Source organism: Engystomops pustulosus, chromosome 1 (assembly GCF_040894005.1).
Source record: "Engystomops pustulosus chromosome 1, aEngPut4.maternal, whole genome shotgun sequence".
In the NCBI taxonomy this organism is placed as follows: Eukaryota; Metazoa; Chordata; class Amphibia; order Anura; family Leptodactylidae; genus Engystomops; species Engystomops pustulosus.
This window is the reverse complement of record NC_092411.1, coordinates 244020673-244092761: the sequence shown is the minus strand read 5'-3', so window position 1 is coordinate 244092761 and position 72089 is coordinate 244020673. Positions and strand designations below refer to the sequence as shown.

Below are 72089 nucleotides of genomic sequence, written 5' to 3'. Positions count from 1 at the left end.
TAAAGGACTTTTACTGACGTCACGGCCATATGATCAGTCACATGCATATCAGCCAGTGAAGTCACCAGGCTGTCTGGCCAAAGAGAGGTCTGGGAGCTGTGCAAAACAATGAAGCAGGGGGGAGCATGCCTAAATTAGGTATCGGAGGAGCCAGGAGGCGCTCGGCCGACGCAACCCTGAGCGTCCTACTCATTTGAATATTTTTATAACCTTTTTTTTCTGGCTCTGATAGAGGCCCCGGTGGAAGCTAAAAAAGGCTCAGTCATCCCCTGCACAAGGTTATGTTATAGGACAGTCTACCACAGAGAAATGGTGGTAGATGTCCATTAAAGGAAATCTACCATTTGTTTTGATGCATTATGAAGCAAACATACCTTTAAAATGCTGTAGCTACACTGATGCAGAAACATGTCTTGGTTAATCCCTGTGCTGAGTGGTTTTGCTGATAAAACAATGATAAAATTATTATATTGAAGCTGTCTCACTACAGTGGCTGGTTCAGCGCTTCTCTTAGAACATTAGTTATTCACTGCATGAGTAGATGATGTAATCCCTGGGTTGTGCCTGTAGGAAGGATAATCAATTGCTGCTCCATCCCCCAGCTGCTGTGTGTGAGTGATCCAGCTTAGGTTGATTAGTCATGTCTTAAGCTAACCTCCATGTCTAATGAAAAGCTCTGTGAGTATTGTGTTTATGTAGGCATCCAGCCTGACCCAGCTTTCCGAAGGTCCTGAATGTTATAATTGTTTTTTCAGCAAAACCGCTCAGCTCAGGGATTAACCAAGATATGATCCTGCCTCAGAGTAGCTACAGAGTTCACAAGGTATATTTGCTTCATAATACATTTAATCAAATGGTAGGTTTCCTTTAAGTACAAACCTAAAGAACCTATCTTATACGTAACCCAGGAACTGCCTGTATTGATTCCTGCATAGAGAAAAGGTGCATACTCTTATACAGTCACTTGGTATTGTAACATATAAAACCTTTGACACAGACTAAGACAGTGGTGGCAAACCTATGGCACGGGTGCCAGTGGTGGCACTCGGAGCCCTTTCTGTGGGCACCCAGGCCATCACCAGAGAGGACTCCAGGTATCTTCCTGCAGTACCGGGAAGGCCAGGACTTGCTGTGCACAGAGCTATTTTAAAGTGACAGTGCTACTTGGGACTACTGGAGGAGTTGGAAGGTGTGGACAGATCTGGATGATCATTGTAGCTCCTGTTCAGGCCCTGACAATTCTTCCTGTTTATGGGACCTTGGAGGGAACCTACAATGATCATCCAAATTTCTCCTATTTTCTGCTTTATTGGTGTCCTCAGGGTGCTGATATGAATGAAAGCTGTGACAGAGCAAGGAGTATAAATAACGAATTAAATTTCTATGTTGGCACTTTGCGATAAATAAGTGGGTCTTGGTTGTAGTTTGGGCACTCGGTCTCTAAAAGGTTCGCCATCGCTGGACTAAGATATGACATGACTTGGATATGTAACTGCTGAACAACAGACCTCTCATAAATACAAATTGTTTTGACATTTTGACAGTTTTAGAGAATTTTAAGAGGATACGCTAATCCTTGTCAGATGAGATCATGATCTTCCTGTAGAAACAGTAAAATTTGATGTTTATGGAGGAATTCAGTTATGCAATAGATGATGTAGATTTTATTTGCATTGGACATTCTTCTAGGCATACAAGACTACAACAGAGAAACTTGAGTCGAGCAGTGTTATGGCTTATATGGGAGTGTTTATGATTATATGTTGTTCTGTTACGCTTCTGCAGATGCATAGTGCTATTTATTTCAATAACAGGAAATCTTAATATTTCAGCACACAAAAGAACTTTAGAGAATTGCATACTTTAAACTTTATTGCATTAGTTTGGGGAAAGTCCATAGATATATGCTGTGTAAAGGCAACTTGACTGCCCGCACGGAGACCTGTCATCAATCCCAATGAATACTTTCAGGATGAACTAAAATTAATCGTATGATCCAGTTCTTTCAATCCAACACCATGTTGGATTTGAGGTCTGACACCAAAAATGCTCTTCTGGATGAATGGTAAAAATTGGGTAAAAATCGGGATCTAAAATTGTGTCATGAAGGGGTATTCCGGGAATATGGTCTGATACAGCAACAAATAATCCTATAAATAAATGAATACAATAAAACTCAGGAATATTAATCACAAAATAGAGCTTAAATAGTTTGCTTTTATTATTCACTTTCTAAAGAAAGCAGAGTTATCTCCAAGATGGCCACCGCTACATACTACAACTCCCATGAGCCCTCAGTTCTGTGAGACAGCTCCTCCCCCTCATGCTCTGCTCCCAGTAATGATATAACAGACTGTCCTGCTCTGTTACCATAGTAACAATGTGTAACTGCCATCACTGCACATTACCTCACTGAGATGACATCTCACCACAACACTGGCCATACTGGATGCACTGCAGTCAACCGGCTACAGCCAAAAATAGTGATCATTACATGACCTGGCCAGGCAGGTGCAGAACATGTGATATGGACATGTGACCAGCAGACTCCTGTGTCTCCTCCACAGGGACAAAATCAATGGACTGATTAAAGGGCCAGTAGCATTCTAAGTCTTTATTATAGTGTATGTCCACAACATTTTTCTGCTAAGCAGGAGCTGACTTTTAGGCCCCTTCCACACTAGCGTTGCATTTCACGTCAGGGTGCAATGCGTGAAAAACTGAAGTTTTTGGCTGCGTTTTTGTTCCATTTTTCCTTGGAGTCATTAGCGTTTTTGCGTTTTTCACGCGCGTGTTGTTCACGTTTTTTTGCGTTTTCGGTGCGTTTTTAACGCACGTTTTTTGAGTCAATGGGAGACTCGAGCATTTTTCAAAGGGACCATGGTTCGGGAATAAAATGTTTTATTTAATTGAAATAGAATGTCTTCTGATAAGTTAGCAGATGTATGCAAACATCTGCAATCTATTCTTCACTGTTCTGCATGTATATTATCTCCCGACAAGTTAGCAGATGTGAAGAACAGTGAAGAATAGAATAAAAACAGTGAACACAGTGAACACAGGATCATTTAAGTGAAAAACACGGTAAAGAACACAGTGAAGAATAGATTACAGATGTTCGGCACATCTGCTTACTTGTCGGGAGATACGCGCGGAACGGTGCGAACAAAATAGCATGTGAAGAACAATATATATGTGTGAAGAAGACATTGCAGATGTATGGAAACATGCTCAATCTCGAGCAGGGGAATTATTCATGTCACCTAGCAACCCATCAATTTAAAACGCATTGCACTCGCATTGCACTTGCAATGCTTGCGAGTGCAATGCATTTTTGATGCGTCTCCATAGACTTGAATGGGGCGGGAAAAACGCGCGTGAAACGCAAAAGTAGAGCATGCTGCGATTTTGACGCGTATCAAAACAAACGCAAGCACGCGCGCAGGGGTGTACCAAGCCTGTCTGCTGCCTGAGGCGAGCCATAGAGAGACGCCCCCCCCCCTCCCGCCCATATATGTAAGATATCAGGGAGTGTCCGGACCAGATCCATCATATTGGTTTGGTGTAAAAATAAAGCAATGCAAAATACATACAGTGTGCCGCCATATAGTATAAAATGCATACAGCGTGCCGCCATATAGTATAAAATGCATACAGCGTGCCACCATGTAGTATAAAATGCATACAGCGTGCCGCCATGTAGTATAAAATGCATACAGCGTACCCCCATGTAGTATAAAATGGATACAGCATACCGCCATGTAGTATAAAATGCATACAGCGTGCCCCCATGTAGTATAAAATGGATACAGCGTATCGCCATGTAGTATAAAATGCATACAGCGTGCCGCCATGTAGTATAAAATGCATACAGCATACCCCCGTGTAGTATAAAATGCATACAGCGTACCCCCATGTAGTATAAAATGCATACAGCATACCGCCATGTAGTATAAAATGCATACAGCGTACCGCCAAGTAGTATAAAATGCATACAGAGTACTGCCATGTAGTAAAAGCCCTGATAAATATCACAAATGCTGCATATACATACTGCATATATACACATAAACAAACAGTAGATACAGCATATACACACACAAAGATATATACACATATACATATATACACATATACAAACACACATATACACACGTATATTACATATATACAAAAAATAAAAATATTCATAAATACATATATACATATACACTTTTCCACTAGATACCAATACAACGTGAAGTGTATCAAATAATACCTTTGAACCCTCTACCACCAACCCTCGACAAATATTTTCGCAGTTACACTTGTTAAGCCTTAATAAGTCGACAACCTTAACAAAGAAGTAAATAAAAAATAAAATAAAATAAAAAAACATATATTTACACATATTACATATATATACACACCTGCAGCGGTGGTGGCACGGTGAGGGAACCAGTAGTGAGTAGGTCGAGAGCCGAGAGCAGCGGAGGGAGCAGGAAGGGAGCCTGGAGCTTGAGGGGGGTAGCAGGGAGCCGAGAGCCTGGAGGGGGGGGGGCGGGGGACGTTAGCGCCGGGAGCGGAGAGCCGGGAGGAGGTATTTGGAGAGTTAAGATCCGGTAGCCGGGGGGGGGGGCGTCGGAGGGAGCGAAGAGCCGGCAGCGGGGGGATGGAGGGAGCGGAGAAGAGCCAGGAGCGGGGGGACGGAGGGAGCGGAGAGCCGTGAGCGGGGGAGCGGGGGGACGGAGGGAGCGGAGAGCCGTGAGCGGGGGACGGAGGGAGCGGAGAGCTGTGAGCGGGGGGAGCAGAGAGCCGGGAGCGGGGGGACGGAGGGAGCGGAGGAGAGCCGGGGGCGGGAGGAGCAGAGAGCCGGGAGCGGGGGACGGAGGGAGCGGAGAGCCGTGAGCGGGGCAATGGAGGGAGCGGAGAGCCAGAAACAGGGGGGAGCAGAGAGCCGGGAGCGGGGGGGGGCGGAGGGAGCGGAGAGCCGTGAGCGGGGGGAGCAGAGAGCCGGGAGTGGTGGGACGGAGCGGAGAGCCGTGAGCGGGGGGATGGAAGGAGCGGAGAGCCAGAAACGGAGGGAGCAGAGAGCCGGGAGCGGGTGGACGGAGGGAGCGGAGAGCCGGGAGCGGGTGGACGGAGGGAGCGGAGAGCCGGGAGCGGGTGGACGGAGGGAGCGGAGAGCCGGGAGCGGGGGGGGGGGGGCGAAGGGAGCAGCAAGGGAGCCTGGAGCTTCAGCGTGTGTAGGGGGAGCGGGGAGCCGAGAGCCTGAAGGGGGGAATGTTAGTGGAGCGGGGTTGAGACGGGAGTGGAAGGGGAGCCGGAAGCCGAGGTGTGGGCGAGAGCGAAATTATGCGGGAGCATGGTGCCAGACAGAGCACTGGAAAGTGGTGAAGGCCGGCAGGGGGGAGGAAGCTCAGTGCTGGGGGCGGACGCAAGGTGTCGGGGGGCGGGTGCAGGGTGCTGGCAGCGTCGGGGAGCAAGGTGCCAGACGGAGGGCTGCTACGAGGTCCCGTCCCGTGTGGGAGCTCAGTGCCGGACGGTGCCGCCCCCTCGTTGAGCAGGAGGCGCGCCGCCTGAGGCGAGATGCTCAACTCGCCTCATGGCAGGTGCGCCCCTGCACGCGCGTTAAAAACAACGCAAATGAGGAAAGGCCCATTGGGCCAGAGTGCAATGCAAGTTCTGCACGTCAAAAGCACGCGCAGAACTCGCGCGTGAAAAACGCTAGTGTGGAAGGGGCCTTAAATAACAACTTATTATATATTAGCGTATATTTTAATGACCCATTTGAATATGAAATATGCTTATTCCAGGAATATTCCCTTATGCTTTTACAGAACTATGGAAGCTGTAACAGGGCATGCCAACTTGAGATTAATCCATACGATTTGAATGTGATGTAATAAAAGCTTTAGTTAGGGGCGCGTACACACATTGGAAACTGAAGCTCAAGTGCATCGTAATCAGTTTCGTAATTTAACAGGTGAATGATAGTAACTGAACAGGAAACTTTGATTTTGAAGAGGAAATCTGATCAGCAAATAATAACAATTCTCTATTTATATAGCACCTACAGATTACACAGCGCTGCACAAAGCATGTCAAATTGGTCCCTGTCCCCATGGGGTCACAATCTAAACAACCAACCAGTATGTTTTTTGGAGTGTGGGAGGAAACCAGAGTACCAGGAGGAAACCCACGCAAACACAGAGAGAACATACAAACTCTTTGCAGATGTTGACCTGGGTGGGACTAGAACCCAGGACCACAGCACTGCAAGGCAGAAGTGCTACTCACTATCCCACCATGCTGCCCCATATGTCTTTCACCTGTTCAAACTGCACCTAAAACCCAATCAAAACTGATTATGATGCAGCCTATGAATGCCCCCTATGTGAGTATAAATGTGTAACTCCTCATGGTGAAATACCTTTGGCCACATCTCCTAAACAGGTTTTCTAACTAAAGGACTAAAATGTGACCTCAGATCCAACACAATGTTAGGTCAAGGTAGTTGCATTCCATAAATGCCTAAAGCCCTGTTATATTCTATATATGTCAGGTATTAAGAATTAGTCCTACATAATGAATGTGAGCTATCCATAGCATAACGTCTATAGGATTTTCTTTAGAGGATATTAATTTTCCACATTGTAATCCCCTTGTGTCTTCATCACATTATTATGACTATAAGCTCTTATTTATTAAAATTGTATGTTTAGGGTTCTTAATTAGTTGAAAGGCTTTTACACTGGTGGTCTGGCTGCTGGAACTCCAACAATCTCAGGAATGAAACACATTGGGGTGGATTTATCCACATCTGTACACTGATTTTTTAATATGTTTTATCACTTTCTTTTACATTTTTTTTAACTTGTCCCACTCTGGGACTTGAAAAAGCAATCATCTGATTGCTTGTTCAAACTAATAATCTGCATTGCTGATGTATTGCGCTGTATTAGAGTAGTCGGGAAGTAGTAGTCGTTCACTGATCCTGGGGTAGCCATGAAGACTTTCGGCACTCCCTGAACCCAGCAGGTGGGGGCAGATGAGAAGCCCTATCGACGCTGTGGACCGCATTGCCTGCAATGGGGATACAGCCGGGTTACAGTTTTGTACATGGTTGGCAAGGGTTTAATTTACATTTTTTGTTTTATACACTGTATAGCATAGATAACATAATAAGTGGAGATTTGATCAGTGGGGAACATTAAGGTGTGCAATATGGTCTGAATGGTGTCCCAATCATGTCGGATGGAATATTGTGATGTCATCTATAATGGCCTGGCCATTGCCAAATAATGATTTGTCATGCTTTGTGCAGCGCTGCATAATCTGTGTGCGCTATATAAATTATATTATAATTATTATTATTAATGTTCCTATCAGATGTTATGTGAGCTGCCTGCCTTTGAACCCTGCTGCTGAAACAGCCACTCATCTCCAGCCTGGGACTACCATTGCCAAACACCATCCATCCAGAGACCTTGGACCAGTTAAGCTGCTGTCTTCTGCTGTGGCCGTGTTCTGGCCTGTGTCTGAGCCGGTCTTGTAATATGGGGGGAGGGGCAGGAGGCAGAGAGCACTTAAGTGTGAAGAGAAGCTATTCTTTAGAGAATCTGACCACAGTTAGAAGATTTATAGGCGTATCCAAGGGCAACCAAATTTGTGTACACCAGGACTGATAGAGACAGGTTGAAATTATATCTGTGAAATGCTGTATTTCTGTTAATAACAGTGAATTAGAGAATGTATTTTGTTATCCTGAGTATGTTTAAGAAACGTGTCTTTGTGGGAATACCCCTTTAAAGTTTTATTTTACAACATCATACGATCCCTGTAAAGGAGAGAGAGCCTTGGTAAAGGAAAACTAAGTTTAAGTAATTTTATTATTTTAACGAAATTTACCATCAAGCCTGATAAACCTTACAGACTTCACTCAGATCCAGGCACCATGACTGTGGTTATCTTCTTATATTTCTTATCCATGGCCTCCTTCCTTCTAAAATCAGCTTTTAACATTATACTAATGAGCCTGGAGATCATATACAGTAGTGAGAGTAAACATAGGGGCAGATTTACTTACCCGGTCCATTCGCGATCCAGTGGTGTGTTCTCTGCGAGGATTCGGGTCCAGCTGGGATTCATTAATGCAGTTCCCCCGATGTCCACTAGGTGTCGCTGCTGCGTTGAAGTTCGTTGGATTGCACTGAAGTTCACCGTCCCCCGCTTGGTGCAGGTAAGCGTGTGTCAAGCAACACGTGTTTTTTTTTAAAATGCAGCGGTTTTTACGAATCTGTCAGGTTTTTTTACGGCCACGCTCCCGATTTCCGTCGCGTGCATGCTGGCACGATGCGCCACAATCCGATCGCGTGCACCAAAATCCCAGGGCAATTCAGGGAAAATCGGCGCAAATCGGAAATATTCAGATAACCCGTCGGAAAAATGTGAATCGGGCCCTTAGTAAATGACCCTCATAAAGGCCAGACACTTTTCTATGTTTCACTTTGCTCCAGGAATTGCTGAAAATTGCACAGAAAATCCTGAGCATGTAAAACCAATCTTAGATGAGAGCACAGGGATATAGAAATAACCATTCAGAAACGGTTTACAGCCACTGAATGCAAACATTAAATACTTCCACACACTGACAGCAAGAAAATACACAATACATGTCTGCTGTTTAAAGCTACTGATGGCCTTTCAATATCTCTCAGTATTCAGCCTTTATTTCACAACAGTCAGGTACATAACACATACCTCTTCTGAGTAATCTGTGCAATTCTGTGTCATTTGTTTAGTATTCAACATGTCAGATCATTTTACTAAAATACAGCTTGATATCCAACCTAGCCCTAACCATGCCTTCAGTGTAATACGTAGAGATCTGCCTGACTCATGTCTTCAGCGGCGCCCAGCTTAGATCATAATGTGCAATGAATATAAGCCAATATTAAGCCAAGAGTTTAAGGTACTTTAAATTTTAATTTTCCATGACCTTCTATGTTATTTTCTGCATATGTAAAAAAAAAATTATCTATTTCTGAAGGAAATGTACCATCTGGTATTATGCCTTTTCATCCAAAAAAGGCTGTATCAACAGTGATGCAGGATCATATCTTGTTTATTACCTGATCAGAGCGCTCTCCTATTACCCTAATTATACATGCCTATAACACGGCCTGCCCTCCCCAGCTGTTAAGCATGCGCACTAGTACTGGGTAGCTTGCAGCTGGCTACTTTGCGAAGAAACATGGAAGCGTTGCGTCCACAGTGGCTTCTGGGTTTGTTCTCACAGCCCCACTGAAAAAGAAAAGAAGTGGTAGATTTCCTTTAAAAAATACAGCTATAGGGTGGACAGATGTCCCTCTCAACACGACAGAATTTTCCCTGAAGTATCATATGTTGGCGATGTGGTGCGGAGGTGGGTACTCTACTTCACATTTGGTGGAGCTGTTCAGTGCTCCAACCCTTCTGGAGTAAGGTTTCTAACATCTACCATCAGGTTACTGGCAAGAGGATCACCCCATCTCCCCATATAGCTCTTTTGTCAATCATAGCTGGTTCTATTTCTACTATTAAAAAAAGGCCTTCTTCGTCACTTTTTAGTTGCACGGTAATCCCGAGGCACTGGAAGAATCCCCAACCTCCTACACTGGTCGAGTTGCTGCAGGAACTTGGATTTATCCATAGAATGGAGGAGTTAGTGGCCAGTGATTCTGCAGTAAGATGGGACATGGGACATATGCCTAGGCTCCCAGGACTTCCAAGACCTGTTCCTGTTATAACTACTGCAAATCACTGCTCTTTCCATTCACAAGTACCTAGTCTTAAGTGTTCCCCTCTCCTCTCATGTGTTCCCCCCTTTTTTTGTTGTTTTCTTCTTGATCTGTTTTTTGTTAATTATCTATACAATGCAACGATCACTTTATTTGAGATGGCATCTCGGGGTGATCTTTTATGCTACTATCTCTTTACCCAATTATCAATGAACATTGATCTAAGATTTACATGATCCTGCATGATCAGTTTTATGCTGCCATCGCCTACTTGTATTTTTGCCCCTTGTGTTCACCCATAATAAATGTTGATTATACATAAAAAAATGCAGATGTATCAAATGTGGCAAATAAGCAGTTAAAATGTGTGTAAGAAAGTTATCTAGGCATGAACTGTAAAGGAAGGGTGCTTAGACAAGTAAGATATCATCTATTGTGAATGGTGCATCTGTCGCTTATGTAAGTATACATAACATCCATCAGTGTTATAACTGAAGGATATTTAAGATTTATTTAAATATAGAGACAGACAGACTTAGAAAGTTAAAAAGAGATTACCAAAATATCTTTAAAGTAAATCAACAACATGGGGGCACATTTACTTACCCGTCCCCGAAAGTGTATTGTCCGACCCGAATGCACATCTGCCGCGATTCACGAAGATCATGCACCCGATATCCTGCATGTGTTGCTACCCCGCTCAGGTCTGCCAGAGTTTTCCGTTAGGTTTCCGTATTTGCATACAGCCAATGGTATTAGACTCCTTTGTGTGAAATTACCAAATAGTGTTACATTTCCAGGGTCAGGACACCCAATTGTAGTTGCTGCTTTTCTACTTACACGCCTTATGTAAAGTGCCTTATGATTTTCTATATAAGTGTCTCAGTGCCAAAATAAAGGCAGATCTTGTTGTGAGCTAATCTTCAGTAAGGACAGTGTGTCTTTTCTGTGTTACTTAATCCATTCCAGCACTGGAAACAAAGACTCATATAATTCGAAAATCACCTTGCAACCGGGACGGTTTAAAAGCCTTGTGTATCCAAAGACCTTTATGGTCATCTCTTGGAAAACTAATACAAAAGTCCATTAAAATGATATGTAATTTAAGACTTGATTACAAATACTGTATATATATATTAGTCACAGTCATATATATTAGTCACAGTCATCTCATTCAGGTAGACCAACCCTAACATTTTAAGGGATTGTGGCATAATAAACAGGAAAGAAGATAAATGGCTCAACTCTGGGAACCCCCAAAGTCAGAAGAACAGTAGACTTTCGGTCCCCCATAGAGAATAGAATACAGGTGCGCATGCTCTACTAATGATCCTATCACATCTATATGACTTCTGGGAGGGTGTTCAGGATGACAGCCCCAGAGGCCTCATAGAAGTAAAGAGAGCACAGGTTAAGTATGCCTGCACTCTATTCACTATGGTGCCATTCAGGGCACTTTGAAGGGAGTGGGAGGTAATGTGATACTGCTCTCTGTGTAGCTAACAGGAGAGCCATGTGTTTGTGCAAATCTGTTAATGCAGAAAACTCGTATAAAGAATAGTGAGGTAGAAGGGCTCCACTTTCCCTATCAGTACTCCTAGTCTGTAATCATGCAGAATTTATCTGTCTCTCTACACATCTAGCTTTATCATAGACTCTTCACTCCTCCCCCAGCTCCTGTTCTCCACTATATTCACAGCAGGGAAGCTATGAAACTCCTCCATGTGATGAAAGCTGCCATGTTAGTCACTATACGGTACTTTATGTACACAGAGCTCAATGGAGTTACTTATTGGAATGTGGAATCTCATTGGAGTTGCTAAGCTACATATTAAGAGAACACATGATGGAAACTAGTAGATATTTGATTTAGCTCAGGGCAAAGGAAGTGGTAAGCCTCTACCCACTTTACTGCTGCTGAGGAAGATTTCTAACAAGTAGTTTCAGAACAGAAAAATTGCATAACTATGGAAAGATAAAAGCAATCAACGCAAAATTTCAATTTGTTCTGATTGCTTTGAAAGGGGGAATTACATAAGCATCATTAATAAATCGTATTTATACTATTGCAATGCAAGGTTAGAAGCAGAATAAGATCTGCTCATATTCTTGCAGGACTGAGTTATAAACCCAGTTTCACCCAGAATGAGTATTAAATACATAATATTCAAACCTGCTACATCATATGCCTTCTTGCTTTCTAGCAGCTGTATCATGGATCTTAGTGATCCCTAAAATACAAGAAAACTGTGTTGTAAAAACTTAAAACAGATTTATTCTTGCACTTCATCCTTTATAGTAATGATTTCCTTTTTTTGCTTTGCTGAAATATATTTCTACACAAAGACACATTGATGGTCACTTCATAACATGTGATTTTTGTTCTCATTAATGACCATGAGAGGGCAGTAAAGCACCATGCAGTGATCTAGCTGAGAGTTAGTAAACTTTTAACCCCTTAATGACCGCCCTATCGGGTTTTTACGGCGGTCATTAAGGGTACTTCTTCTGACACGTCCGCCTTTCTACGGCGGCGCATCAGAAGAAGATTTCGGGACACCGGGTCTCGCTGGTGCCGGTGTCGGGCTGTGATATCACAAAAAATCAGCTTCATAGAAAGTTGATGATCTCAGCTGAAGTGATCTCAGTGTGCTTTGGTGCCCTCTTGTGAGCATTTATTAAAATTCAGTAGGATTCCACTTCTACAGAGGTCATGCTCTATAGAAACTCTGTGGTAGCACATAAATTATTTCTAAAGTTGTAGTCAACTGTTGATTTCTCAAAGGTTTTAGTTTAGCTCTATTATCCACAGACATTAAACCGCTGCTCCATAAATGATGCCCTCATGATAAGCTCATGTGTGACTGGCTTAGCCCCATTTTATCACATGTAGGACAACCTCCTGATGTTGTCTTAGAACAGTGGTGGCGAACCTATGGCCCAGGTGCCAGAGGCGGCACTCAGAGCCCTTTGTAAGGGCACCCGGGCCATCACCCCAGTGCACCAGACAGGACTCAAAGAATCTTCCTGCAGTTCCAAGCAACTTAAAAGATGCTGCTTTCAGTCATATATTTAAGTGATACTTACTTCGCTTATTGAGTATGTAGGAAGAGGGAGAATGAGTAGACAGGGCGTCCTTCTGCTGGCCCCACAATTCTCTGTGTACAGAGGGACACTGGAAAGAAGCTAAAATGATGCAAATTTTCCATCTTGTCCTCAGGAGGCCAATATAATCGAACGTTGTTGAAGAACAGGGAGCAATAAGTTACTGCTTTCATTTTTGGTTGGCACCTCGCGATAAATAAGGGGGGTTTTGGGTTGCAGTTTCGGCACTCGGCCGCTAAAAGGTTCTCCATCACTATCTTAGAAGCAAGTAGCCATAGTAGCATTTGCTTCTTATGAACACATATGCTTCTCATACACCCATGGCTCCTGTTTCCCTTGTTGACTACCTTTTCCAACTCCAAGACACATAATATGATACAAATAATTTTACCTATGCAGGCGTTGCATATTCATAAACACCAAAGATTAGTAGCCAGAAAAAGGCCACCACCAGCAACCCGATGCACGTGCAACATCCCCCACCGGGGCCTAGCCTTTTTTTGGGGCCTGGAGTCAGCCGGGGCTCGCAGTACCTGAGTGGCTGGCGGTTGCGGCCTAGGCACGCTAGTGTCACGGTGCTTGGTATGGGGAACCGGAGGGCTGTCCTACAGCCTGGCAGGTCTCCAGCAGGGTGGTGTTGGCAAGAAATGATGAGGGAGAGGCTGCTATAGCGGATCTCCCTGGGGCAACCCTTTGGTGTCTAGAGTATGAGTCTCTGTGTAGTGGACAGGGTGCCCGTGATGATGACAGCCGTAGTAGCAGGGACCAGACGGAGGCAGAGGTTGAACAAAAACAACTTACAGTTCTTTATTGGAACCGACAGGAACCGCAGCAACGTGCCTTGAACAGAATGGTGGAGTACTGAGATGCAGTTGGAGGGAGCCACAGGAGGTAGATCGCCAGCCTGGATGCAGAGGGCAGGCTGGGAGGTAGCTGTGTCCTAATAGGAAGCTTCAGCTTGTCCTGTAGAGCTTCAGGTATCACCTTTAAAGGTAGGATGATACCCCTTTCCTCACTAACTCTTATCTATTAGCTTCACTCTTCAGAGGCAGGGGCTAGGCCAGTGATGGCAAACCTTTAAGAGGCCGAGTGCCCAAACTACAACAAAGACCCGCTTATTTATCGCAAAGTGCCAACACAGAAATTTAATTAGTGATTTATACTCCCTTCTCTGTCACAGTTTTCATTGATACCAGCACCTGAGGACACCAATAAAGCAGAAAATAGTCCCAGGTACAGCTGTCACTTTAATATAGCTCAGTGCACAGCAAGTCCTGGGCTGTCTGGGACTGCAGGAAAATACCTGGAGTCATCTCTGGTGATGGCCTGAGTGCCCACAGAAAGGGCTCCGAGTGCCACCTCTGGCACCAGTGCCATAGGTTAGCCATCACTGGGCTAGGCTCTTCCTGCTCTGGTATGGTATGCTGGCTGGATAGAGTCTGGACTGGGATAACCCAGTCTGCTTCTTCTGATCTGAGCTAGGCTAAAACTAGTCTCTAGCTGTTCTAATCTGAGCTGAGCTCAGACTAAACTGTTCTCTAGAACATTCCTGGCCAGGGGTTTTATAACTTCCCTGGTCAGGTGGTGGCTGCTCCTCCAATTACATCTCAGCTTACATTGGACAGAATGTAATACAGGTGATTGGATGATAGATCTTACATCATACAAGACACTTAACTCCTGCCTTGCCAGGCAGGATCTACCACTGCAATGTCCCCTGTGTAATATAAGGACTATGTAGTGTGATGTAGTGACATGCTGTGGGACGTATTCGCAAGCACTCCTTCGCCTTGCATCGGCGAGGGTGTTGCACACGTTTCACTGTCGCTTCTCCAAGGGGGTGTGCTGTGGTTCGAGCATGGTATATATATCTAACATGGCATATTTCAGTGGCCAGGAGAGCCAATCGTCTCTTTCTTACCTAATTTCAATGGAGGAACAGGTGTGTGTGAGCGCATTGCCTCAGCCTCGTTCCAGCACCCAGAAGCCTTTCCAGCGTGCATCTCTGTGAACTGGAAGTCGGGCACCACCACTGGACATCACACAAGCGCTGTAGAAAGGCGCATCCTCTGGCCATCTTAGGTATGGGCAAAAGTAAGGCAAACGTCATATATATATATATATATATATATATATATATATATATATATATATATAAAGAACAGGAAAAAACTGAAAAAAACACAGAGTGCTTGTATTTAATTCATCCTACACATCAATTATTGTAACATTGTAACATAGGTATGGGAAAAAGTAAGGGCAAATATATATATATATATATATATATATATATATATATATATGTATAATGAACAGGGAAAAACACAATGGGGTACATTTACTTACCCGTTCCTTGGAGTTCACAGAAAGTGCATTGTCCAACGATAATGCATTGTGCGCATTAAGTGCATTTTAATCAGTCAGATCAACCCACCCACCGATTTCTGTCGTATGAAAGCCAGCGCAGCTGCGGCAACAATCCTATTGCGGGCGACACAATCCCAGCGCAAACCCCTGTTGAATACCTGTCAAAGCTGCGCAAATGCCAAAACCGTCGAACAATCCGTCGAAAGTTTGATCCGCGACCCTTAGTAAATAAGCCCCACAGTGCCAATATTTAATTCATCCTACACATCAATTTAGCAACATAGGTGTAATGCCCATAAGGACAAATAGTTTTTGTTTATATGTAAAATAAATAGGTGAAATGCCCATAAGGACAAATTGAGTATTTTTACTAGTATTGTTGTATTTTTTTTTTTATACTAAAACCATTAGAGCTGGTTATTTTTACTATTATAGTCCTATTTTTATTCTAGGCTGATTAGAGTCCAGTAATATTACTGGTATAGCAGTTCTTTGCAAACTAGGCCCATTAGAGGCAGATACTTTAGTATAGTTGTATTTTTTATACTAGGCCCATTAGAGACCATAAATATTTTTATTAATAATAAGATTTTTTTTTCTTTGAGCTCTATCCCCGTGTTTGTAGCACATTTCCCTGGTAGCCGGCTGTAAAATAAGTGTAAAATAAGTTCAGTAGGCAATATGACGCAGATAGGGCTGGGTGCCCACACCTAACATGGCGGCCGTGCCGCCCGCACGCGGCGGCAGCGGAAGCACGCTGACGTAACGATGAGGGGCGGTGACGTCGGCGTGACGCTGCGGTCGGGGAGTGTGGAGCTGTTCCTCAGTGTTGCTGGAGTTTTCCCGGCGGCCAGTGTCCCTGCATGGGAATGGCGAGCGATGACGATGTATCCGAGTTCCTCAGACAGAACCCGGAGACGGCCGCCTGGGTGGAGACTTTGAGAGGGGAGTGCGAGTCGGACAAGCTGTGGCGGCACCGCAGAGAGTTCATACTGCGGAATATGAGTGACTTCAACTTGGAGGGAGAGCGGCTGCCACCTGCACAGTCCAACCACAGGGGCCTGGACCGGCTGCTCGCCTACTCCATGGTGTGGGCCAACCATGTGTTCACCGGCTGCCGGTGAGTGTCGGGCTGGGCCGCCTGTTGCCATGACGTCTCGTGTACACAAGGCCTGGGCCTCCCCATCTTGTCTGAGTTTCGGTTCTTTAGAAGAGAAGTGGCAGAGTGACCCTGCTGTGCCCTCTCCTGCCCGGGTGATTACCTCTGTATGACCACCTCTATACCGCCCCATAGAGGGCATTACACCCCACACAATGTTGCGTCATTGTGCTGCTAGCAATCAGAGCACTTCTTTAACACTTGACTGAGATACCACTTATTCCATATTCACACAACACTTTTTAGTGGCAATCAAAAAACATAGAAACTATGTAACAAAAAAATGTTCCCTTTCTTAAAGAGGTTGGTTGCTAATACAAACGTTTACCGGGGTAAGTACTTTTTCTGGTAAATGTAGTCCGCAGGAGCACTGGGTCACTTGACTGGACAGCAGCAGGACTTCCTGTGATGTCTTCCATTGGACCACGGTGAGCCGGAGACACCAATACTGTGTGCACATGTGGCAAGGACATCTGCCCCTCCAAACATTGACATGGGAGAGTTGCTCACAGAGAGGACGTGGGTGCTGTAATAGCTACATGGCTCCCATAATCCAACGCAAGTCTGGCAGGCCCTGGAACATCACAGGAAGTCGCGAGTCCTTGTACAGAAAAAGTTTATCAGCATTTGGAGCGCAAAGTAAAAGCCATGAAAAAGATTCACTTAAGAAAATGGAGCAATATATTTTTCTTGGTTAATTTGACCACATTTGTAATTTTTTCCAGCTCCCCAGTAAGTTGCATGGAAGTGCAATTTGTTACACAGAAAACAAATCCTCGTACAGCTCTTGATTTTAGAAGATCATGAGATAAAAAAAAAAACAGAAACAAATAAAAATGACAATCTAGAAAGGATTGCTGTATTTCACACTATTTTGACCTTTTAGTTGGCCTGACATCCCCTTTAATACTTAGGACTATGGTAAGTATGCTTTTCCCTTTCCTCAGCCCTCTGGAAACTCCCTTTAATTGATGTAATGAATATATCTTCAACTACAGGACTGACCTTAGATGTGTCACAAAAAACTGTGCATCAATTTTGATGTTGTGTTGTTTTTGATTAAAATAAAGTAAACTTATTATGGTGTACACTTTTGTTATGTTTTTTTTTTAGTTATCCTCAAGCAGTTATGGATAGAATCCTTAAAATGGCAGAGAATTTAAAGGTGACTGACGCCCCAGTCCATACAACCCGCGGTGAACTGGTTTCCAAGGTGAAGAAAAGAGGGATTGCAAGTAGCAATGGTCAGCAAAACATAGACATAACATTAGGACTTTACCTTAAGTTTAAGCACATTCATGTTTGGCAAATGAGACCCTTAGATTGTTTACACCAAAATTATCACTAAGGGTTTTCTCTGTTAGTTTGTATGGGCAAAAATATCTCTCAGAATAGGATTTCTACCTTAAAGGTAAAATGTTCTTTGTTAGTAAACCAGGGAATACCACATCCCACTGTTCTGTTTTGTACTTTAGGAGCAGACCTTTCATACCCTCTGCTATGTACAAGTTGTATATGACACTATGTAATATCTGCTTAGCTCCTCCTGCTCTGTAACAGTCTGCAGTAGATTGGACACTATACACAGTCTGCTCAGCACCTTCTGCTCTATAATATTCTGCCGGCGGATAGGACACTGTGTACAAGCTGCTCCTGCTCTATGTCATGCTACCTGCAGAGAGGACACTGTTAAATCTGTTTAGCTCCTTCTCTATAAAACACTTATTGCAGGTGGTCCCTCACTGGTCTCATTGGCTCAGCCCCATTTAATACAGAGATATTATTTTACAGTTTTGTTTCTTGCCCATTTATGCAAAAGACTAAAGGACATCTACCACCAGGATGAAGGATTATAAACCAAGCCCACAGACATACTGGTGTGTGCCTCCTCTGGCAAGATCTGCTCTCCTTTTAACTTATTATGCCCTAGTTTTCACACACAAAAAAAGCTTCTAAAATTATGCAAATGAGCCTGAGAGGCCCCATAGGTGTTCCCTCAGGCTCATTTGCATAATTCTAAAGCCTTTTTTATTCTTAAAAACAAGGGCATAAGAAGCTAAAAGAAGAGCAGTGCCCCAGAGGGGGCACACACCAGTATGCCAGTGTACTTGGTTTACAATCCTTCATCCTGGTGGTAGATGTCCTTTAAGTACAATAGTACATTGGCTGCTACTTCTGAAGTGGCTTCTGTCAACATGTTCAGCAAAGTGCCAAGGTACTAATAAGTGAATTCACAGTAACAATCAATATTGCAGCCATTCCTGTTGTCAGGCCATTGCCACCAACAATATTTGCTGTAAATTAGTTTTATTTTGTCTGCATTTTATAAAAGTGGACATTTTAGATGCTCCATGGAACTATTGGGGACATGAAAGAAAACTAGGAACGTTTGAAGGGAGTTATGGAAGAGCATAATGAAAACAGAATAAATTAAAATAAATAATAGATACTAGCACAGTCCCCATAGAGGTCTATTGTGCAGTGAGCGGACCCTATGTCCACCTGGCGGAATGGTCCACAAACTTTCTCCTGTTTGTACACATGGTTGTGAGCGTGAGGCCTTGGGTATATAGGGTCACATTTATGGAGGACTTAATTTCATCATAGGTCTGTTAACTATAATGGCAAAAATGACATGGACTGCAGCACTACTTTTGCAGTTATAAATAGACTACAATACAGAGCTAATATAAATCTATGAGTCCATTCACACAACTTTGTAAAACAATTGTGTAGCTCAAACCCCAGCATGTACTAATCAGAGTTCTAACCGGAGTCCACCATAAATTGTTTGTTTTGTTAAATGAAGAAGTTGGACTTTCCATCAGTAATGCATCTGTATAAATAATCTGCATCGTTACAAGTGGATGGACATCTTAATAATTACTGCAGGAACTGACATTGCCAACACATTGATCGCAGTGATCCACTGGCTATAAAGACTGAGCAAAGACCTTGTTACTACAAGGGGAGCTGCACAGGGTGCGTATTTGCCATGCAGCAAATCAACAGCAGAGTACAGTAACATTGTAGTGTGTGGGATTGATGGAAGCTTCGGCTCATGGTGTGAAAATCAGCCTTCACATTGCAGAGGTTTAGCACGGATTCTGCAGGGTGTGCTGGAGGTCAAGATGGGCCTCAGATATTAAAATGAAAAGATTTTATGGTTACTAAACAATATTAATATTATAGTATCCTGCTATAAGTTACTCACCAGCTGTTTTAATTTTAGTATCTGCTGTAGGAACAAAAGTGTAATATGTTTTTGTTTTTTCTTTCCTTTCATGCAGAAGGGGTAGAGGATGAGTCCTCCAAGAAGCAGAGGTCTACTGATGGAAACTGGAGACAGTCCGAAGCTGATGGCCAGCACAATGAAGCCCATGATGCAGATGCCCAAGAATGGAAAGGTCACTCTCGCCCTGCCACTAGGGTGCAGTCACAGGCTAATACAGGGAAAAGCACTCGCAGACTGAACTCTGAGGACGTCAAGAGCCGACAGCCATTCTTCAATAGACTGTACAAAAGAGTTGCTTGGAAGCTGGTGTCTTCAGGTGGTTTCAGCCCCAGCCTCAACCACACAGAGGTTCTGAGCTCTTCTGTTGAGTCTCTAAGCTCAACACTGGACATTGCTTTTGTGCCTCTGAAGGACTTGGCAGATTTGCCACAAAACAAGACCACTCAGGAAAACATAGTGTGCGAACTGAGATGCCAAGGTGTTTATTTAGGTATGGGTTGTGGCAAAACAAAAGAAAACGCCAAAGCTGTGGCTTCCAGGGAGGCCATAAAAGTTTTTCTGAAGAAGAAAGTAGTAGTAAAAATATGCAAAAGGAAATACTGTGGTCAGGACGTTGAAGACTTGGCTTTACTGGACGAGGAAGTGCGCTGCCCAAATCTCCCCCCTGCCGTGAAAAATCCCCGTGATTTATTAATATGAGATCTTTATTTTTGGACTTTGGATGCAGAATTGATGCCACATGCTTCTTAAATTAAAGGTTACGTTTATAAGATGCTTAGTATTTTCTTTCGAGTTTTTTTTTTATTAGGTAAAAGTTTACCAATCTTAACTGGAGTGTTTTGCTACAAAACTGACCTTTTTTTTCCCTACCTTAGTGCGGTTTTACATTGCTATGATTTTAATGTTATTTTTTATAATGAGTTATTCAACAGTCAGCAATCCCTTCAAAGTTTGGTGCATATTGTCAAGAACTGTGTAGTTGTCTGATTTGGATTTACCAGTAGTTTTCTGTTTTCATGTTTATTGGATCTTTTTAGTTTTCCAGTGTTAGAAATTCTCGACAGATCATCTGGGGTACAACTGAGAATAACTTTATTTTTCATTAACACTTTATATTCCAGACTACTTCTTGATGACAAATTTCACATCATTAAACATGTCTTTCATAGCAGCATTAATGCCTTATGTGCTTTTTATATATTGTATTTTTTTCTCACTATAAGAAGCAATTTTTAGCAAGAAAGCTGGCTTTTATAGAGGCAGTGTTTGATTTAAGGGTACCCAACCCACACACGACCCCTAGTTACAAACTGACCTCTCTGGCCACTACGATGGTCAACATTATGAAGGGTGTCAGCTCAAAATTATGAAAAATTTCTCTGGAGTTACCCTTCTATCAGAAGTGTCTGAGATAATACTGTTCTAGTTGTCCATGGAAACCAATCAGAGCTCAGTTTTCATTTTATAAACAGCTGTGGGAAAATGAAAACCGAGCTCTGATTGGTTGCCATGAGCAACCCATTAGGTAAATCTTACCCATTGTTTTTCTAAATCTGCAATCTACGGCTGTAATGGCTGTATCTGTGGCCATGTTTTCCAGGAGACCAGTGACTGAGATAGGCCGTCCCGTTAAGGTCATGTGATTGTTTCCCAGCAATCAACCACAAAAACAGCATTTTATAGCTTGTAAAATGTGTCAATGCAAATCTGCTCTGAATGACCCTTGTTCCGGCCGTGTGCCCATACAGCAGGTTACCACCACATATGGGGCATCCGCATACTCAGGAGAAATTGGGTATCAAACATTGTGCAGCTTTTTATCATTTAATCCTTTGTGAATTTGTAAATTTTGTACCAGAATGAATGTAATGTCCCAAAAAATTACAAATTGTAAATTAGACCTATATTTTATTTCAACCCCTAAATCACCTAAAGCGTTAACAAACTTCTTAAAGTTGGTTTTTCATACTTTGAGGGGTGTAGTTTTTATAATGGGATCATTTACAGGGTTTTACTATTTAAACCTTTTCAAAGTCACTTAAAGCTGTCCAGGTCCCTATAAGTAGCGATTTTCATAAAAATGTTAAAAATTGCACCCAAAATTATAAGCCTCAAGACATACTAGAAAAATTAGATGTATTTAAAAAAATCATGCCAACATAAAACAGACATTCAGGAAATGTTAGTTATGAAGTTATCTGTCTGAAAAGCAAAGAATTTAGGACTTTGAAAGTTTTCTACATTTTTGTTAAATTTAAGATTTTTACATATTTAAAAAATTTAGATATCTTCTGCTTTTAGTTAATATGAAGTACAATCTCAAAAAAACCCTTGAATTTGGCTTGGTCTGAAAGCCCTAAAGTGACTTGGTCACATTAAGTAGGTCAAGGAATTGTATGAGACAGGGGAGGAGTTGTTGTTTAACTCAAGGTCCAGCTTCACTAAATATACATTGTGTGCAGTATTACAGATGAGGCCCATTCACCAAATTTGTCTCAAGGGTTCTTGACAGGTAATCATGGGTTTCATTGAAAGAAATACAACTGAATATGGGTGTGATAAGTGCCAGGAATAAGAGCAAAACTCAACTCTTAGGAAAATATGAGTAACGGTGACTATGTTTTACCCCTTCCCAACAGAGAAAACAGAGGTGTCATTTAGAGCACAGAATAATAGTTGTGAATACAGAACCCACAAGAAACTTGCAAATGCATTTTTTTATGTCAATTTCACTGCATTTGTATTTTTTTCCTGCTTCCCAGTACATGGTATGGAATGTTAAATATTGCCATTAGGAAGGACAATTTTGTTATGGGGAAAACAAGCCTTCATACAGCTTTTTTTTTATGCTCTGTGTACAGAGCTTTATGAGGGCTTGTTTTCTTAAAACTAAAACCTTTTATACAAAAAACATTATTCACTCTGATATTTTCTATTCTACCATTTTTTTTGGAGCTTACAACCTTTTGATGGCTTTTAATATGGGCACAATTTTCCGTTACGGGGTTTACTGACGGGAATATGTGTTTTAATATCTTGGTAGATCTAGATTTTTGGGACGCTGCTATACCTGACATGTTTATTGGGGGTTTTTAATATCGGTTCTAGGGAAAAGGGGATTGGTTTTAACTTTCCTTTTTTTTTTCTTACAGTATTTATAGACCTTCATGGATACTTGAACCCTAGAGAGCCTGATCAATCCTGCCATATACTGCAATACTACTAAATTTGCAGTAGATGGCAGTATTGGAGGAGAACTGTAGGACAGATCCCTCCTATTTACAGGCTCTGGAGTCTCAAGGACACTGCAGGCTCCCCATAGTAACACACCGGCTGTATGAAGCTACAATTATACCACAACCTAATAATGCACATATCGTAATGTTAAGATACAAGTATCAGTAACTGCGTCACATGACACACAACAGATGCAGTGGATTCCAAGTTACAGGAAAGAAGCAGGATTTGTCACTTGGAGGCATCTTGAAGAGGTCATGTACAGCCCCACTCATCTGTCCTATGCAGACTTCCCAACTTTTAGTAGTTGGGAGGTCTGTACTGTAGTAATAAAATAAAACATTTAAGCCCTAACCCATTCCTAGTGCCCATATAGTTTATTGCCCCCCCCCCCCCCACTGTATAATTCCTCCATCTAGACGCCATATCGAATGCTCCACCTATAATATCCCCTGGTCTGTCTCCCCCACTCATTATACTCCTCACATAGAATTCATAAGATTAGATCCAGGGTACAATATGATCGACGGCCTTAGGTCGGGAAGGATTTTTTTTCCTCCCAGAGATAAAAAAAAAAAAAAAGACTGTTGTTTTTTTTGTTTTTTTTTATTCTTCTGGATTTTGGGATGCAGGGGCTCTGTGGTCTCCTGGGTCTGACCAGAGGGTCACTGCACTCATTACTTCACTCAGAGCCTGTAATATTTCATTACAATGTTGCTTACTGCTTCTAAAATAAAACAATTAAAAAAAAGTGTTTGTCTTTAGTCCATTTCTTCTATATAACTATGTTGAGTGTGATCATTGCTACTTATTGTTGTGGTCATAATCCACGTACAAATTTGCTGCAGACGTAAAAATTAGCTCCAGATGTTAATTTTTACTATGATATTTTTCTTGCCATATCCAGGGAGACCAGAACCAGCGGGCAGTGCATTCTGCCAGGCATCCATCATCTGCCAGCACACTGTATTTTATACGGATACGGTGCCATGCGGACAAAAAATACTGTGGTATAAACAAAACAGGCAAAAACATACAGTCATGTGCATGAGGCCTAAGAGAAGAGGTGTGCAGTCTGCGTATAACAGAATAAGAACAGACACTGAGAATTACACCCAGTAAGCAGGACAGAGAGAAATGGTACTACATAATTTGAGAATTGTGCATTCACACAAACTTAATGGAGACCGATATCTGATATTAGTCCCCATTGACACCTATAGCATGTCCTATATTTTGCTTTGTTACGCCGCTGGTTCTGCGCTTCTCTATGGGGAGGGTCAGGTGAGCAGTGCTCATCCCTCTCCTGCACGCTGATGCTTGCTCGCCTGGAGCCGGGAGAGCACAAGTTCGTTTTAATGAGGCCTAAGAGCAGATTCTGAGGATCACACCCAGAATACAGTACACCTCCCAACTGTTTTGGATCTGGTGAAAAAGTCCTGCACTTCAAGTTCTGTCCCACTGTCCTATGTGGCGTCTGGAGGATACTCAGAATTACACCCAGAATACACGACAAGAGAAGTGGTACTGTATATATATATATATATATATATATATATATATATATATATATAAATTGACCTTAGGCCCAGTAGTGTGTTCAATCTCTGGAATACAGAGCACATGCAAAACTTATTTCCCCCAATGAACACTTTGTAGGGTCTTAGCCCAGTTCCAGGGTATATTCTTGGTAGTAGAGCAATTCTACACCAGGAAGAGCCAGGAAACAACTGTCTATCCAACCATTCGGGCGACAGGTAAACTAAGAGGCTGGAAACTCTTGGTATATCTGGTGTGACCAAAGGGGTAGGAGAAACATCAATGTGTATAAAGCACCAGCACTTGATAAATCTCCCCTTAATACTAGACCAGTGGTGGCGAACCTATGGCACGGGTGCCGGAGGTGGCACTCAGAGCCCTCTTTCTGGTCACCCAGGCCACCACCAAAGAAGACTCAAAGTATCTACTTTACTTCCTGGCAGTCCTGGACTTGTCACGCTCAATGCTATTATTTGACAACAGCACTGTCTGGGACTACAGGAAGAGTGGGAAGGTGTGGACAGATCAGAATTATCATTGTAGCTCCTTCTCCAGGCAAAAAAAATTCTTCCTGTTTTGGGGACCTTGAATTAGTACTCCTCTACTGTGTTGGTGTCCTCAGAACACTGATACGATTGAAAGCTACAACAGAGCAGGGAGCAATAAGTTAGGTAATAAATTGCCATATTGGCACTTTGTGATAAATAGTTGGATTTGGGTTGTAGTTTGGGCACTTGATCTCTAAAAGGTTCGCCATCACTGTACTAGACTATGATCACAGTTGCAGGGTGACCTGAGCTTGGGGGAGAAAGGTCGCACACAGTCAGTCTTGTATCTTTTCTCTATGCTCAGGTGACTTATGGCGGGTGACACAAACATTTGCAGCCAGTGAAAAGGGACCTGTATGTTGGTCCAGAGCGATCAACCTAAGGGCCTCTATCCACAGGCAGCAACGTCCTTAGTAAGGATAGGACTTTAAGAGCATTTATAACCACTTCCTTTTATGACCTCTTTGCCTGCTGCAAGCCAGCATCCCAAAATATGGTAATGTTCCCAATCCACAGATTCTCCCTATAACATGGCACCATCCACAAATCTTCCAAAAAGAGTGATTCATTCCCCCAATTACCTCCAGCAAATACCCCAAGGTCTCCCAAAAATGATCTTACATGTTAGGCTGGGTTCACATCACGGTTTTTGCCATACATTATGGGTGCTTCCCACATATCCTTACAATGTATGGCACCGACCTGCCCCCTCCTGCTGAGACATATGCACGCAGCGTGCCTAGAGGAGGGGTACAATAGGCTGCCTCCGCTCCCCATAGGCTTCTATTACCCCCGCTCACAGCATACAATGCGCAGCAGGATGGAAAGACGTAGCTTTCTCACTGTATATGGCGGGAGCTTTCTCTACGTATACACTGAGCGTACACAAAACACGTGATGTGATCCCACCCAGGTCAACATCTGCAAAGAGTTTGTATGTTCTCTCTGTGTTTGCCTGGGTTTCCTCCGGGTCCTCCGGTTTCCTCCCACACTCCAAAACATGCAGTTAGGTTGCTTTGATTGTGAGCCCCATGGGGTCAGGGACCAGTTTGACAAACTCTGTACAGCCCTGCGTAATCTGTGTGCGCTATATAAATAAAGACGACTTATTATTAACCCAGCCTGACTGCTCCCTGGTGCAAGAAAGGTCAGGGGTCACTGATCTATGATGCTGTTACTCACTGCCTCTTTTACAAAATAATCAGCAGCCCCTAAAAGATCCATGTTCAGTACCCCCCAAAATAATACTGTTACCTCCAGTGCCCTCTTACCCAATACTTTGGTAGTACTGTGCAGGACACAGATCACCAGTGCATTGTTTGGTCAATGTTCACACAAGGAACTAGGTCCCTATAATTTACCAGAAGTTACTGTCAATGTAAAACTGCATGAAGGTGGTCAAATGAATGAAAGGATTTATTAGATTTTTCCTGGGTCTTTGGGTTTGCTGGTCACTCTCCATATACTGGTACATAAGGGAGCAGCAAATCAGTTATGTGACTTACTACAGAAATAGCCCCTCCCCTCCCAGCTCCACCTCCTCTGAGCGCAGCTCGCTTACAGGTCACCGGGTGAGGAGGCGGGGCTCATATTCTAATATTGAGCCACAGTGTTGCACAGTCTTGTACAGTTGCGGTTATTATGAATATCTCCGTCTTCTATAGATGCGGTAATTATGAGCATCTCCCGGTAACGTCTCAGTGCACACTGCCCGCGGTACCGGGCACACACGTGACTCCCTATGAAGTGTCGCCCTAAGCTGTCGCTGCCCGCGGCTCCCGGGGTATATAAGGAGCGGTGCGCGCCCTCAGTGCCAGGCAATCTGAAGACCTGACGTCTAGGCCACGCACTGAGGACGCTTCGCTCCTCCCACCTCCCGCCTAGGGGAAAGTCCCCGGACCTCGGGCAGAGAGTGCCGCGCGCTCCCGAGGCGCGTAATACTCCCGCCCTGCCGCCCGCAGCCAAGCCCGCCAAGAAGCTCCGAGAGCCGAGCGGCCCGGGTGAGGGCGGGACCATCGTCAGTCACCATAGAAACGCGGGTAGCGGGGGTCACCTCGCCAACAGAACGGGGCTCATTCTCAGATTGCCGCATTTATTATTATTATTACCCGCAACTAATACGGACGAGACCGGGAGTCACGTGATGTTCTGTGCCAGCGGAAACGCTGAGGAAACCACTCACTTCCCTGGTGTCAGTATAATATCCCATGACGTGATCCTGAAAATCAATTCCAAATTGTGTCAAAATGACAGATGTGCAGCATTTGCTGTGTTTTTACAGCTTGTACCATGCCTGGCAAATGACACCTCCCCCTTTATTCACAGAGACCAAGCTTATCTAAGGTTAAAATGAAATCTTTCATACAACAAAAAAAATATATGATTTGTTTCCCCTGCCTGTGACACTGATAACTATTTCACTTTGCGAAAAAGTACAGATTAGGACGTTTGGACGTTATTTACCTTGTTAACCACCTGTAATAATCGCTTTTATATTTTGATAGGTGAGACATTTGTGGACCTGGAGATACCTAATGATGGAGATTTATCATACGCCGACCCTCCTGCGCCGATGTATGATAACAGTCATGTGTAAAAACTTTTTCAAAAGAACGCAGGCACAGGACAGGGGTGCCCGCCCCCTCCACCAGCCACACTGCCCCTATACACCCCCTCCACCAGCCACACTGCCCCTGTGCACCCCCTCCACCAACCACCCTGCCCCTATACGCTCCCTCCGCCAGCCACACTGCCCCCATACACCCCCTCCACCAGCCACACTGCCCCTATACACCCCCTCCACCAGCCACACTGCCCCTATACACCCCCTCCACCAGCCACACTGCCCCTATACACCCGCTCCACCAGCCACATTGCCCCTATACGCCCCCTCCACCAGCCACACTGCCCCTATACGCCCCCTCCACCAGCCACACTGCCCCTATACACCCCCTCCACCAGCCACACTGCCCCTATACACCCACTCCACCAGCCACACTGCCCCTATACGCCCCCTCCACCAGCCACACTGCCCCTATACACCCGCTCCACCAGCCACATTGCCCCTATACACCCACTCCACCAGCCACACTGCCCCTATACGCCCCCTCCACCAGCCACACTGCCCCTGTGCACCCCCTCCACCAACCACCCTGCCCCTATACGCTCCCTCCGCCAGCCACACTGCCCCCATACACCCCCTCCACCAGCCACACTGCCCCTATACACCCCCTCCACCAGCCACACTGCCCCTATACACCCCCTCCACCAGCCACACTGCCCCTATACACCCGCTCCACCAGCCACATTGCCCCTATACGCCCCCTCCACCAGCCACACTGCCCCTATACACCCCCTCCACCAGCCACACTGCCCCTATACACCCGCTCCACCAGCCACATTGCCCCTATACGCCCCCTCCACCAGCCACACTGCCCCTATACGCCCCCTCCACCAGCCACACTGCCCCTATACACCCCCTCCACCAGCCACACTGCCCCTATACACCCACTCCACCAGCCACACTGCCCCTATACGCCCCCTCCACCAGCCACACTGCCCCTATACACCCGCTCCACCAGCCACATTGCCCCTATACACCCACTCCACCAGCCACACTGCCCCTATACGCCCCCTCCACCAGCCACACTGCCCCTATACACCCGCTCCACCAGCCACATTGCCCCTATACGCCCCCTCCACCAGCCACACTGCCCCTATACGCCCCCTCCACCAGCCACACTGCCCCTATACGCCCCCTCCACCAGCCACACTGCCCCTATACGCCCGCTCTACCAGCCACACTGCCCCTATACACCCGCTCCACCAGCCACACTGCCCCTATACACCCGCTCCACCAGCCACACTGCCCCTATACACCCGCTCTACCAGCCACACTGCCCCTATACACCCGCTCCACCAGCCACACTGCCCCTATACGCCCCCTCCACCAGCCACACTGCCCCTATACACCCGCTCTACCAGCCACACTGCCCCTATACACCCGCTCCACCAGCCACACTGCCCCTATACACCCGCTCCACCAGCCACACTGCCCCTATACACCCGCTCCACCAGCCACACTGCCCCTATACACCCGCTCCACCAGCCACACTGCCCCTATACACCCGCTCTACCAGCCACACTGCCCCTATACACCCACTCCACCAGCCACACTGCCCCTATACACCCACTCCACCAGCCACACTGCCCCTATACGCCCCCTCCACCAGCCACACTGCCCCTATACACCCGCTCTACCAGCCACACTGCCCCTATACGCCCCCTCCACCAGCCACACTGCCCCTATACACCCGCTCCACCAGCCACACTGCCCCTGTGCGCCCCCTCCACCAGCCACACTGCCCCTATACACCCACTCCACCAGCCACACTGCCCCTATACGCCCCCTCCACCAGCCACACTGCCCCTATACACCCACTCCACCAGCCACACTGCCCCTATACGCCCCCTCCACCAGCCACACTGCCCCTATACACCCGCTCTACCAGCCACACTGCCCCTATACACCCGCTCTACCAGCCACACTGCCCCTATACACCCGCTCCACCAGCCACACTGCCCCTATACGCCCCCTCCACCAGTCACACTGCCCCTGTGCGCCCCCTCCACCAACCACACTGCCCCTATACACCCCCTCCACCAGCCACACTGCCCCTATACGCCCCCTCCACCAGCCACACTGCCCCTATACACCCGCTCCACAATTCTTGCACTGCGCCAGTTTCTGCTGTAGAATCTCTGTTATCAGATAGTATCCGTCATCAGAAGAAAGTTACAGATGTGGCGGAATGGCCTAAGACAGTGGTGGCGAACCTATGGCACGGGTGCCAGAGGCGGCACTCCGAGCCCTTTCTTTGGGCACCCGGGCCATCGCCCCAGCACACCAGACAGGACTCAAAGAATCTTCCTGCAGTTCCAAGCAACTTGGAAGCAAAGATGCTGCTTTTAGTCATATTTTAAAGTGACTTACTTGGGATTGTAGGAAGAGGGAGAATGTTTAGACAGGGCCTAATTATCTATGGAGAACCTCCTGCTGGCCCCATGATTCTCTTTGTACAGAGGGACACTGGAAAGAAGCTACAATGATGAAAATTTTCCCTCCTTTCTACTGTGTTGCTGTCCTCAGGAGGCTAGGATGATTGAACATTGTTGAAGAACAGGCAGCAATAAGTTATTGCTTTAATTTTTGGTTGGCACCTCGCGATAAATGAGGGTTTGGGGTTGCAGTTTGGGCACTTAGTCGCTAAAAGGTTCGCCATCACTGGCCTAAGAGTTCTGGCTGTCATGGTAACAGATTTCCATGCACTCGTCCACCCCTACCCCACGCTACCCCCTGCTCAATGATGCCATCGTCATGGGAGGGTGACAATCCATATCAGCATTTAAACACCAATGTGGATGTTAGTTATGGGTGTTTGCAGCTCATGAGACCACTTCATACATCCATAATGGCAGCATGATGTATTAATACTGTACGTTACATGTTAAAGTGTGTTAAAAATGCTCCAGATACTGCTCCCAGTTCCCCTGCAGCAGTCCTGCCTCCTCCTTAGAGGCTCAATGATGATATAGGGAGCCAACGGCTACCTGCTTCTCCTTTGTTGTCAGCTCTATATGCATGCAAGACTCACTGTCCCGCCAGATTTGGGACAGATGGAAGGTATGATTGTACCCCTAGTGTGGACCATTTTTAATAACTTCCCTTCCAGTAGCCCCGTCACCTATAATGTCCCTACCTTCATTAAATGCCACCTCTTTACACATAATTAAATGGCTGTTAACATTTGCGTTAAAGGAAGTGTTAACAAATACATGTTAACACTTTTTAACATCCTTTAACATGTGATGTAATAATACGTCATGGTGCAATGGGTGTATGAAGAGGTCTCGTGCTGCTCAACACCCATCACTCTCTTCAGCTGATCCATTGCATTTTTAAACACATGCGTTCAGTGCCATGTGTGAATGCACCCCTAGGTTCCCTTTTATACCTTTTTTACCATGCATATTTTTGAGTGTTATTATAACTAAGCAAAAAATACTTGTTTTTTTTAGCCGTCTGGTAACATAAGCTCAAACATAGGGCTGATCGGATTACTAAATTACAATCAGGTAGTTGTATACTGCATACAGCACAGTGCAAAACTACACTGCTTGATTTTTCCGCTATAAGGAATTGAAATAAATGATACAATCTGTATTTTAGGAGAAGTCTGAAAAACTTTAAATGAGGGATTCAATACATATCCATTGTTTGTGAAATATATTTTATACTATGGTCTCGCTATAGCTTTCATTAAAGGGATTCTCCAAACTCAGGATATCAGTGTAATTATTTGAGCGCTAAAAAGTTTTACAATTTTCCAAGATAGTTTGTGTATCAATTCCTTGCAGTTTTCAAGATCTCTGCTTGTTGTCATTCCATCAGCTTCTATGTTTACTTCCAGTGGATAGAAATCTGTCCTTGGTCATGTGATGTCACACAGGTGCACGGCTCGTTATATTACACAGGTCTGATTACTCCCACCAGTGTGTGACATCACATGACCATGGACAGATTATTATCCACTGGAAGTAAACAATGAAGCTTTCTAAAGAAGGGTAGAAAGCAGACATCTAAAAAAAAACACAAAGAATTGATACAGAAATGGTATTGGAAAATTGTCTAACTTTTTATTACACAATTTCAATTATTTCCTAAAAGTAGACAACCCCTTTAAATATACATTCATCCATGCTAGTGCGACTAAGAAACAAATGTATGAAACATAAGGCAACTTGGTGTAGTCTTTATTGGTTTCTTTAGATTACATTGTATGGTATAGAAGAATGTGTTTTTTTGACCCTGTCCGAATGCAACACTGAGGGCGCATTCACACGTTGCGTTTTGGCCTGCGTTTTTATTTGCGTTTGAAACACATTATAGCTGATGAGAGGTGATTTGCCTAATTGCATTACTGTTTATGTTTGTCTACGCAATGTTAACATATGCGTTAACACATGTATTAACATCGCATTTAGGATGCGTTTTGTAAATGGAAATGTTAACAGTAATGTGATTAGGCAAATCACCCCTCCTCAGCTGTTGTAATGCGTTTCAAACGCAATGAATACGCAGGCCAAAACGCAACGTGAGAATGCGGTCACACATTGCAACAGCTGGAGGGAGATTTGCCTAATTAAACAGCTGTTAACACGTTTGTTAGAAAAACACAACAGTCAACACATTGTTAACACATTCGTTAACGTTGCATTAACGCAAGGGTTAACATTTGCATTTTGTAAACGCAAGTGTTAACAGCTGTTTCATTAGGCAAATATCTCTTAGCTTTTGCAATGCGTTCTTAAACACATGCGTTAAACGCAATGTGTGACCGAACTCTGAATGTGTACATTGTTTGTTATTAAACTCAATAGAAGTGCCCTGTCCCCATCATTATGTAGGGCACAGGCTGTAGGTGGGGATGGGGCTCTGCTCATGTGCTGCATACATTCTGCATTTAGGGACTATTATCTGCTGGACAGTGGTCAGGAAACACATTCTCTGTACAGTTACTTTCCTTTAGTGATATACATAGCAATTGTAGGCCCCCAGTGCTGTAGATTTGGTTCTGATATCTGTCAGTAGAATAATGCTTTCTGTATATTGTACTGGTCTCCATTCACATGTGCTGCATATACTACAGGTATCAGTAACCATCCGCAGCCAACTGCAGGGTCTAATTTTTAGTTTCCTGAGCTTCTCGTGGGACAAGGTTTAGTATAACTGGTTTTGTTGTCTTTAGGAATCCTCTGGTGTCAATTTCCAGTGGGATCTGCAACATAAGACGTAAAAGGTTAAGATTGGTATCATCATCATGAGAAACCAGGGACACTTCCTTATAGATCCAGGCACCGTGATTGTGGTAATCTTCTTATATTTGTTAATCATGGCCTCCTTCCTTCTAAAATTAACTATGATAATTATGCTATTGAGCCTGAAGGGATCCTTAGGCCGGCGCCACACGTGGCGCTTTGTCTGCGCTTGCAAACGCAAACAAAGTCGCGCCCAGCAGGGCGGGCCTCGGCCCGATCGCATCGACGTTTCCATGGAAACGCCTGCGATCGGGAACGAGCCGCCGGTGTTTTGCGTTAATTTAACGCGAAACACCGGTGGCTCGTTCCCGATCGCAGACGTTTCCATAGAAACGCCAACGCGATCGGGCCGAGGCCCGCCCCGCTGGGCGCAACTTTATCTGCGTTTGCGTTTGCAAGCGCAGACAAAGCGCCACGTGTGTCGCCGGTCTTAGGGTGTTACCAGAGCCCCTCCGTGCTGCAACTTCACGGGCACCCCCCTTCCCCCTGTGACCTGATTTTGCCAATGTGTGGCCTGTTACACCATAGGAAGTCACTTCCAATTACGTCACAAGTGACGTCCACCACCGGCTGAGGTGGATTCTGTAACCCTTGTACTTCAGGTCAGGCCAGAAGTGTGAAGACCAGAGGTACCAGTGCACACCGAGCAGAAGCAGGGTAAGTGCACTTGCTTTTTTGTCACCCCTGTCCCACAGCATTTTTACCAGAATTCTTGTACAATTTTCTTTGCTTAGCTACATCCATACTTAATAATATTTAGCCTCTCTCTAGCTGAAATTCTGCCATCCTATACGCATCTCTTACTGGAGTCTCTTTGCATGTTCGGAAAGAGAAGTTCTGCAGCAGCAGGGTGATGGCGGATTTCATGTTGATCATGGCGAATCTCATTCCTATGCAATTCCTAGGTCCAGCCCCAAAGGGTAGGAAGCAGTACGGGTCTTGTGATTCCCTGTTCTCCTTGCTAAATCTGTAAGTAAAAAAATTAAAGACAAACATTTTACACAGAATACAAGGAAATCAGTGGTGAGAATGTGTCTGTACTGTCAGCGCATAAGCTGTATATAAGGCAGTGGACATTTATCCCATATTCAGATACATACATTTAGAAAAGGACATATGTGACATTACATGGGAACTAAGAGCAAAGGGGCTTTACACAGGTTTCTGTGCTAACACTGATCATGCATTACTTGTTCTTAAGATGTAATCACTGAATACTTGAAAGCTGATGCATAAAAAGTCATAGGACCTAGAACATATGTTATCAGGATGTAAAGGCTTTATATGGACACGTGGAAGTCCATTATTATAGCTCCCAGTAACTACATTGGTAGCAGCCATAGCAGTTGTTATGGGGCCGGCAGTGTTAGTGGGCCCCATCATCCAACCTGACACACTAAAGAATGGAGGATGTGCACCATTACATACGTATTAAGCTGCACATTGCACAGTATAATATGTATATAACAGAGCACATCTTCAACAGTACATAACATGAATCAGCAGTTCAGATAAGAAATGTCTGGGGAGAGGAAGATGACAGCAGAAGGATCATTCAGCTCTAATTCCTGCTGTGTACTTCCCCTATGTCAGTGGTTCTCAACCTGTGGGTCGTGACCCCAGCAGGGGTCGAACGACCAAAACACAGGGGTCACCTAAAGCCTTTGGAGCTGCAATTTTATTGTGTTTTTACTGCAAATCGCATGGTTTGGGGTCCCCACAACATGAGTAACTGTATTACGGGGTCAAAGCATTCCAAAGGTTGAGAACCACTGCCCTATGTGGTCAACAGCTACTGGGACATATGTGTATAAATGTATATATCAGTGCATAAATATGTGTATGTGTAGAAATGTTCAAGTAGACAAATATGCATAATATATATATATATATATATTATAGGGTAGGGGTCCCTGCTTCTGCTAGTTACACCCCTGCTCACAGTAAACACTTCCATATCTGATACCTTTCAGGGCGGAATTCCTCTGGGTCGGACCAGATTTCGGGGTCCCGGTGCAGCACGTAGGCAGGGATCACAGTCACTACACCCTTGGGGATAGTCACTCCGTTGATCTCAGTTGTTGCTTTACAAACACGTTCAATTCTCCCAGCTGCAGGGTAAAGGCGCAAGGTTTCGTGTAGCACCATTTCAAGGTATTCCATCTGCACCAGAGCCTCGTATGTTGGAGGAGCCTGCAGGGAATGAGAACATTGCTTATCTATTCCTAGTTTACTCCACATCGCCCTGAAGTCTGATTTACAGCTGAAACACTGTATATGTTCACCACTAGACATTTAGCAACATGTTATAACATAATGATTCTACCTTATTAGGAAGAAAGGTATCAATTTCCTCCTGAAGTTTGGTTTGAACATCGGGATGAGTTGCCAGATGGTAAGCCACAAACATAAGGGTGGTGCTGGTGGTCTCATAACCAGCAATAATGAAGATAAGTCCCTGAGCCATTATCTCAGTGTCTGTCAATTCTGCATAACACAATATACAATGCACAGTTACATAAGTGAGGGGTCATACAATGGGAAATAAGAAAAGTATTGCACAGTTCTAGAATTCCCTGTGAGTTATGTGGCAGAAATGTGAACCCCAGAGGATAGAGGTGGCCTAAGGTCCCCCAAGCTATAGGGGACATTGCCGGAAACAGGAAGCATCATCCACTGTATAGTGTTGGAGTATGATAATAGCATCTGAGCTGTAGTACCCTGGCACGGGTGCAATACAATGGATGGATATGTCTTCTTCAAGTTCCATGCCCTGTATAGCTTCTGTTATTGGAGGGTGTCTGCAACCGCTGATCTGGAAGGGGTCCAGGTATGAAACCCTCCCACAACCGGACACTGGAAATAAACTGTGGGGCTGGAAACCTCCCTTAAAGGGGTTGTCCTACTGGTATAAAAATGTATTAGCTGGACTGGAGAGCCCACTCTTCCCCTGGTCCAGCACTGTAGTGCAGTTAGGCCTCTCATCCACCACAAGCCCTATTAGAGTTATGTACTTTGCCTGATAACAGCATCTATATAGTTTGAAGAGTTTCATTGTGCTAGCTGTTTCCAGTGATCCCAGTTATACCCTATGCTGCACTATATAGACAACAATAGCTGCCATTCTTCATGAAAAATGTTGAGGTTCTGTTCATTAATACTGTAGTGCACTGTCAGTGGTCTGCAGGCATTGTGTGTTGGGGGCGTATACGGGACACCATTTTGGACATATGCAGAATATACCTTTATATCCATGTTCTGCATTGTTTTCCTTAGCTTGAGCTTCTACCATAAGTTGTAGAAAATCTACTCGATCCTAAAAGAAAAGATCAGAGCAAGCAAGAATAACAATTATGTTTTCGATTTACATGCCAGTGTTTGTAATCCTATGTCTTCCATTTAGAAATGTTGCTTTGGAATGTGTATGTATTCATACCATCATGAATGATAATACATTTATTATTCAGTTCTATATCTGTCATTTCCGTGACTTTATGCTTGCCATTGTTACTTGCAATGTCTGTGTATTTTTGTACAACTTTGGTTGCATATTTTACTGTTCTCTTTAAAAATGTTATAAATAAAGCCTTTAAAAAAAGAAATATTGCAGAGGTTTGGCGGTGGAATGGGTAGCATTGCATTCAAGCAGCGGGGTTTTAGAATCTGACAAACCTTTTGATGTAGATTACACATATTTAAATATCAGTGGAAAAATAACCGTATTTGTAATACATTTACCATAACATTTAAATGAAGAAGAACAGGAGCCAATTTCATACAATATTCAACAGTCGTAAGTAAAATTCACTTACTGAGTGAGTTCCTTTCTGTCTGTTTTTCTTAATGCTTGTTATGGCATCTTGAAAAAAGTTGAGAACACTTAAGGGTAGGAAGCAGAAATTCATTTTCTCCAAAAGAGGAATCAGAAACGGAAACAAAACTGTAAGAGAAACACAACATTTAGAATAAAGATGCAGATAAAACGGGAAGTGGATTAAGTAACTGGATTAAGTGTGTCCTGGGCCCCATATAAATTGGTGTAAGAGTATAGAGAAGACCAATACCAGAGATCAAAGTTCTTCTCTAATTCACGTTTCTCCACAATCTGCACTGCAGAATAACTATGTCAGTAACATAGGCTGGTTTCAAAATATAACATGGTTATATTACTACGAAGTGTTTGTGTCTTATAATAATATTAAATCTTTATTTCTGTAGCACCATCATATTCTGCAACCCATTGCAGATACATATAGATAAAAAAATCAGAAATTATAGAGAAATAGCACAGTCATATAAAACCATAGGAGTGACATTCCTGTTTGAATGAACTTACAATCTATGACAGTCATGGCCAACCTTCGAGTAGTGTGTCATGTCTAGAAAAATCCATAATTTTGTGATATTTGTAGCGCTGATAAAAAAAAAAAAGGTTCTCTGGCTCTAGTATTGCTGAGCAGTCAGTGTGGTGGGTGCACTGGCAGCAGGGTGAGATTTTGTTAGCCACTGTAAGGTAATGGTTGGGGTGTAAGGAGCACACACTCCTGAGATGACTCTCCTATCCCCTCTGGAGTCACTGGAATGGATTTTGGTCCAGCTGTGTCACTGACAGGACAAATGTGGAACACAGTTCTAGTGCTCCCAGCTGTCTAGGTGCAAGTCCGCATAAACTTAGTGCAGAGCTGTAGCTGTTGCACCGCCTCTGTTTGCTGACACTGTCAGGTAGTGAAGCCAGAGCAGCTAGCTGAAAGCGTCAGCATCCAGACGCTGGAGAGGGGCAAGAACAGCGGGCCTCCAAGCAGTAGGGTAACCCTGCCTCTGGGTGCTGTCAGCTGCGTGTCGGCAAAATGTCTTTGCGTGTCACCTCTGACGTGTGTATCATGGGTTGGCTATCACTGACCTATGATAAAGAACTATGTCTTCTGAGTAGAGTGTCAAAACATTATAGCTTTTGACTTTTCTGTATTAGTAAATACATGAATTTCCCTTTAAAATACAAAAAAAGTAAACGTTGTCAGGCATTTATCAAATTGGGCACCAGTAGCGTGCTATAATTTTCAGTGGGATTTAAGTTTGTGGCGTAAAGGAATAATGAATTGGCTTAAGAAAAAAAAAGGTTTGGAACTGTGTCCCCATTCATGAAGGTGAAATAGAACTCCCTAGACCAGCCAAAATTAGATGTGCCAGAAAAGTGTTGGATTGTCAAGCAGCGCCAGAATTTTGCATACAAAAAAAGAATGAAGAAGTTGTGAGTGTTGGAAAAGCACCAATATTGTGCCGCTGACACTTCATAAATAAGGCGCAACAGACGCTGCACAGGGCAAAAAATGTTTTGCCAGCTTTCTGTTTGAAAGCCGATAATAAATACCTCCCATTATGTTGGAAATCTGTTGTTCCTTATAGATACAACTGAGCATGACCATTCCTCATGTTTCTGGGATAAGATCCTAGAAAGTATAGAACAGTGAGCACTGACTGATTAGGACTGTGACGTATTGTGTATGGACACCTCTCAACTGGTTTATGTAGATATTTACAAAGGTCTAAGAAAAGACCTTCTGAAACTGATATTTACTTAAAGGGGTATTCTCGTCTGGGCACTCACATCACTAATCTTCCATATGTAAACATTTCTTCAATTGGGTGTAATCAAAAAAAATGTTCCTGTGTGAAGATAATTTCTCATTAATGTAGTCATGTTGTCCCTTAGAAATGAGATAGCTTCCTCGGTAACGACCACGTCACATTTAGGCAGCAGTAGCCAGACATGCGCTATTAAGTCCTGCCTGACCCCCTGGATTCAGCGATCATTACCACAGGACGGCTGTGCGACATGCAGTAACTCCTGGACATTTCATATACAAAGACTTTTTGTTTATTTGTGAAATCCCTCCAGCAGAGGTGGCCGTATCCAAGGAAGCCATCCCGTTTCTAAGGGATAAAATGACTATATTTATAAGAAATTATCTTCACACAGGAATATTTTTTTTAATAACATCTAATTGAAGAAATGTTTACATATGGCAGATTTATCAAACTAAATGTCCAGACGAGAATACCCCTTTAAGGCTACTTCCACATGAACATGTGGTGCTCCCTGGTGGGGACCTGGGTGTAGCACAGGTTCCACTGGAGAGGCGGAGGGATGAGCACTGCTAACCCCTCTCCTCTCCATAGAAAGGCATGGCGCCCAGCTGTAAACACAGAAAAGATGGAGCACACATGCTCACCGCACTGCGGTCGGACACCATAGGCTTCTAAGGGGACCTATATCCGGCCACAAACTGTGCGGCCAGATATCGGTCCTTCACACATTTGTGTGAAAGGAGCCCAAGTTTCAGGAGAGGTGACAGGTTGGATAGGTTGGACAGAGGAGCATGACAGGTGCAGGCCATGTACTGTTTGTTTTTTGGCACACTGAATGAAATACTTTATAATGGATTAATCCCTTCATGACTGTAGTTCATGAAGATCCATTGAAAAAAAAGAAAGTCAGATTAATGTAAACCGGACGTTAAAAAAACGATGGTAACATTGCTTTTTTATAACCAATGTTACAACATTTGCATGCAGGTAGCCGTATTAAAATGCTTTGCTCTTCCTTCACCATTTGACAAGTCTTACCAAATATATTTGTAGATCTGAATAGATTATTCACTTACTAGTTGTTAAGAAGAGGGGATTTAAAAATGAGAAGGAGAAAAGTTTCCTTCCGTTTGCTACAAATGGATCATTGGGATTGTTCAGTGAATCCACATTCACACTGAAGGATGTGCTCAGGACAATGTCCATGCTGTAGCTTCCAAACATGCTGGAAAAGCAAAAATTACAGAAATTAAAGTTACAAAAATGTAAAATTGATACATTCAACAAAGACCCATTTGTATAATCTATGTACAGGAATCTGCTCTACAGACCTAACTATATATAAACCGTAGTTCGGCTTTGTACTTACTTCTTCATATCCATGAATTCTTTGTTATCAATTTTCTTCTGAACATTCTTCACTAAAAGATCTCCGTATTGTTTTATTATAGGGAACATCTGTAACAATGGCAAGAGATGGTTTATTCATTCATTTGCACACAATTAACATGTGTAGTATACAGTTATTTGCTTGTTTTTTTAATATAGTATAGTGTAGAATATATTGTTGGAAAGGGGACATTTGCTTATAGGCATGTCTATTGTATCTCTTTACATTTTACCTGCTTTAGTTTACCACTGGTGAATGTTGGTGATAACACCGTTCTTATCCTCTTCCATTGGTCATCAGCAGCAATTGATACTGCAGAGTTAAGAGGTCCATTAAGGCCAAAATTCTGAAAAACCAAACATTTAAATAATATAGATACAATAGAAAATTCCAGATTCACCAGAAGTGAAACAACAATATATTTGTTAATAGAACTTACCCTTCTGTTTGTAAAGATAGTGTAGCATTCCTTAACTAGAATGGATTTAATGATACCTGGGTCCATAACTGCAAGTACTGGCTGTTTCCCATCGTAGAACCTGGTACAGAAAATAGGTGTTCACATTTAGTGTTATGAATACAACTTGTAGACTCATTATGATTCAAAGATTCATCTTCCAAGAAAAAGTTAAGCTCATATAGCCTATGTGTATTCACAAAGCAATAGCGGATTATAATATAGTTGGTCTGGGCGGCTGCCCGGAGCCCAAGGCTTCTAAGGGCAAATATAACAGGGCCCATGACCACCTAATGATGATATCAACACAGACTTATACCAGGCTATTTCCAGGACCTTTGTCATCAAGCTGCAGAACAGAAGTGGACAGAAGGGACTGTCTCCTTTCCTAAGTAAATCCCATTAAATAATTAGACTTGTAATGGCTGACAAATTTTATACAGTTCAGGGTCCATGGCCGTCTTAATCCACAAAGTATCATATGTTAGTTAAATAAGTGTAAAATTATGTAAAGCTAAATAGATGTCATGTCCAAATACCATGTACAAAATAAAATCAAAGATTATAGATTTTACCAATGGCCACTAGAAGCCTTAAAGGAAACCTACCTTCTGAAGATAGATTCCTCCTGCCTAATATGTAATTTAATAATCCTGGAACCTAACTTGCTAAAAACTTGAGGCTACACGTCGCGGCTACTCCAAGCCTCTTTGTTCCTCCTACTCTGACATCTTCGGCGCGCAGCTACATGCACAGTACGCAGGCCCACGGCTGCGCAGCCACTGCTCCGAAGATGGAGCTACTGCGCATGCGCAGAACACCGGCTTCTTGGATGAGGGCACGCAGCTGAAGATGTCAGGGTTGGAGGCACAAAGAGGCTACCGGGGAGTGGAGTAGCCGCGACGTTTAGCCTCATGTCTGGCTACTCTTCGTCCCAGTAGCCTCTTTAGAAAATTTAAAAATTGGGGCAATGAAGATTTTAAAAAGATAGCGGGACGTGAGGATTAGCTCTAAAAAGGGCTATCTTCATGTCCAATACATGCCCCTACCACCCGTTCTACCTTTATAGGTAGATTCGTAGTGGTAGATTCCCTTTAAGTATTCGCTGGGAGTAATCATTTTTATATTTTGATAGATTGGGACTTTTGGGATGTGGCATTTATTTTCATTTTCAATATAGGGAAGGGAGGTGATTTGAACTTTTTTTAAAAAAAAATTAATTTTATTTAGGCCCCCTAGGGTAATTTAGCCCTAGGGGGTCTGATTGCTCATACTATAATACTATATACTCCAATACAACTGTATTGCAGTAGATGGGCATTTTGCTAGTCATCTGTACAGATCTATGCAAATGACAAACCCTGGAGTGTCATAGAGACTCTGGGCTGTCATAGCAAAAGATGACACCAAAGGAGGTGCTAAGATGGAGATGCACAAGCGACGCTAGTATTTAAGTGTTGCCAACAAAGAATATAAATTGTTAAGTAATCGGTACCTGCAACAATCAGCAACCTGCAACATGCTGTACACACCTGGGCTATATGAAGATGACTCATCCTGTGAGACTTCTCCATACATACTACGTGCTATTAAGGTGGTTTGTAGCAAGGGGTTAATGGGAACATAATGGATATTAGTCAGGTTTCACCTAACTTTATAGGGGAAATATATCATGCTTTGCATGCCAGTCTTCTGGCATACTAGGCATGCATAGTTCCCAAACATCCTGGATTCGGGAGGACAGTCTCGGGTTTTTGGTGCTGTCGTACCGTCCGGGGCGGCTGGTAGAATTTGCCGCCATCTCCTGGGTTGTCCCACCTCCTAGTCCCAGTCCTGACTCACAAGAGATGTTTAGTGACCAGGAGCAGGAGGTGGGATCAGCTTCTGCTGCTTCCACACGTATCACTGTACTATACAGAATAGATGTATGGTGGTAGCTCTGCCCCTCAGCAGGCCCCTGCCCCTCCTCTGAACATCACAGAGCCTGGGAGAAGAGGAAGCAGGACTGCGGGGGAACGAGGAAAGGTAAGTAGCAATGTTTTTTGTGTAATAACTACAATATGAGGCAGGACAGGGGGCCACAATATGAGAAGAGGGGGCCACAATATGAGAGAGAACAGGGGGTCCCTGTATGAGAGGATGGGGCCACTGTATTAGTGAGGACAGGGAGCCACAGTATGAGATAGGACAAAGGACCACATTATAATTGAGAGGGCAGGGAGCTGCAATATGAGGGTGGAGGCGACAATACAAGGGAGATGTAGGGCATGGTTAAGTTACAATTCCTGGACCATGACCAGTTTTGCTGGTTTTCTGTACACATACTGATGAAAAATACAGCCATGTATAAGTGACCTTATGCGACCTTTACAAATTACAGTGCACAGAGCTGTTGTGGATGACATGTAGTCCAAAGCTTTAGAAAGACTGGAGGACAGGCTGGGACAAGAACAATTGTGCCCATTGAGAGTAAATAAATACTGTATAAATACTGTATACTCCACCTATCAAATACTTTGCCAACCCACAGTGAAAAGCAAACAGTAATTTGTAAGTTATATTAATAATATGGGACTTTGGGCTGTGTGTAATCTACAGAAGCAGATAAACAGATTATTATGAAATATAGGAAATACACAATGAAAACAACATTATCGCTCAATAACAATAACACTATTACTGCTTCGTTAACACATAGTGGGAACTTACCCCCATATTTTTCCATATTTTTTGAAGCATTCAAAGTCAAATTCAAAAACTCCCTGAAAATAAATAAAAGGGATCGGTACTTTACTGGGAGCAGAAATAATAGTAATTGTGCACATAAGAACATTATTAGTTCTAGCTGGTTGTAACTTGTTGTAATTGCATATTTATAAAGCAATATGTCACCGTCATCACAAAACGCAAACACCATAAGGGAGAACCTTCATATATAAAATAAGTTTCTGGGCTAAAATAATAATAATAAATAACTGATTCACAGAATAGGTCCTTAATATCATATTAGGGGGGTGGGGGGATAATAGTATCTGTGAACTCTGCCCCCTACCTTGCTGAATGCAATTTGCTGCAACAGAAACTAGCCATTTTAAGTTTTGGCACCTTCCAGTGTAAGCAGCATCACACCACAGGTTTTTCACCATATCCCCAACTGTACAATCACTACTACTTATACTCTGTTCACTGCTCCCTACTACATGAGCTGTCACCAGGGGCGTAACTTGAGGGGCGCAGAGGGTGCGGTTGCAACCGGGCCCGAGAGGCTTAGGGGGCCCATTAGGTGTCACTTTCCCATATGAGAAGACTAGTACTAAAATCCATACATTATAGCCGGGAACCTGCTCCAAACTTTGCACTGGGGCCCTTCAGCTTCAAGTTACGCCACTGGCTGTCACTTTTATGTGCTGTTATATTTCGGGTAAATCATTAACAATACTCTACCTTACTATCTATAATCCATCCAGGAAGTTCTGAATATACTGATTTCTGTGGCATGTAGCCTGACCAAAGGTCATTTGAGGATGCTTTATTATGTTCCGTCACATAATGCGTACATATTGTATACACGTACTCTATACAGAGGAATATCATGGTATATGTAGAGGGAGTACAGCACATGTCTGTTTATTGTTTTTATTTTTTCTTTATTTATTTTACCCTAACTGATACACTGTAACAAACTTCAGAACAAGCGTGGAAATTTGTGTCTTATACTCACATTTCTGTTTTCAAGAAAAGTTCCAATAAATGGCAGGGGCTTAGGACCAGGTATTCCATATTTGTTGAAAAATCTGTATGGCCAGATCCCGTAACTGCAAAGAAAACAGAAAAATATATTTGTGTAATGATGTTTTACAATTTGAGATCTCTGTATCACAAACTCACTAAAAGACAATCTTATTTTATCCACCAGTTGATCCATTAACACTGACCGAGAAAATTAATCTAGCACATTTTATATAAAATAAAAACATTACATACCTGATCTTTGTATAGGCTGTACATCTTCAAGGTTATTGCAGCCAAGCAATCATTCATGCTGGGACATGCTGGTTGATTGGCTGCAGCGGTCAAGAAAATCCAGAGCATCTAATCTGCGCCTGAGTGTGCGGTCACACGTGGCGTTTAACGCATGTGTTTTAAAAAGCTGAAGAGAGATTTGCCTAATTAAATTGCTGTTAACATTTGCGCTTACAAAACGGAATTGATAATGCAACGTTAACATACATGTTAACATTTAGTTAACACATGTATTAATGCACTGGTAAATTTAACATATAAATAAATGTATTTCTTCATATTATATAACATGCCACTAGCAGTTTAATTTCTGAAATTATTAAAGAGGTGTCCAAACAAAAGGCTATTATTTCCCTTTAGATTACCTTTAAATAATGTTTTATTTCTTGTAAGAACTTTCCTCTTTATATGCAGGTACTTACACTGTTTCACATATTTCCTTAGTGTCCAATCTTTTTTTATGTAACTGTAACTGTAAATTATTATTAAATAAATGGCATTTAATATATTCCCAAGTATTACTGAGAATCTGTGAATATTTGTGTTTTTGTCGATGCATGAACATAATGCAAAGTATCATGAAATATTTATGAAAGGGTTAAAGGCGTGTGTTGGAGAAAGTACACAACAGTAATGCTAAAGGGAGGCCCCATTACCAGGGAGGTAGATACACACAGGAATAATGTGCCCTGTCTGCAGAGAATTGTTAATTTTAACATTTACATAGAGGAACGGATGTCATCTATCCAAGGGAGGGGGAGGGGGGATAGCTTATTCCTAGAAATGCTTTTAGGCAAAACGCCAACTATCTGTATATGTTTACAGAAACTGCTGGTTAACTATATGTCATGTATCAACGTTGGATAATTGTGTGGGAAAACCCAAAATCCTGTGGAAATGTACATATTTACAAAGAGGAAACTAATGTAAGGTCTTGTGCTAAGAATAAGCATAATATTAACTCTTGATAGAAGAGAGGATACATTATTATAGAATAGATGTGCACATGGTTCTGTACCGTAACTGCTGCTCTATAGTACAATAGGGATATATACCTAATGATTCACCATCCATGACTGTAAGGACATAGATATAACACTTGGAAAGAAATCTTACTAGGTGAGAAGTGCCAGCAGGATGAAGAGCAGGATCCATGTTTCCTTGGAGAAATCTGGGATGAGATACATACTTATTCTTCTTTGTATGTTGTCTTATGTTCTTCTTCAGGTCTTTCCCTTCTTTAGGTCTTACCCTTCTATTTCAGGTCTTTCCCTTCTTCTTCTTGATGGTGTTCCTGCACTTGTGACTCTCTTCTCTCTGAGGCAGCTTCTCATATACCCTATTCCCTGTGATGACGCTGCTCTGGAGGAGGGATCACATTGCTGAGAACAAGGCTGGCCAGAGGCCAGGGATTGTATATGTGTGTGCACAGAGACTGCAGATACTTCTCCTTATCTTCTACACAAAGTAGACTGCCGAGTGTTTCCTACCATTCAACCTGGCCCATATATATAGTAAATAGTATTTAAGGATAAAAAAGTAAGGTTCTTTTATGTAACCAGGGTTCTCTTCTATAGAGGAGTGTACTTTATCTGCTGCATTATTACCGTATATACACGAGTATAAGCCGAAGTACCTAATTTTATCACAAAAAACCTGGAAAAAACTATTGACTCGAGTATAAGCCGAGGATGGGAAATGCATTGGTCCCAGCCTGCCCCCAGTATACTGCCTGCCACCCCCATGTAGTATTCAGCCAGCAAGTGATTGCCCCCAGTATACAGCCTGCAGCCCCTGCCCCCAATATACAGCCTTCAGCCCTTGCCCCCAGCATATAGCCTGCAACCCCTGCCCCTAGTATATAGCCTGCAGCCCCTGCCCCCCAGTATACAGCCTGCAGCCCCTGCCCCCCAGTATATAGCCTGCAGCCCCTGCCCCCCCAGTATATAGCCTGCAGCACCTGCCCCCCCAGTATATAGATTGCAGCCCCTGCCCCCCCAGTATATAGCCTGAAGCTCCTGACCCCCAGTATATAGCCTGCAGCTCCTGGCCCCCAGTATATAGCCTGCAGCACCTGCCCCCCAGTAAACAGCCTGCAGCTCCTGCCCCCCAGTTAGTATACAGCCTGCAGCCCTTGTCCCTAGTATACAGTCAGCAGCCCCGTCCCTATTATACAGCAAGCAGCCCTCTGTCCCTAGTATACAGCCTGCAGTCCCCTGTCCCTAGTATACAGCCTGCAGTCCCCTGTCCCTAGTATACAGCCTGCATCCCCCTGTCCCTAGTATACAGCCTGCAGCCCCCTGTCCCTAATATACAGCCAGCATCCCCTATCCCTAGTATACAGCCAGCATCCCCTGTCCCTAGTATACAGCCAGCAGCCCCCTGTCCCTAGTATACAGCCAGCAGCCCCCTGTCCCTGGTATACAGCCAGTAGCCCCCTGTCCCTGGTATACAGCCAGTAGCCCCCTGTCCCTGGTATAAAGCCAGTAGCCCCCTGTCCCTAGTATACAGCCAGCATCCCCTATCCTTAGTATACAGCCAGCATCCCCTCTCTAGTATACAGCCAGCATCCCCTCTCTAGTATACAGCCAGCATCCCCTGTGTCTAGTATACAGCCAGCATCCCCTGTCTCTAGTATACAGCCAGCATCCCCTGTCTCTAGTATGCAGCCAGCATCCCCTGTCTCTAGTATACAGCCAGCATCCCCTGTCTCTAGTATACAGCCAGCATCCCCTGTCCCTAGTATACAGCCAGCAGCCCCCTGTCCCTAGTATACAGCCTGCAGCCCCCTGTCCCTAGTATACAGCCTGCAGCCCCCTGTCCCTAGTATACAGCCTGCAGCCCCCTGTCCCTAGTATACAGCCTGCAGCCCCCTGTCCCTAGTATACAGCCTGCAGCCCCCTGTCCCTAGTATACAGCCTGCAGCCCCCTGTCCCTAGTATACAGCCTGCAGCCCCCTGTCCCTAGTATACAGCCAGCAGCCCCCTGTCCCTACTATGCAGTCCCTCACAAGGAATGCCTAGCCTATATGAAAAATGTGTACTCACCTTCCAAAGCCACGCCCCCTACCCCCCTCTTCTGTCCATCGATGTGTCGGCTCCAGCTCCCTCTCTCCATGCGGTGCCATCGCTCGAGCTGTGATGTCACCGGCTCCCTGACGGGGGGGGGGGGGGGAGGGCGGCTGGTAGGAGCATCGGAAGGTGAGTATACTTTTTTCATAGACTCAAATATAAGCCGAGTTAGGGTTTTTCAGCACACTTTTTTTGTGCTGAAAAACTTGGCTTATACTCGAGTATATACAGTAGTTCTTTATAGAGCTCCATTCATTCCATGAAGTACAAAAACTACAGAGATCTGGAACAAGTGGGAGGTGGACCCTGCCTATATGGGAGGGAAGATGGAGACACAAGGTGAGAGCGTTTTTGGATGTTTTTGGAGGTATGTAGCCTGCCATCCCACTGTAGTTTATAGCCTGCCAGCCCCCTGTGGTATGTAGCCTGCCAGACTCCCTGTAGCATATAGTCTGCCAGCCCCCTGTAGTATATAGCCTGCCAGCCCCCTGTGGTATGTAGCCTGCCAGACCCCTGTAGCATATAGTCTGCCAGCCCCCTGTAGTATATAGCCTGCCAGCCCCCTGTGGTATGTAGTCTGCCAGACCCCTGTAGTTCATAGCCTGCCAGACCCCTGTAGTATACAGCCACCAGCCCCCTGTAGTATACAGCCACCAGCCCCCTGTAGTATACAGCCACCAGCCCCCTGTAGTATACAGCCACCAGCCCTCTGTAGTATACAGCCACCAGCCCTCTGTAGTATACAGCCACCAGCCCTCTGTAGTATACAGCCATCAGCCCTCTGTAGTATACAGCCATCAGCCCTCTGTAGTATACAGCCACCAGCCCCCTGTAGTATACAGCCACCAATCCCCTGTAGAAAATGGGGATCTCAGCATTTCACTGACACAGCTGACATCCTAGACCCCTATGTGCGTTGCGGGAGGCAATGTGCCGCTGCGCATTGCGCATAAAGAGTTGCTGACTGTCGGAAACTAGTGGGGGCCCCTTAAAAATTAAGTGGTGGGGGCCCCGGGGCTCGAGCCCCAGGAGCCCCTCCTTTAATCCGGCCCTGGCTGTAGGCAATCCTAAACAGGTGGTTTTTCAGATGGTACTACATTAGGAAATTAAAGTGGACCTGTCACCCTTAAAAACCACAGTAGGCGCTGCATACTAATGTAAGCAGCTCTCAGCGCTACCCCAGATGTAGCAGTGTTAAATTGCTAGCTTTATCGGAACCCTCCGATAAAGCTAGCAGACACTAAAGCGCCATACCCACGTAACGTCAAATCAAGTTTACAGCGGTACGGCATATTCATGAATAGAGCGGTCTGAGGCGCTGCTTCTCCCCCGGACCGCCCCTCCCACGCCATAGGCCAGCGGTGATTTCTAGCTTTACCGGAGGGTTCTGATACAGCTAGCAGTGCAACACTGCTCCATCCGGGGTAGCGGTAGGTCCCCTTTAAAGATGATCTGTAGACTATATTCACTGAATTTACTTGGAAAGACATATAATGCAATGCTGAGTGGTTAGGTTCAGTTCTGACACACTATGATCTCCTTCAGAATTTACTTTCTAATATACTTCATTAAATAAAGCCGTTGTATGAGGGCTTGTTTTCTGCATAACAAATTGTACATTATTAGTGCAAATATTTAAGAATCCATATAATGTACTGGAAAGCTTCAAAAAAATTCCAAATGCTATGAAATTTACGAAAACACACATTTGCACCATTTGCAACTTTCACTGTATGTCCCAAATTACACCTCTTCTTTATCATTTGGGTCAGTACAATTAAGGAGATAACAATTTTATATAAGTTGTAGTATGTTCAACATATTTTTAAAAAAATCACTATACAGCCGGTCTCCCACCGACTTACAGACGACCTCTAGTTACAGAAGGACCTCTGGTAATTTGCTGTACTTTGGCCTTAGGCTACAATAAACAGCTATAACAGTTATCAAAGGTTTCTGCATTTTAGCTTTATTGTTAATCCTGGTTCTGATGAAAACCCAACATTTTTAGAATCCAATTGTCATAGAGACCAAAAAAATTTGGCTGGGATTACAAACCTACATAACCTATCTTGTGTGTAACCCAGGGACTGCCTGTATTGCCCATAACTTTTTCACACTTTGGCATACAGAGCTACTTACAGCCTCATTTTGTTGACATTTTGACATATGCCAAAAAAGTGTCGATTCCGAAATTCAGATTTTTTCTGTTAAAGCATTCACTACATAGACTAATCATAGGACTGAGGATAGGATAACATATTTATTATTATGTTTATTTATATTTTCAAACTACGGAAAGCTGGCTGATTTGAATTTTAACTTTTCAATTTTTTTTTTCACGCACCATAGGGTATATTCCCACAATTTTAGTTCTTGCTTTAAATAAACAATGCAAGATTTCTTACATAGTGTTTTTACTTTTTCACCATTGGATGTCGAGTGCATAATGGAAAATCCAAAATGCTTTGCTTTAAGGCAATCACATGACGGAATGTGCAAAACTGAATGAAAGCGTAACTGTAAAGCTATAGTGATGTTACCAAACTATTTTTTGTGATTCCCCCCTTGAAAACAAACAGAACGATGCCCATATTCTGCTGCTCGCCCTTTCCTTTCCAAAGTTATGGCATTTTCTGTTCTGAGAGTGTTTGACGAAAATGTTTCTCACCAGAGGTGAAGTGGGCGGAGACTATTATCTGTCAGTCTATGCCCTCAGGCTGAGTCCAGTTAGCTTGCCCACAGATCCCATGATGCCTTGTGTTCTCTCTCAAAGTAAATTAGTATTCTCGTGTTGGCATTCCCATTCTGTATCATTAATCTGCCATATATAAACATTTCTTCAATTAGATGTTATTAAAAAAAATTCACCTGTGTAAAAATAGTTTCTCATAAATGTAGTGTTATGGTCCCTTAGAAACAAGACTGACTCCTCGGATACGGCCACCTCTGCTGGAGGGATTGCACAAAGAAACAAAAGGTTTTTATATATGAAATGTCCGGGAGTTACTGCATGTCCCACAGACGTCCTGTGGTAATGATTGCTGAATCCAGGAGGTCAGTCAGGATTCAATAGCGCATGTCTGGCCACCGCTGCCAGCATGTGAGGTGGTCGTATCCGAGGAAGCTATCTGGTTTCTAAGGGACAACATGGCTACATTTATGAGAAATTATCTTCACACAGAAACATTATTTTAATAACATCCAATTGAAGAAATGTTTACATATGGCAAATACATGAAATTAATTGTAAATGTCCAGATGGGAATACCCCTTTAAATCCATTTAGTTTCCCACAAGTAATCCAGTGAACACTGCACAGAGCACATATAGGATGTATATGGTGACATCCTGGTAGCTCTAGTCACATGGAGGAGCAGGGAACATGTTATAAGTGGTAGAAATCATTAGTACACCAGTTACATGCACCCTGTGCTGTGTGAGCACTAGGGGTTAATAGCTTATCTGCACAGAATTGATACTGCCGATGAGGTGGAGGAAGGGCTGCAGCATGAGTTACAGAGAGACCGAGAAAGTTCTGTAGAATCAGAGACTGGGATGGAGGGAGTCATAGGGAACGGGGAGATCTTATACCTCACTATTCTGTGCAGGAGACATCTGCATTCACTGTTCTGTACACATCCAGCTCTGATACATTCACTGTCAGAAGACCTCCTCCTCTGTGAGCCGTAGCTCCTCCCCTCCCATGAAATCTACTCAAAAATTAAGTGTAAATTGCAGCAATCAGATAATCTGAGGGGTATAGCAAAGAAACTACTGCATATAGGTAACATAGATAATAGGCAAAGTTGTTTTACATCCCAAGAGCTACTGATTTGTGGGGAAAAAACCCTTTACAGTTACTCAAATATATGTGTCTGACATTTGTACCTTACTTAATGCTGACCTACATGCTGGGTTTACCCATGGCAAATCCCTACCCTCTAATACCGTATTGATGTCAACCCTCTAATAATAATGTCTTATTACATTATTTTGAAATATATTTCAATGAGAAGTTGCACATATTTTAATTATAACACCCATATACTCGTATACATAATATTATATGGAACAGATCTGTAGACAAGCCTAGACATGTTTCTATAGTGATTCACAATAGGTGTGGTAACAGCTTGTGCTTGTTTGCATTACATATCCGTCTGTTCACTGGTTACCCAACCTAAAGGGACTGGCTGGCAAACATCGTTTATGACCTATATGCAGGTTAAGGAATAAATTTGTTGCTGGGGTTTTGATGCCTGTGTCCTCTTTCAAACCAAAATGTTCTCTTTCTGTCCAAACTGAGAAAAGTTAGCATAGTTTTTCTATAAATAGTACAAACATGCCTAGTCCAATGGGACCCCAGAGATCAGGGGGCTTAACGCACTGGTGTGACGCAGACAATTCCACAAAACTGCTGTTAAAAAATCTGGCTTAAGGAACCAGGTAGAAGTAGGGTGCTGACCTGTATCCTCCCCACGTTTGGGAAATTTTACTATCATCTGGTGGACACCAATGCAGTTTATGCCCTTCAAAAGTTTTTTCGTTTTTATTTTTTGCATTTACATTTTTCATTCCACTACTTCAACAAGCTGTTTCTGTACGATGATGTAACTTTTTGCCATTTTGACAAATATAAAATTTTTTTTATAAAAAGTGATCAAAAGGCCATACAGTCCTCGAAATGGTAGAATTGAAAGCATCATTAAAAGTTCCAAAAAAAATTACACCACCCACAGCTCCATAACCTAAAGCATGAAAAAGTTATTAGCGCCAGAAGATGGCAAAATTAAGAATTCTTTTTTTGTACAGGAGGTTTTAATTTTTGTAAATGTATAAAAACATTATAAAACCTATATAAATCTGGTATCCCCGTGATTGCACCAACCCAAATAATAAAGTAGACATGTCACTTGGGGCGAACAGTTAAAGCCGTAAACTCCAAGCCCACAAGAAAATTGTGCAAATGCATTTTTTCACGAATTTCACTGCATTTGAAATTTTTTATTGCTTCCCAGTACATGGAACAGTAAATACTGTCACTGTGCAATTTGTTACGCAGAAAGCAAGCCCTTACACAGTGCCTCGATGGAAAAATAAAAAAGTTATGGATTTTTGAAGGTGGGTAGTGAAAAATGAAAATGCAAAAATGAAAAAGGGCCTGGTCTTTAAGGGGTTATAAGGGAAAGGGTGGAGGCTTATGTAACATTCCCAATCGTTTTTTCCAATTCATCAACATATCACGGTAAGTCTGTCTCAGATTAAGGCTATATTCATGCGATCATGTGCCCGCTGTACCGTAGTGTTGCTCATCCCCGCTCTCCATAACGATGTTTGGTGCATGGCACCAGATAAAGATAGGACATTTCTTTTCAGGGGACGGTACCGTACAGCGCCATGTGCTCATTGCTAGCCTATGGGGGACGTATATACGCCCCCCAATGGCCGTGTGAATGCAGCCTAAAGGAAATCAACCATTTAAAAAAAAAAACTAGAAATACTCACCTGCACTACTCTCCCGGTTGCAGTTCTCCACTAGCCTTAATCACTTAGAAAAGAAAGTGAGCATGGGAGAGGGAGGTGCGGGGGCGTGGATAATGAGCAGCCCTGAGCGCTGGACATCTTGTTCCCATGCTCCGTTATGTTTTTTTTATAACTTTCTTTATGGATATCATGGAGTATGAATTAATGAACCCCCAAGTCTTGAGCTGTACATAGAAAGCTGCTGTGGGCTAAATGTATCGCCAGATGCTGCTAAACCGGGTGGTCTTCATGAGACAACCTGATAAAAGGAAGGATGACTTCCTCTATGCATTACAATGTGACAGATACCAAAATACACAGTAACATAGTTACATATTCCAAGCCATTTGACATATTATCCGGACACGTGAGCCATTTAAGGAGTTGTCCAGGACTGACAATTGAAAGCTTATCCCTAGTAAGGCACATGGCTCTGTATGCTCTTCTGTGGCCAAGCTTCACTACAACCAAATCTGAATTTAAGGCACAGTAAGGACTCAAACAGAAAGGTGCTTCAAGGTGTTTGTGGTTCCACGGCATCATTAAAAAGGTGGAGCCCAGATAAGAATGATACTTGTTACCTCAGCCATCCAATGAATATTCTAAAAAGTTTATATAATCTACACCAGTGGTTCTTAACCTTGTTTGAGGTACCGGACCCACCAGTTTCATCTGCACAACCCTTCTTTTGGTGATAAATCAAATATGTGTGTGTCTTGACCTCCATGGCGCCGACGAACCCCTGAGGCCGACTCACCAAACCCCTAGGGTTCAATAGAACCCTGGTTAAGAACCACTGACCTACACATATAATAATACCAATACATAGGATGAAAGCTGTAGGCTGAATATCTGTATGGAGTACATTGAGAGAACTCAGTCATGAACCACTAATTTTCAGCCTCAGACAAGTCCCAGTTACTTCTACGGCTATCTTGAACCTGCACTTATGAATGTCACTTACACCATTTATGGTACTCGGTTTAAAGCACATTAACCTTATCAGCGGTTTGAAGTTCACAACACACTCTAGTAGAACACGGACTGATAATATAGGTTACATATCACTATGACTTGGCATAGTCTATATCTTGCCTCAAAACCAGGTCACAATGCTCAGGGTCAGCTATCAAGGTCAGTCTGATGAATAATGGAAAGTCTGCACCATCAGAACTGGTTACAGTTTTGGTTGAATATCCTTTCCCTAAGAGTAATTTCAGATGTCAGGAAGTAGCGGCCGTAAGGTAGACGCAAAGCTGCAAAGGCTAGTCTGCAGCCGCCATAGACTGTGCACCTAAAGGGTCATGCTGGTGCGTGTTTCTAGTTTGTGCCACATTTATTACTGTGCCTTGTCACAATTGTGTCACACACTGTATAATAAAAGTGCACCAAAAAGAAAAAGGTGCGTCTGTGTGCATACTTCCGATAGCAGCGTCGATGTACACCATGTGCCAGTGAAGCAGTTTGCGCCACTTTTGATAAATTTGTCTTACCGCACTGTGTCTGATCCATTTGTGTCCGAAGATTCTTATAATCCTGACCTGATTTGTGGCCGCTCAGCTCTATATGGAGAGGGGAGGGGTGTGCAGTGCTCACCCTTCCTCTCTTCTCCCAGACTAACGGACTAGCGGTTTAGTGTCCCAAATCATCCTGTAGTATTTTCTAAGCTGTGGTTTTAACCCCTTAACGCCGAGGCCTTTTTTGGTTTTTGCATTTCCATTTTTTACTCCCCACCTTCAAAAATCTATATCTTTTTTATTTTTCCATGTAAATAGCTGTGTGAGAGCTTGTTTTCTGCACAACAAATTGCACTTCATAGCATGGTATTTAACCCCTTAACGACCTGGCCCCAGCTTGTTTTTTCATTTCCATTTTTCACCTCCCACCTTAAAAAAATTATAACTTTTGTATTTTTACACGCAAAGACCTCTGTGACGGCTTGTTTTCTGCGTAACATAGTGCACTTCATAGTGATGGTATTTAATATTCCATGCCATGTACTGGGAAGCGGGGAAAAAAATTCCAAATGCAGTGAGAATGGTGAAAAACCGCATTTGCGTCGTTTTCTTGTGGGCTTGGATCTTACGGCTTTCACTGAGCGCCCCAAATGACAGGTCTACTTTATTCTTTGGGTCGGTGCGATTACGGGGATACCAAATTTGTACAAAAATTAAAACCTCCTGTACAAAAAAAAAATGTTTTGATTTTGCCGTCTTCTGGGACTTTTTCATACTTTGGTGTGAGTGAGTGAGCTGTGAGTGGTGTCATTCGACTTTGGGCTCTATTTTCTGTTATGGGGTTAAATGCAGTGAAAAACGTTATTATAATTTGATAGATTGGGAATTTTCGGACGCGACAATACTTAATTTGTTTATGATTTTTACTGTTTATTTATATTTATATCAGTTCTAGGGAAAGTGGGGTCATTTGGAATTTTAGGTTTTTTATTATACATTTTTTTTAAACTTTTAAAAAATGTTACTATTTTTCAGACTTCCTAGGGTACTTTAACCCTAGGTTGTCTTATGGATCCTACCATATACTGATATACTACAATATGGCAGTATATGGATAGTTTCCTCCTCATTCATTACAATGTGTTAATCACACTTTTTTCAGACCCCCTACGGTACTTTAACCCTAGGTTGTCTGATTGATACTACAATGTCCTTTCATACTACAGTATGGCAGAATATGGGGATTTACCACATCATTTATTGCAATATGCAATTGTAATGAATTAGTTAAAACAAGACAGCCTTGGGTCATCGTATGACCCGAGGATAATATAGCAACTGATCGCTGTCCCTTGTGAGGGCCGCAATCAAATCCAATATGGAGGCACGTTGGATTCAAATGCCTCCGGCAGCTACATGGTTAACTTGTCAGCACCAATTGTGGGTGTCACGGATGGTTGTTTGCTGCAATGTGCAGCAAACACCCACCTTGTATGGAAGGGTTCAGACGGTGAGCCCTCTCTATACAGTGGGAGCCGACGTGTGACATACTATTACATCACACATTGGTAAGGGGTTTAAAAAAAGGCTTCACTGTGCAAGCGCCATAGGTACAGTGCATGCGCAATAGAGCATGTAGTATGTAGCCAGCCCCCTGTAGTATATACCGACATCCCCCTGTAGTATATAGCCAGCACCCTTTAGTATATAGACAGCCAGCAACCTTTAGTATATAGTCAGCCCCTTTAGTATATAGCCAGCCCCCTTTAATATATAGCCAGCCCCCTGTAGCATATAGCCAGCCATTCCCCTGTAGTATATAGCCTGCCATCCCTTTAGTTTATATCCAGCCAGCCCCCTATTGTATATAGCTAGCTCCCTGAAGGATATAGCCTGCTAGTCCTTTGTAGTATATAGCCAGCCAGACCCTGTAGTATATAGCCAGCCACCCCCCTTTAGCATATAGCCAGCTCCCTATAGTAAATAGCCAGCCCCCAGTTTGCCCAGCACAAAAAAAAATAAACTAAGTACTCACCTCTAGACGCCCGGGCAGCTCCTCTTCCTGCTTCTGCTCCAGATCAGTGACAGGTCTGTGCACATGGCCTAGCGGATGCTGTCATAGCTGTGCGACCACTGCGCAAGGACCTACCGCTGCTGATGGAAGAAGAGAAGACCTGCGGGGGGCCCAGAAAGGTGAGTTTTGACTTTATTTTTTTTCTTGACTCGAGTATAAGCCGAGTTTGAGGCTTTCAGCTTATACTCGGGTATATACAGTATGTAATTATTAAAAGTTTCAGATGTCTTGATAAAAAACAAAGTTAAATTTGTCATGATATGTAAAGTATAGAGATATCATCATTAAAAGAAGTGCGTAGCAGAATGTTATAAATTGACCTGGTATGTCTGGCATCAATGACCATCGGTACTGAAAGGGTTAAGCTGCGGCCATTTCTTGCTAAACCCCACTCTCTGATCAGTTTAGGCAGAAAAGGAGGCAAATTATCAATTTGTTAACAAAAGAATTCTATTGGGATTTTCACCAAAAAAAAATAAGACTTAAAAGCCTTTCCTCTAGTGTGACTAAAGCGCGTAAATTCTGCAAATGCGCATGAATTGTCTGACGTAAACAATAGGAGAATAGAGCTGATTGTGCAATGATAAAGACTCATGTTTACATTTATTATCATTTGTCCTTAAGCAAAAGCCTAAGTAAAAGTAAATTCATAATTTACCAAATGTCACAGGCAGTAATATAATGTGCACGGATTCATGACCGTGAGTGAAGTTACATTGAACACTATATGCCCCCTGGTGGACACTACGTTTTTAAAGACAAAAAAAACGTCCCTTGTTTACAGAAAATAAACTGATGTGATAACAGGACATCTAGCATCAGTTTTACTACTAAGCAGTTTCTGAGGAACTATTCTTCTCAGGACAACTCTATATGCTGTGATTTCGGCAATACAGAGTTATAAAAATTATGCAAATTAGCCCAAGGCTACAATACCAGAGTGCCTTCTCTTATAAATTATTCACTCCCCCATTACTCTACAAGTCCTGCCTTGTCCCTGACATGGATGAGCGGGACATGAAGAGTAAAGGGGGAGTGAATAAATGACAAGACATTGGCCCACATTTATGAAGCCATCTACACCAGTGGTTTAGAGATCTGTGAGGAGCCATCTATCCGCGTGTGATATAACCCCACTATCACCGGGCGATTCCCAGGTCATTCGTGAAGTAGAATTTTGCTATAACTGGCTATAGGTAGTGTGCAAGGCAGGAACGCCCCGTGCCAGGCCACTCCACCCCCAGCACAACCCCCTTCACCCCTACGGGCTGTGCGTCAGGAATAGCGACTGGAGCACAAACCCTGAAAAATCTGCCCCTTAGGTGCCCCTATGTCCCAAAATGCCTGATCTATCAAAATATAAAAATAATTATCCAATATGGTGAAGAGCATAACTGAAATGGGGCACGTGTGGGGGCTACATATATACTGCTGGGGCATGTGTGGGGCGCTTCAATATACTTCTGGGTATGTGTGGGGGCTCGTGTATACTGCTGAAGCATGTGTGGGTCTACCTATATACAGCTAGGCATGTGTGGGGTCTATTATATAAGGCTGGCCATGTGTGGGGCTTCCCCTGTATACTGCTCGGCATGTGTAGGGTCTACCTATATACTGCTGGGCATGTGCTGAGAGCCTGGGGCTACCTATACACTGGGAGGAATGTGCAAGGCTACATATATACTGCTGTGCATGTGCTGAGAGCCTGCGGCTACCTATACACTGGGAGGCATGTGCAAGGCTACATATATACTGCTGAGGCATGTGTGGGTCTACCCATATACAGCTAGGCATGTGTGGTGTCTATTATATAAGGCTGGGCATGTGTGGGGCTACCCCTGTATACTACTGGGCATGTGCTGAGAGCCTGGGGCTACATATGTGCATATGTACATATATACTGGGGGCATGTGCTATGGCTACATATATACTGGGGTACTTAAATTAAGTAGGATATGAATTAATGAGGGTGAAGTATACAGTAGTATATATGATTATCGAAGTGTATTATCTTCATATGCAGGGCGCACATTGTGGAGCACTTAGCTGTTACTTAGGGGACATTATTTTCACAGATTTTTTTAGGGATGTGTGGATTTTCTCCAGATGGCACAGTTACCCGGGTGGCACATTCTGCAGTGATAAGTCACAGCTGGGAAAAGTTTGCCTGATGTTCTCTACCTGATGGAGGAGGATTGGCAACAAGGAGAAGACTACAGGAAGAAGAGCGGGATGGACCAGATCAGCACAGACATAGGAGACAGCAGCAGCCTTACAGTAAGTGATGTCTATGCCCTAGTGCAGTGATGGCGAACCTTTTAGAGGCTGAGTGCCCAAATTTCAACCAAAAGACGCTTATTTATTGCAAAGTGCCAGCACAGCAGTAATTTATTTCTGTTTGTTCTTTGACAATTTTCAATCGTTCAGCCTCCTAAAGACACCAATGCAGTTGATAGGAGGAGGGCAAATTCATCTATCATTGTAGATAGATTCTGCAGGAAGATTCTTGGAGTCCTGTCTGGTGAACTTCATGCTGGGGTGAAGGCCTGGGTGCCCACAGAGAGGCCTCAGAGTGCCGCCTCTGGCACCAGTGCCATAGGTTCGCCACCACTGCCCTAGTGCAACCCAGATGTGCAGTATATATTTATGTGGTTATTTACTGCTGATATATATTTATAAGTCTGCTCCATACATTTTTAATGGAGCTGACGGAAATTGCTGAGCAGCGTGCTTGGCGATCTCCGTCAGCTCCGTAAAGATGAACGGAGTAGAGCGGTCAGGCGCAGCTGTCTGCTCCATTACTCTCCGGGAGCGATGAGGAGTCCGACTGAGGTACATCGGACCTCATCGGACCCCTCGTTCTCGTGATCTGAGGGTTTTCATCACTGAGACCCCCACCGATTAACAAGTTAGCCAAGCCTAACTTGGTTCATGGGACAACCCCTTTAATCACAAAATGGAGCATCAATAGTTAACTTATAAAATTTTGTAAATGATAAAAGCAATCTCCAAGTTGGCCACCATCTACAACTACACTCCCATGATCCCTCAGTTGTCAGTAACAGCTCCTCCCTCTTATAATCTGCTCTCAAACCATGGAGCACCTGGTCCTTGGCCTCTTTGAAATAAATGCATAGTCAATACTCACCTTCCCTGTTTCCCCTGCAGCAGTCCTCTCTTCCTTTACTTAATTTCCATTTCAATGCACTGCTCCGTTGCTCGAGTGATGATGTCATTGCATTGCGTCTGCCGACAAAAGAGACATGCAATAATGCGGAAGAAAAGCGAAGATAGAAAAGAGCTGTGGGGGAACGGGGAATGTGAATATTGTATTTTTTTTACAGAGTTTGGCTGGGGAGGGGGCATGCTACATGAAAGGGGACATTAGAGGGGGCAACTACTGGAAAGGGGACATTAGAGGAGAGGGCCATGCAACAGGAAAGGAGACATCGAAGGGGGGCATACTACGGGAAAGGAGACATCATAAGGGGGGAAGCTGTAGGAAAGAGGACATTGGAAGCGGGGGGACAGCTACAGGAAAGGGGACAGTAGAAAGGGGACCATACAGGAAGGACCATACAGGAAAGCAATACCTCACAATCATCCCAGGTCCAGCGGCCTCTGTCCCGCTGTCCCACCCGGTGGGAGGTATGGCCTGGGACATTAACTATATTGGCACTGATAGAGTTGGGTGAATAGATACCGTGATACAGAGAGCAATCAGCATTCTGTGTCACCACTGGGTCTGACATTATCACAGCGCACCTGCCAGGCACTGCTGTCGTACAGACACAAAGAGAAAAGGTGAGTACAGTTTGTTTACTTTTATGCAACAAAAAAGGGTTAAAAGAGGGGGAGCTGATAACGTGGGAAAATAAGAGGGGGAAGCAGAAGTGGGGACCATAAAATTAAGTGGAGTAAAGAAAGGGGGCACAATAAGAAGAGGAGCAGAGAGGGGGCACAATAAGAAAAGGAGCAGAGAGGGGGCACAATAAGAAGATGAGAAAAGAGGGGACACAATAAGAAGAGGAGCAGAGAAAGGGGGCACAATAAGAAGAGGAGCAGAGAAATGGGGCACAATAAGAAGAGGAGCAGAGAGGGGGCACAATAAGAAGAGGAGCAGAGAAAGGGGGCACAATAATAAGAGGAGCAGAGAAATGGGGCACAATAAGAAGAGGAGCAGAGAGGGGGCACAATAAGAAGAGGAGCAGAGAAAGGGGGCACAATAAGAAGAGGAGAAGAGAGGGGGCACAATAAGAAGAAGAGCAGAGAGGGGGCACAATAAGAAGATGAGAAGAGAGGGGTCACAATAAGAAGAGGAGCAGAGAGGGAGCACAATAAGAAGATGAGAAGAGAGGGGGCACAATAAGAAGAGGAGCAGAGAGGGGTCACAATAAGAAGAGGAGCAGAGAGGGAGCACAATAAGAAGAGGAGCAGAGAGGGGGCACAATAAGAAGAGGAGCAGAGAGGGGGCACAATCAGAAGAGGAGCAGAGAGGAGGCACAATAAGAAGATGGGAAGAGAGGGGGCAATATAAGAAGAGGAGCAGAGAGGGGACACAATAAGAAGATGAGAAGATAGGGGGCACAATAAGAAGAGGAGCAGAGAGGGGGCACAATAAGATGAGAAGAGAGGGGGCACAATAAGAAGAGGAGCAGAGAGGGAGCACAATAAGAAGAGGAGCAGAGAGGGGGCACAATAAGAAGAGGAGCAGAGAGGGGGCACAATAAGAAGAGGAGCAGAGAGGGGGCACAATCAGAAGAGGAGCAGAGAGGAGGCACAATAAGAAGAGGAGCAGAGAGGGGGCACAATCAGAAGAGGAGCAGAGAGGGGGCACAATAAGAAGATGAGAAAAGAGGGGGCACAATAAGAAGATGAGAAGAGAGGGAGCACAATAAGAAGAGGAGCAGAGAGGGGGCACAATAAGAAGAGGAGCAGAGAGGGGGCTCAATAAGAAGAAAAGCAGAGAGGGGGCGCAATAAGAAGAAAAGCAGAGAGGGGGCACAATAAGAAGAGGAGCAGAGGGGGGCAAAATAAGAAGAGGAGAAGAGAGGGAGGTACAATAAGAAGATGAGAAGAGAGGGCGCAATATAAGAGGGGGAGCAGAGAAGGGGCACAATAAGAAGATGAGAAGAGAGGGGGCACAATAGGAAGATGAGAAGAGAGGGGGCACAATAAGAAGATGAGAAGAGAGGGGGCACAATAAGAAGAGGAGCAGAGAGGGGGCACAATAAGAAGAGGAGCAGAGAGGGGGCTCAATAAGAAGAAAAGCAGAGAGGGAGCACAATAAGAAGAGGAGCAGAGAGGGGGCACAATAAGAAGAGGAGCAGAGAGGGGGCACAATCAGAAGAGGAGCAGAGAGGAGGCACAATAAGAAGAGGAGCAGAGAGGGGGCACAATCAGAAGAGGAGCAGAGAGGGGGCACAATCAGAAGAGGAGCAGAGAGGGGGCACAATAAGAAGAGGAGCAGAGAGGGGGCACAATAAGAAGAGGAGCAGAGAGGGGGCTCAATAAGAAGAAAAGCAGAGAGGGGGCACAATAAGATGAGAAGAGAGGGGGCACAATAAGAAGAGGAGCAGAGGGGGGCAAAATAAGAAGATGAGAAGAGAGGGCGCAATATAAGAGGGGGAGCAGAGAAGGGGCACAATAAGATGAGAAGAGAGGGGGCACAATATGAAGATGAGAAGAGAGGGGGCACAATAAGAAGATGAGAAGAGAGGGGGCACAATAAGAAGAGGAGCAGAGAGGGGGCACAATAAGAAGAGGAGCAGAGAGGGGGCACAATAAGAAGAGGAGCAGAGAGGGGGCTCAATAAGAAGAAAAGCAGAGAGGGGGCACAATAAGAAGAGCAGAGAGGGGGCACAATAAGGAGAGGAGCAGAGAGGGGGCACAATAAGAAGAGGAGCAGAGAGGGGGCACAATCAGAAGAGGAGCAGAGAGGAGGCACAATAAGAAGATGGGAAGAGAGGGGGCAATATAAGAAGAGGAACAGAGAGGGGACACAATAAGAAGATGAGAAGATAGGGGGCACAATAAGAAGAGGAGCAGAGAGGGGGCACAATAAGATGAGAAGAGAGGGGGCACAATAAGAAGAGGAGCAGAGAGGGAGCACAATAAGAAGAGGAGCAGAGAGGGAGCACTAAGAAGATGAGAAGAGAGGGGGCACAATAAGAAGAGGAGCAGAGAGGGGGCACAATAAGAAGAGGAGCAGAGAGGGGGCACAATAAGAAGAGGAGCAGAGAGGGGGCACAATAAGAAGAGGAGCAGAGAGGGAGCACAATAAGAAGAGGAGCAGAGAGGGCACACAATAAGAAGAAGAGCAGAGAGGGGGCACAATAAGAAGATGAGAAGAGAGGGGTCACAATAAGAAGAGGAGCAGAGAGGGGGCACAATAAGAAGATGAGAAGAGAGGGGGCACAATAAGAAGAGGAGCAGAGAGGGGGCACAATAAGAAGAGGAGAAGAGAGGGGGCACAATAAGAAGATGAGAAGAGAGGGGGCACAATAAGAAGAGGAGCAGAGAGGGGGCACAATAAGAAGAGGAGCAGAGAGGGAGCACAATAAGAAGAGGAGCAGAGAGGGAGCACAATAAGAAGAGGAGCAGAGAGGGCACACAATAAGAAGAAGAGCAGAGAGGGGGCACAATAAGAAGATGAGAAGAGAGGGGTCACAATAAGAAGAGGAGCAGAGAGGGAGCACAATAAGAAGATGAGAAGAGAGGGGGCACAATAAGAAGAGTAGCAGAGAGGGGGCACAATAAGAAGAGGAGAAGAGAGGGAGCAGAATAAGAAGAGGAGCAGAGAGGGAGCACAATAAGAAGAGGAGCAGAGAGGGGGCACAATAAGAAGAGGAGCAGAGAGGGGGCACAATCAGAAGAGGAGCAGAGAGGAGGCACAATAAGAAGATGGGAAGAGAGGGGGCAATATAAGAAGAGGAGCAGAGAGGGGACACAATAAGAAGATGAGAAGATAGGGGACACAATAAGAAGAGGAGCAGAGAGGGGGCACAATAAGATGAGAAGAGAGGGGGCACAATAAGAAGAGGAGCAGAGAGGGAGCACAATAAGAAGAGGAGCAGAGAGGGAGCACAATAAGAAGATGAGAAGAGAGGGGGCACAATAAGAAGAGGAGCAGAGAGGGAGCACAATAAGAAGAGGAGCAGAGAGGGGGCACAATAAGAAGAGGAGAAGAGAGGGGGCACAATAAGAAGAGTAGCAGAGAGGGGGCACAATAAGAAGAGGAGAAGAGAGGGAGCAGAATAAGAAGAGGAGCAGAGAGGGAGCACAATAAGAAGAGGAGCAGAGAGGGGGCACAATAAGAAGAGGAGCAGAGAGGGGGCACAATCAGAAGAGGAGCAGAGAGGAGGCACAATAAGAAGATGGGAAGAGAGGGGGCAATATAAGAAGAGGAGCAGAGAGGGGACACAATAAGAAGATGAGAAGATAGGGGACACAATAAGAAGAGGAGCAGAGAGGGGGCACAATAAGATGAGAAGAGAGGGGGCACAATAAGAAGAGGAGCAGAGAGGGAGCACAATAAGAAGAGGAGCAGAGAGGGAGCACAATAAGAAGATGAGAAGAGAGGGGGCACAATAAGAAGAGGAGCAGAGAGGGAGCACAATAAGAAGAGGAGCAGAGAGGGGGCACAATAAGAAGAGGAGCAGAGAGGGGGCACAATCAGAAGAGGAGCAGAGAGGAGGCACAATAAGAAGATGAGAAGAGAGGGGGCACAATAAGAAGATGAGAAGAGAGGGAGCACAATAAGAAGAGGAGCAGAGAGGGGGCACAATAAGAAGAGGAGCAGAGAGGGGGCTCAATAAGAAGAAAAGCAGAGAGGGGGCACAATAAGATGAGAAGAGAGGGGGCACAATAAGAAGAGGAGCAGAGGGGGGCAAAATAAGAAGAGGAGAAGAGAGGGAGGTACAATAAGAAGATGAGAAGAGAGGGCGCAATATAAGAGGGGGAGCAGAGAAGGGGCACAATAAGAAGATGAGAAGAGAGGGGGGCACAATAAGAAGATGAGCAGAGAGGGGGCACAATAAGAAGAGGAGCAGAGAGGGGGCACAATAAGAAGAGGAGCAGAGAGGGGGCACAATAAGAAGAGGAGCAGAGAGGGGGCTCAATAAGAAGAAAAGCAGAGAGGGGGCACAATAAGATGAGAAGAGAGGGGGCACAATAAGAAGAGGAGCAGAGAGGGAGCACAATAAGAAGAGGAGCAGAGAGGGAGCACAATAAGAAGATGAGAAGAGAGGGGGCACAATAAGAAGAGGAGCAGAGAGGGAGCACAATAAGAAGAGGAGCAGAGAGGGGGCACAATAAGAAGAGGAGCAGAGAGGGGGCACAATAAGAAGAGGAGCAGAGAGGGGGCACAATCAGAAGAGGAGCAGAGAGGAGGCACAATAAGAAGATGAGAAGAGAGGGGGCACAATAAGAAGATGAGAAGAGAGGGAGCACAATAAGAAGAGGAGCAGAGAGGGGGCACAATAAGAAGAGGAGCAGAGAGGGGGCTCAATAAGAAGAAAAGCAGAGAGGGGGCACAATAAGATGAGAAGAGAGGGGGCACAATAAGAAGAGGAGCAGAGGGGGGCAAAATAAGAAGAGGAGAAGAGAGGGAGGTACAATAAGAAGATGAGAAGAGAGGGCGCAATATAAGAGGGGGAGCAGAGAAGGGGCACAATAAGAAGATGAGAAGAGAGGGGGCACAATAAGAAGATGAGAAGAGAGGGGGGCACAATAAGAAGATGAGCAGAGAGGGGGCACAATAAGAAGAGGAGCAGAGAGGGGGCACAATAAGAAGAGGAGCAGAGAGGGGGCTCAATAAGAAGAAAAGCAGAGAGGGGGCACAATAAGATGAGAAGAGAGGGGGTACAATAAGAAGAGGAGCAGAGAGGGGGCACAATAGGGAAGCAGATAAGGGGCATAATAAGAAAGGGGAGCAGAGAAATGGGGGCAATGTAAGGGGAGGGGAGCAGAGACTGGGTTTGTAATAGGAGGGGAGGGAATAAGGCATTGTAAGGGGTGAGAATATATAGTAAGAGCAAGTATTGCCTATACTATAGCGCTGCCAGCGAGCAGGGGCTCCTTGTATCATGCCATGTATGATGCCGGGAGCCGTCCAGTACAGTACAAGATCTGTTTCTCACTGACTGATCACTGTTCTGTGCCGCCATGAACGTCATAGACTTCTAGTGAGACGTCTCTGCTCGGTGTGAATACAACCTTACAAGCAGAGCATTAGCTTCGTTTATAACATGTATTTAATTTGTGATGTTTTTTATTGTCCAGTTCAGGCCGCTAGTGTGAACAGGCCCCTACAGCCATGATCTGAGGTACTTCCTACACTACAGGCCGGTCATGTGACGCGGGTCACGTGATGTGAGACGTTGCTGCTCGCACTTGGATACATGTGACAAGTGATACACCATAATTGATTCCTCAGACGTAGTGTAAAATATGGAGGAAACGCACAGAAGACGCCCAGAACGTTATCGCAAGTGTGAACAGTCAGATAACGCCTCCTTATCCTGCCACTAGGACAGGGCGTAAGTGCGAACCACATGAACATCGCAGGACGGGGGAGAACATGGCAGCACATACAGCCCAGCACAACTACAACTGTCAGCGAGCGGAAGAGTTAAACCCATGGGCGTGACCTAACGACAGCCAAACCCCGCCCTCGCTCCGGGCCCGCCCATCGCACGGCCCTTTAGCCAATCAGCGCCAATTAAATGAAATGCGGGAAAATCTAAACACAATAAAACCGAGAAAAAAAGGGGCGTCCTGCCTTATAAGGGGATGAGCGCGCATGCGCAGAGCGTCACCTCGGGCCGCCGGGTTCCAAATTGGAATGCGGCCCCAGAGATAGAGCGGAGGAGCCAGAGACAGGAGCCGCAGCGCCGGGGCCCCGCACAGCTCCGCCCCGACCCCTCTCCGCGCGCAGCGCCCCGCCCCGCATCCGCCGCTCTCACGGAACTTTACTGGATGCTCGGAGACCGGGGGCAGCATGTTAGGACAGCAGCAGCAGCCGCCGCAGGCGTACTACTACTCGCACGGCGGGAGCGGAGGGGTGGAGGAGAGTCAGCTCGTCACCTATGTGGAGGATTATCTGGAGTGCATCGAATCGCTGCCCCTGGACATCCAGAGGACCGTCACCCTGCTGCGGGAGATCGACACCAAGTACCGGGGTGAGTGACCGGCGCCGCACGTGGCTACACCGCGGGGGGACCCCCGCAGTGGTCGCTTGTCATGCACCCGGGTACTGCCTGTACATCTGTACACATCACCCTGCTGCTGCCATCTTGGAAGCTGAAAGTGATGTGATATGTGATAACTTGTAGAACTACATCTCCCAGCATCCCCCGTGCTGTCCTCAGTTACTCGCACGTCAGTGGGGAGTGTGGGACTTGTAGTTCTCCAGCGTTATAGGGGGCTGTATAGCGGCAGGCTTTGTGTATATGTACATTTATTTTTATGGACGCGGTGCACAGAGCTTTATTACAGAGCAGGTGGAGTATTGCCGTGCACTCCGCACATGTATGTCACCCCCTGCGCCCCGTGTAATCCCTGTATACTGTCAGTGAGCGTGGCGTCACGTCCGGGGAGGGTCTGTTAGCAGGATTACTCGTGAAGTACCGCCCACTGTGGGCGGGCTTTCAACTCCCAGTCACATCCGGGGATGTGCGGCTGTAGTTTACCAACTATGGGGACTCCCCGCCCACTAGGCGTGTTCTCAGTGTGGGAGGTTGTGTTGTGGGGAAGCTCCGCCCGGTGGAGGCTGGTCCGCATACCTGGTGTATCACGTCATGGGCTTGTGTTACACACCCGCTGTAGAGAATGGCTGCCAGTAACCATGGGGCTATGTATAGCCGCCTCCTATATATAGTCCTATAGAGGCCTGTATACATGGCTACTCAGTGTGAACAAGGCTTTATTGTTGGAAATGTGACCCATGACCCTGCCGCAGTGTATGATGGTGCTCGCCTCAACTTATATGTCCCTCTATGTATATAGAGAGCGGGGTCTATGGCGTCTATCGCTGGGGATAAGATGTGACTTGGGTGCTGGGTCTCTCTATCAGTGCATGGAGCATAAAGCCATTGCTTCCAAGTCTGCAGCCCTCGTGACGTTCGAGACTTTAGAAGGGCACTCGGGGTGATGGCACACATGGCGTTTTGGGCCAGTTCTTAAGAAGTCCGTCAAAAACCGCATGCATTTTTGATCAGTTGTAACTAAGATAATTAACCTGTCCAAAACTGATGCGTTTTTTAATGGCCTTCTTAAAAAAAAAGGGCCAAAAACGCATTCAGAACGCCATGTGTGTCGTCACCCTTACTGGGGCGAGAAAGTGTGTGGCTCCCCATGTGGTCTGGGGGTGTGCTGTATGAGAGTTGTAGTATAGGAGGGGGGATAGTGATGGCTGGACCAGTGTGTGCCCGGGACTGATGTAGAGAGGAGAACAAAGGCAGACATATGCGCCTGTTGGAATATCTCGGATTATGAAGAGGTTATGCGCTACACTGCTCCCCTGCTACTACTCACAACCATGATATAGGGATTGAATTTTCTCTAGGCTGCCAACACACCAATTTATGTGAAAAACATTAGTAGGTGTTTTGCCTAAATTGTTCTCTTGGCCAACTGGAGCAGTTTCTTTCCAGTGAATATTTTAAAATTTTATATGAAATCTAGTGTAGAGTTTTAGCTGCAAATGTCCGTGACTACTTGGACCCCCATTGATCAGGAGAACGGGACCCCTGGGCAGTTCGCCCTCCATTCAAGTTTATATGCATGCTGGAGATTTCCATCACCCACCTACAATTGAATGCAGTGGCAGGGCACATGCTTAATTTGGAGGGAACAGGATCCCCATTCTCCGGATTGCTGGGGGGCACAGCAGTTGGACCCTCAATAATCAGCTTTTTATAGGGGTATCCACAGGTTAGGTGATAACTTTTGAGGTTAGGACTACCCATGTAGGTTCTTGACAGCATTTTAACCAGTGTTTGACCTCTGGCTGTGCAGTATTTTGATGGCAGCTCCTTACTGTGTTCTTCTCTATCTACAGAAGCGCTGAAGGAGATAGATGATCTCTACGAGAAGCATTCAAATGAAAATGATCCCCTCCAGAAGAAGCGCCTCCTGCAGCAACTTCAGAGAGCACTTATTGTCACCCAGGAGCTTGGCGACGATAAGATCCAGTTGGTTACGCAGGTATTCGAGGTAGTGGAAAACAGGACCAAGCAAATTGATGCTGTTTCCAAGGGTTTTGTTGACCCAGACGAGAACGAAAAGTCTACAGAAAAAGCGAAAGCTGACTCCAATTCTTCGGAGCGCTCTACACGGCGACCCCGCAGACAGCGCAATAGTGAGAGTAGAGACTTGTGCCATATGGTCAATGGGTCCGATGACTTGGACGATCCGCCTAAAGAGAAGAAGGCCAAGTCTTCCAAGAAGAAGAAGAGGGCCAAGCACAAGCAGGAAAGGGATGTGTCCCCTATTCCCTTTGCCATCGATCCCAATGAGCCGACATATTGCTTGTGTAACCAGGTGTCCTACGGGGAGATGATCGGATGCGACAATGAAGAGTGCTCCATAGAGTGGTTCCATTTCTCCTGTGTAGGACTGACATACAAACCAAAGGGCAAGTGGTATTGTCCTGACTGCAGAGGAGACAATGAAAAAACAATGAGCAAAAATACAGAGAAAACAAAGAGGGACAGAAGGTCCAGATAGCGCTGGGAGGGTGACTTTTTTTTTTTTCTAATTTTTAAAGATTTTCTTGTATAGTCTTTTTTTTTTTTTTTCTTTTGTATGTTTTAGGTAACGTGGACACATTTTTAATAGTATTGCAATATTAAAAGTTGTTTGGGTTGTGACTAGTCTTTCTTCCAGAAAGAGGGACTGATTTTTAGACTGACCTAGAGCCCGGTTTCCTTCCGATTCCGTTGGAGCACCATAAAGCGCTTGTAATGTCTGCAGGACTGTCTCTGTATGCACTTGATGCGGCTGCGCATCGCTAAATGTGTAAATAGCAGGACAATTGTACATAAAAATGTTTTGGATGGTTAAGCAGGCTGGTATAAATTCATTTTCCAGAATATTCTCTGGTAATTCAGTATGTAATCCAGAATATGGTGAGATCAGTGTTATAAACTGAAGAACTGGAAAGTTGCATAAAGTTTGTTTTGGCAGTGTTCAGTAACTGTGTGTGTGGTCCTTTTTTCTTTTGAGATATAGCAAGTTACATAAAGATCAATGTAAGGGCGGCTTCACACAGTCCTGTCTGGATCGTGCAGGGTCCTGTTACACGGTCCAAACCCACTCTTGGGGAAAGCACTCCGAGTGCTGTATTGATGTAATGCACAGAATTCCTTCTTTCCCACTAAATAGTGGTGGCAAACGATTTTAGTGTCGGTCCTGCTGCATATCATGGAGGTAGGAACTCCACGCATCATAGACCAATATTGCATTTCCTGCTTTTCCAATATGCAGCAAAACAAACACTCATAATTTGGCACTGGTACTTAGTGGAGAAGAAGGAATTCTCTGCGTCATTTCTGTGAGAATTTTGTGGGTTCAGTCCATATAGCTGGACCCTGCATGGTGTGTGTGACACCTGACCTAAGGCTGTAACCCTAATGCACATTTTTACTCTGGTAGAACAGCTGAAGACTTTGGTGTCGTACAACGAACAAGGCTTCAGTTTACAGTATTTTTGGGTAAACCCTATGCTACATTGGGCCAGGTTTGTCTAGAGTAAAAAAAACCCTAATTATTTTTTATTTTTTTGCACATGACACCAAGGGAGGTCTATGGCACCCAATTGTGGTGCGGTGAGTAAACTGTGTTTAACAGCACTAACACTGGGACGCGGACTGCCTTGTGTGCTATGGGACATGTCCTATGTTTTGCTGAAATATTTTGCCTGACTTCCTATGGAGAAGGGGTAGGGAGTGCTAACCCTCTAATCCACATTGTTGTGTGAGAGTGAGCACACAGGGGCCTTACAATTTGAGATATTCCACTCGCAAATCTGTATCAAAATCTTCTGTTGGACTTTTCTAACGTAACCTATATTCCAAGAAGCAACCACTAAAAATATTGGGTATGTTCTCACCCCTCACTAATGGACAATTGTTATGACATGGTGAGAAAATAACAGGTGTCCTCCCATTGTCTACAGATTTTTGCCACAGATTTTCCCAATGAAAATGTCCTGCCAGAATCCAGTGTGAATGTAACCTAAAAGAAAAGCAGTGTTGATAATGACAGACTTGTCAGCGCTGCATTACACAGCATGAAAATCTACAGTCTTGTTTTCATAGCTCCTTTTGCAGGTTCTCAATGGTAAAACTCCGGTAATGCACACAATATATCAATGTTAGATGTGAATCCTGGCTCTGGGACCTGCACTCAGTAACAAGGGTCCACTGACCTCCCTGCTTCTAGGCTGAAGAAAGAGTGCTGGGGCTTTTCCATTCTATAGGATGATATGCGGGTAGCATGGACTGACTTTTGTAACGTTCCATTTTGTGGCCCCATGTCTGAAACTGGGTGCGATAAGACACTGGGTTAGGCAACCATACACTAAGCTTAGTCTTGATTCACACATATTTTGATCAGTATTTTACAACAACATGCAAAAGCCAAAAAGATGTATACATGGTTTAGGTCAGTGGTGGCGAACCTATGGCACGGGTGCCAGAGGTGGCACTCTGAGCCCTTTCTGTGTGCACCCAAGCCTTCACTACAGCACATAATTTACTAGACGGGACAAGGTCTCCTCCAGCTACACTCAGTGCTATTTTAAAGCGACATCCTTGGTGGACAGGACTACACGAGAACAGAGAAGGTGTGGAGAGAGATGGATTATCGTTGGAGATCCTGCTCAAGGTCCCCATGATTCTTCCTCTTCACAGGACCCTGGAAGGAAGCTATAATGCAAATTTCTCAATCTTCTATTGTATTGGTGTCCTCAGGTCGGCAATACGATTGAAACTTGTGATACAGTTGGGATCAATTACTGCTCAAATTGTCGTGTTGGCACTTTACGACATAAAAGTAGGTTTTGGTTCTAGGTTGGGCTCTCTGTATCTAAAGGTTTCACCATCACTGGTTTAGATGGTACATTGTCACGTTCTTGTGGGGAAAAAAAAAAACACTTAACTGTTTGATTTACTTTCCTTTTTCTCTTAATATTTGTTGTGGTAATGCTGAGTAGAATAATTTCATACAACTCGATCCTGCCCATGGTTTCCAATATGTCACAACAAATCCTCATAATTCACATAACTCGTCTAAAAGACAATCAGTATTGCCGATGTCTGGACCAGTCAGGCCAGTGCCCTGGTTTTTAGTGGATTACTTTAATTAGTGTTATTTTGTGGCTTTTGGCATTGCTGCCACTTCTTGTATTATGCATTGACTGGTCCATTGATCAACCACCAGGGGAACCAGATTTCCAGCACCATAGTCATGGATGACAAAGGCTTTCACTGTATCTCCATAGCACTTTGGTCTCATACTTTCATAATTGTTTTCATTTAGGATGATCCTCCCATGAAAAGGCAACGACTATTCAGCTATGAGTTGGTGGGCAAATGTCATTTTGGAAAATGCTAACGTTAGGCCAAGACCGTGCTCCATTTTGTACGTACGAGCTGGCTGCTATGTATTATAC

General features: G+C 44.4%; 3 protein-coding genes across 4 annotated transcripts; 2 read left to right on the top strand and 1 right to left on the bottom strand.

The window, feature by feature from the left end:
- The first annotated feature begins 15950 nt into the window (after window positions 1-15950).
- On the top strand, window positions 15951-20401 carry CDKN2AIP (CDKN2A interacting protein). Of its 2 annotated transcripts, none has more exons than XM_072123330.1 (3): window positions 15951-16353; window positions 17506-17605; window positions 19683-19821. In XM_072123330.1, exons 1-3 carry the CDS (start codon window positions 16097-16099, stop codon window positions 19689-19691), a joined length of 366 nt encoding a protein of 121 aa, XP_071979431.1. In that variant the 5' UTR covers window positions 15951-16096; the 3' UTR covers window positions 19692-19821. The 2 variants fall into 2 exon arrangements, with proteins under 2 accessions (XP_071979431.1, XP_071979423.1); XM_072123322.1 differs by having other exon boundaries at window positions 15954-16353; window positions 17506-17636; window positions 19683-20401.
- An 11346-nt stretch (window positions 20402-31747) lies between these two features.
- On the bottom strand, window positions 31748-45612 carry LOC140076672 (cytochrome P450 3A24-like). The gene is made up of 13 exons (XM_072123309.1): window positions 45402-45612; window positions 43984-44077; window positions 42972-43024; window positions 40245-40344; window positions 40038-40151; window positions 39785-39873; window positions 39492-39640; window positions 36642-36769; window positions 36073-36145; window positions 35156-35316; window positions 34796-35022; window positions 33634-33796; window positions 31748-32789 (listed from the first exon to the last, which is right to left on the bottom strand). Exons 1-13 carry the CDS (start codon window positions 45470-45472, stop codon window positions 32694-32696), a joined length of 1518 nt encoding a protein of 505 aa, XP_071979410.1. The 5' UTR covers window positions 45473-45612; the 3' UTR covers window positions 31748-32693.
- Window positions 45613-65847: 20235 nt separating this feature from the next.
- On the top strand, window positions 65848-69478 carry ING2 (inhibitor of growth family member 2). Its single transcript, XM_072123297.1, has 2 exons — window positions 65848-66594; window positions 68475-69478. Exons 1-2 carry the CDS (start codon window positions 66414-66416, stop codon window positions 69140-69142), a joined length of 849 nt encoding a protein of 282 aa, XP_071979398.1. The 5' UTR covers window positions 65848-66413; the 3' UTR covers window positions 69143-69478.
- The last annotated feature ends 2611 nt before the right edge of the window (window positions 69479-72089 follow it).

Excerpts from the sequence above, each read along its gene's own strand:
- CDKN2AIP (XM_072123322.1), top strand. The coding sequence starts at position 16,097 with ATGGGAATGGCGAGCGATGACGATGTATCCGAGTTCCTCAGACAGAAC. Across the intron at positions 16,354-17,505 it reads CATGTGTTCACCGGCTGCCG|TTATCCTCAAGCAGTTATGG; the intron begins GTGAGTGTCGGG and ends TTTTTTTTTTAG. Across the intron at positions 17,637-19,682 it reads AGGGATTGCAAGTAGCAATG|AAGGGGTAGAGGATGAGTCC; the intron begins GTCAGCAAAACA and ends CCTTTCATGCAG.
- ING2 (XM_072123297.1), top strand. The coding sequence starts at position 66,414 with ATGTTAGGACAGCAGCAGCAGCCGCCGCAGGCGTACTACTACTCGCAC. Across the intron at positions 66,595-68,474 it reads GATCGACACCAAGTACCGGG|AAGCGCTGAAGGAGATAGAT; the intron begins GTGAGTGACCGG and ends CTCTATCTACAG.
- LOC140076672 (XM_072123309.1), bottom strand. The coding sequence starts at position 45,472 with ATGTATCTCATCCCAGATTTCTCCAAGGAAACATGGATCCTGCTCTTC. Across the intron at positions 40,345-42,971 it reads AAATATGGAAAAATATGGGG|GTTCTACGATGGGAAACAGC; the intron begins GTAAGTTCCCAC and ends TTTCTGTACCAG. Across the intron at positions 33,797-34,795 it reads GAGGAATTCCGCCCTGAAAG|ATTTAGCAAGGAGAACAGGG; the intron begins GTATCAGATATG and ends TTTTACTTACAG.